General features: G+C 42.9%; 3 protein-coding genes across 3 annotated transcripts; 1 reads left to right on the top strand and 2 right to left on the bottom strand.

Moving 5' to 3' along the window:
• Nucleotides 1-18,787: 18,787 nt before the first annotated feature.
• Nucleotides 18,788-21,495, top strand: LOC123128610 (serine/threonine-protein kinase RIPK). The gene is made up of 3 exons (XM_044548655.1): nt 18,788-19,486; nt 19,567-19,703; nt 20,583-21,495. Exons 1-3 carry the CDS (start codon nt 18,925-18,927, stop codon nt 21,282-21,284), a joined length of 1,401 nt encoding a protein of 466 aa, XP_044404590.1. The 5' UTR covers nt 18,788-18,924; the 3' UTR covers nt 21,285-21,495.
• Nucleotides 21,496-21,674: 179 nt separating this feature from the next.
• LOC123128609 (protein OPAQUE1) lies at nt 21,675-38,962 on the bottom strand. Its single transcript, XM_044548654.1, has 38 exons — nt 38,629-38,962; nt 37,388-37,537; nt 36,586-36,731; nt 36,353-36,509; nt 36,143-36,201; nt 35,792-35,948; nt 34,300-34,449; nt 34,014-34,150; nt 33,175-33,321; nt 33,002-33,103; nt 32,610-32,667; nt 32,380-32,481; nt 31,306-31,343; nt 31,095-31,221; nt 30,852-31,025; nt 30,546-30,677; nt 29,963-30,072; nt 29,160-29,220; nt 28,724-28,901; nt 28,121-28,326; nt 27,666-27,785; nt 26,966-27,064; nt 26,431-26,652; nt 25,685-25,824; nt 25,473-25,560; nt 25,253-25,303; nt 25,080-25,166; nt 24,752-24,922; nt 24,504-24,650; nt 23,874-24,026; nt 23,653-23,784; nt 23,476-23,546; nt 22,998-23,097; nt 22,708-22,764; nt 22,561-22,617; nt 22,400-22,480; nt 22,236-22,318; nt 21,675-22,092 (listed from the first exon to the last, which is right to left on the bottom strand). The coding sequence occupies exons 1-38, from the start codon at nt 38,749-38,751 to the stop codon at nt 21,972-21,974; spliced, it is 4,494 nt and encodes a 1,497-aa protein (XP_044404589.1). The 5' UTR covers nt 38,752-38,962; the 3' UTR covers nt 21,675-21,971.
• Nucleotides 38,963-43,446: 4,484 nt separating this feature from the next.
• LOC123129720 (uncharacterized) lies at nt 43,447-47,603 on the bottom strand. The gene is made up of 5 exons (XM_044549773.1): nt 46,871-47,603; nt 45,790-46,159; nt 44,661-45,561; nt 43,786-43,880; nt 43,447-43,489 (listed from the first exon to the last, which is right to left on the bottom strand). The coding sequence occupies exons 1-5, from the start codon at nt 47,601-47,603 to the stop codon at nt 43,447-43,449; spliced, it is 2,142 nt and encodes a 713-aa protein (XP_044405708.1).
• Between the last annotated feature and the right edge of the window lie 24,486 nt (nt 47,604-72,089).

Genomic DNA, 72,089 nt, shown 5'->3' with positions numbered 1-72,089 from the left:
GATTCATCAAGATAAGCAAACAACACACGAAAAACAGAATCTGTCAAAAACAGAACAGTCTGTAGTAATCTGTAGCTAGCGCAAGATCTGGAACCCCAAAAATTATAAAATAAATTTATGGACGTGAGGAATTTATATATTAATCATCTGCAAAAAGAATTAACTAAATATAACTTTCCAAATAAAAATGACAGGAGTTCTCGTGAGCGCTAAAGTTTCTGATTTTTACAGGAAGTTCAACAAGACTTTCCCCAAGTCTTCCCAACGGTTCTACTTGGCACAAACACTAATTAAACACAAAAAAACACAACCAAAAAAGAGGCTAAATAATTTATTTATTACTAAACAGTAGAAAAAAGCAAGGAATAAAAATAAAATTGGGTTGCCTCCCAACAAGTGCTATTGTTTAACGGCCCTAGCTAGACATAACAAGCAAGAATAGATCTAGGTATTGCCATCTTTGGTAGGCAATCCATAAGTGGCTCTCATAATAGATTCATAAGGTAATTTAATTTTCTTTCTAGGGAAGTGTTCCATGCCCTTTTTTAATAGAAATTGAAATCTAATATTCCCTTCCTTCATATCAATAATTGCACCAACCGTTCTAAGGAAAGGTTTACCGAGAATAATAGGGCAAGAAGGATTGCAATCTATATCAAGAACGATAAAATCTATGAGCACACAATTCCTATTTGCAACAATAATAACATCATTAATTCTTCCCATAGGTTTCTTAATAGTGGAATCCGCAAGATGCAAGTTTAGAGAGCAATCATCAAAATCACGGAAATCTAGCAAATCACACAAAGTTTTGGGAATAGTAGAGACACTAGCACCCAAATCACACAAAGCATAAAACTCATAATCTTTTATTTTAACTTTAATAGTAGGTTCCCACTCATCATAAAGTTTTCTAGGGATAGAAACTTTCAACTCAAGTTTTCTTCATAAGATTGCATCAAGGCATCAACGATATGTTCGGTAAAGGCTTTATTTTGACTATAAGCATAAGGAGAATTTAGCACGGACTGCAACAAGGAAATACAATCAATTAAAGAGCAATTTTCATAATTAAATTCCTTGAAATCCAATATAGTGGGTTTATCATCATCTAGGGTTTTATTTCTTTTAATCCCACTTTTATCAATTTCACCATCAAGATCTAAACACTCCGAATTTTTAGAACGCCTTCTAGGTAAAGGTGGATCATATTCAGTCCCATCATTATCAATATTAATATTGCAAAACAAAGATTTAATAGGGGACACATCAATAACTTTTAGATCTTCACCATTATTTTCATAGGAACTAGAACAACACGCTTTAATAAAGGCATCTTTCATAGCACGCGTCCTAGCGGTTCTTTCCTTGCACTCATCAATGGAAATTCTCATGGCTTTGAGAGACTCATTGATATCATGCTTAGGAGGAATATATCTAAGCTTTAAAGAATCAACACCAAGAGAAATTCTATCAATGTTCCTAGCCAAATCATCAATCTTAAGCAATTTTTCTTCAATCATAGCATTAAAATTCTTTTGCGAAGAAATAAATTCTTTAATATTATATTCAAAATTAGAGGGCATCTTATTATAATTTCCATAAGAATTGTCTTAGGAATTACCATAATTATTAGAGGGATTAGTAGGATAAGGCCTAGGATTAAAATTTCCTCTATACGCGTTGTTACCAAAATTGTTCCTACCAACAAAATTCACATCCATAGATTCATTATTATTCTCAATCAAAGTAGACAAGGGCATATCATTAGGATCAGAAGAAACACTCTTATTAGCAAATAGTTTCATAAGTTCATCCATCTTTCCACTCAAAACATTAATTTCTTCTATCGCATGCACCTTTTTATTAGTAGATATTTCAGTATGCCATTGAGAATAATTAACCATAATATTATCTAGGAGTTTAGTAGCTTCTCCTAAAGTGATTTCCATATAGCATGGAGCAATCAACAATTATAGATACGTTGGAGACGTATCAGGGATCCTGATACGTCTCCAACGTATCTATAATTTTTGATTGCTCCATGCTATATTATCTACTGTTTTGGACATTATTGGGCTTTATTATCCACTTTTATATCATTTTTGGGACTAACCTATTAACCCAGAGCCCAGTGCCACTTTCTGTTTTTTACCTTGTTTTAGGGTTTCGAAGAAAAGGAAAAATCAAACGGAGTCCAATTGACCTGAAAGAAGCCCAGAAGACTTGAAGTGCACGTAAGGGAAGCTTCGAGGAGGCCACGAGGTAGGGGGGCGTGCCCACCCCCCTAGGGCGCGCCCTCCACCCTTGTGGGCCCCTCGTGGCCCCCCTGACGTACTTCTTCCGCCTATATATCTCCATATACCCTAAAACTTCTGAAGAACACAATAGATCGGGAGTTCCGCCGCCAGAAGCCTCCGTAGCCACCGAAAACCAATCTAGACCCGTTCCGGCACCCTGCCGGAGGGGGGCAATCCCTCTCCGGTGGCCATCTTCATCATCCCGGTGCTCTCCATGACGAGGAGGGAGTAGTTCTCCCTCGGGGCTGAGGGTATGTACCAGTAGCTATGTGTTTGATCTCTCTCTCTCTCGTGTTCTTGAGGTGATACGATCTTGATGTATCGCGAGCTTTGCTATTATAGTTGGATCCTATGATGTTTTCTCCCCCCTCTACTCTCTTGTAATGAATTGAGTTCCCCCTTTGAAGTTATCTTATCGGATTGAGTCTTTATAGATTTGAGAACACTTGATGTATGTATTGCCGTGCGTATCTGTGGTGACAATGGGATACCACGTGATTCACTTGATGTATGTTTTGGTGATCAACTTGCGGGTTCCGCCCATGAACCTATGCATAGGGGTTGGCACACGTTTTCGTCGTGATTCTTCGGTAGAAACTTTGGGCACTCTTTGAGGTTCTATGTGTTGGTTGAATAGATGAATCTAAGATTGTGTGATGCATATCATATAATCATACCCATGGATACTTGAGGTGACATTGGAGTATCTAGGTGACATTAAGGTTTTGATTGATTTGTGTCTTAAGGTGTTATTCTAGTATGAACTCTAGGGCTGTTTGTGACACTTATAGGAATAGCCCAACGGATTGATTGGAAAGAATAACTTTGAGGTGGTTTCGTACCCTACCATAATCTCTTCGTTCGTTCTCCGCTATTAGTGACTTTGGAGTGACTCTTTGTTGCATGTTGAGGGATAGTTATATGATCCAATTATGTTATTATTGTTGAGGGAACTTGCACTAGCGAAAGTATGAACCCTAGGCCTTATTTCCACGCATTGCAATACCGTTTATGCTCACTTTTATCATTAGTTACCTTGCTGTTTTTATATTTTCAGATTACAAATACCCATAGCTACTATCCATATACCACTCGTATCACCATCTCTTCGCCGAACTAGTGCACTTATACAATTTACCATTGTATTGGGTGTGTTGGGGACAAAAGAGACTCTTTGTTATTTGGTTGCAGGGTTACTTGAGAGAGACCATCTTCATCCTACGCCTCCCACGGATTGATAAACCTTAGGTCATCCACTTGAGGGAAATTTCCTACTGTCCTACAAACCTCTATACTTGGATGCCCAACAACGTCTACAAGAAGATGGTTGTGTAGTAGACATCATCGCCACGCTGTAGCTCAGTAGGCGATAGCTGCTGCATCGCAGTACGACCCCAACTATTATTATGGATATCCGCCAGGCCAGCCGTGGCCATAGACCAACTTAGGCCAAAAGCCTAAGCTTGGGGGAGTACGTATTTCCCACCGACATTACATTTATGCTCACACACTCATTGCTAGATGTCGGTGCTCATACTTTTTCATTGTATCATCCATGCTAGTTTATTTCCCTTTTTATGCTTTCTTCTTGTGTGTTTAATAAACCTTAAGAAAAACCAAAAAAATAGTTGTAGCTTTTAGTTAGTTTAATTTCCATGCTTGTAGTAGTAATTAAAAAGAAAACCCAAAAATATTTCTTATTCTTCTTTTTGCTTGTTGGGAGCTTTCTCGTGTAAATAGTTTTATTTCTTTTCTTTTCTTTGGGGGTCGATAGGAGAAGACCATGATTAAATTGTTGAAGTGGCTCTTATATGCATACTTGTTGATCTGACAAAAGAGCCCATATTGCCTTGTCTTCTCCTGTTATTGAATGCCTGCAGATTCCAGCTTAGTCCAATGCACGCGCACTATTATTATTATTCACACTATTCGGTCGTGCAAGTGAAAGGCAATTATGACGATATATGATGCACTGACTGAGATGAGAAAAGCTGGTATGAACTCGACCTCTTTTTTTTGTAAATATGATTAGTTCATCATTCCTGATTCAGCCTATTATGAATAAAAATATTTGCAATGACAACTATAGATCATAGTTTCTTATGCCATGCTTGATTAGCTATGAGTTATAACGGTTTACCTTGTGTGCCAACATGCTATTAAAATGGTTATGATGTGGTATGATAGGGTGGTATCCTCCTATGAATGATTTAAGTGACTTGACTTGGCACATGTTCACGCATGTAGTTGAAACAAAATCAACATAGCCTTCACGATATTTATGTTCATGGTGGATTATATCCTACTCATGCTTGCATTCGGTGTTGATTAATTTTAATGCATGTTCATGACTGTTATCGCTCTCTAGCTGGTCGCTTCCCAGTCTTTTGCTAGCCTTCACCTATACTAAGCGGGAATACTGCTTGTGCATCCAATCCCTTAAAAAACCCAAAGTTATTCCACATGAGTCCACTATACCTACCTATATACGGTATCTACCTGCCGTTCCAAGTAAATTTGTATGTGCCAAACTCTAAACCTTCAAATAAATATCCTGTTTCGTATGCTTGAATAGCTCATGTATCAACTAGGGTTGTCTGTATCTTCCATGTTAGGCGGGTTATTCTCAAGAGGAGTGGACTCCGCTCCTCACTCACGAGATAAATGGCTGGTCACCGGGATGCCCAGTCCCATGCTTTATGCAAACTAAATCAAAATAATTGCAAACAAAACTCCCCCTGGGACTCTTGTTAGTTGGAGGCACTCGTTGTTTCGAGCAAGCCATGGATTGATGCTTGTTGGTGGAAGGGGCAGTATAAACTTTACCATTCTGTTTGGAAACCGCATATAATGTGTGTAGCATGGAAGATATCGCCATCTCTTGGTTGTTATGTTGACAATGAAAATATACCGCTCAAAATATTATTCACCTCTATTTCAAAACCGAGCTCTGGCACCTCTACAAATCCCTACTTCCCTCTACGAAGGGCCTATCTATTTACTTTTATGCTGAGTCATCATCCTCTTATTAAAAAGCACCAGTTAGAGAGCACTTCTATCATTTGCATTCATTATTGTTAGTTTATATTGAGTATGACTTGATTGGATCTCTTTTACCATGAATTACAATGTCTAGTTAGTCCTTGGTCTTTAAAGGTGCTCTGCATTTATGTTTTGCGGTCTCAGAAAGGGCTAGCGAGATACCATCTTGTTATATCATATTATGATTGTTTTGAGAAAGTGTTGTCATCCGAGATTTATTATTATGGCTCACTAGTTGATTATGTTATTGATATGAGTAAACTTGAGACCTATGCGTTATTGCGAATGTGGTTAGTTATAATCTTTGCTGAAAACTTGAATGCTGGCCTTACATATTTACAACAACAAGAGCAAACAGAGTTTGTAAAAGTTTTTCTTTATCACTTTCAGTTTGTCAACTGAATTGCTTGGGGACAAGCAAAGGTTTAAGCTTGGGGGAGTTGATACGTCTCCAACGTATCTACTTTTCCAAACACTTTTGCCCTTGTTTTGGACTCTAACTTGCATGATTTGAATGGAACTAACCCGGACTGACGTTGTTTTTAGCAGAATTACCATGGTGTTATTTATGTGCAGGAGCAAACATTCTCGGAATGACCTGAAACTTCACGGAGCCACTTTTCAGAAAATAAGAAAAATACCTGCCAAAGATGAAGGCCAGGGGGCCCACCACCTTGCCACGAGGGTGGGGGCGCGCCTGCCCCCCTAGGGCGCGCCCCCTACCTCGTGGGCCCCCTGTTGCCTCTCCGACTCCAACTCCACCTTCATATATTGAGTTTCGATGAGAAAAAAATCAAGGAGAAGAAATCATCGCGTTTTACGATATGGAGCCGTCGCCAAGCCCTAAAACCTCTCGGGAGGGCTGATCTGGAGTCCGTTCGGGGCTCCAGAGAGGGGAATCCGTCGCCATCGTCATCATCAACCATCCTCCCTCACCAATTTCATGATACTCACCGCCGTGCGTGAGTAATTCCATTGTAGGCTTGCTGGACGGTGATGGGTTGGATGGGATCTATCATGTAATCGAGTTAGTTTTGTTAGGGTTCGATCCCTAGTATCCACTATGTTCTGAGATTGATGTTGCTATGACTTTGCTATGCTTAATGCTTGTCACTAGGGCCCGAGTGACACGATTTCAGATCTGAACCTATTATGTTTTCATCAATATATGAGTGTTCTTGATCCTATCTTGCAAGTCTAGTCACATATTATGTGTTATGATCCGTTAACCCTGAAGTGACAATAATCGGGATACTTAGCGGTGATGACCGTAGTTTGAGGAGTTCATGTATTCACTATGTGTTAATGCTTTGTTCCGGTTCTATATTAAAAGGAGGCCTTAATATCCCTTAGTTTCCGTAAGGACACCGCTGCCACGGGAGGGTAGGACAAAAGATGTCATGCAAGTTCTTTTCCATAAGCACGTAAGACTATATTCGGAATACATGCCTACATTATATCAATGAACTGGAGCTAATTCTGTGTCACCCTAGGTTATGACTGTTACATGATGAACCGCATCCGGCATAATTCTCCATCACTGATCCATTGCCTACGAGCTTTCCATATATTGTTTTCCGCTTATTTACTTTCCCGTTGCTATTGCTATCATCACTACAAAATACCAAAAACATTACTTTTACTACCGTTACCACTACAATCATATTACTTTGCTACTAAACACTTTGCTGCAGATATTAAGTTTCCAGGTGTGGTTGAATTGACAACTCAGCTGCTAATACTTGAGAATATTCTTTGGCTCCCCTTGTGTCGAATCAATAAATTTGGATTGAATACTTTACCCTCGAAAACTGTTGCGATCCCCTATACTTGTGGGTTATCACTCCCCCAGAGGTGATGTTGTCCTTGACAACGAGACGAGCCATCCTCCTTATGATGACGACACAGTGGAACTCTCAATGAAAGCACCAATATCGGTGTCAAAACCGGCGGATCTCGGGTAGGGGGTTCTGAACTGTGCGTCTAAGGCGGATGGTAACAGGAGGCAGGAGACTCGATGTTTACCTAGGTTCGGGCCCTCTTGATGGAGGTAATACCCTACGTCCTGCTTGATTGTTCTTGATGATATGTGTATTACAATAGTTGATCTACCACGAGATCAGAGAGGCTAAACCCTATAAGCTAGCCTATGGTATGATTGTATCTTGTCTTACGGACTAAAACCCTCTGGTTTATATAGACACCGGAGGGGGCTAGGGTTACACAAAGTCGGTTACAAAGGAGGAGATATACATATCCGTATTGCCTAACTTGCCTTGCACGCCAAGTAGAGTCCCATCCGGACACGAGACGAAGTCTTCAATCTTGTATCTTCATAGTTCAACAATCCGGCAAAGGACATAGTCTGGCTGTCCGGAGACCCCCTAATCCAGGACTCCCTCACGGGTGCTTGAAGAGAAAAAGTGTGATCCGATGACAGAAGCTGAAAAGGTTGGAATGAAAAGTAGAGATGCATGTGTACTAAAGTCTTTATTTTCTATTTCTTAATGAGGCCCACTAATGATAGTTTGCATTGAAAAGAAAAAATAAATGTAAATGTTTCAAATTACTTTTTGTCATGGGGCATATGCATCCATATGCCACCATTATATATGCCCTCAGGACCTTTGCTAGGGAGTCAATGGACGGTTCCCTTTTGGGACGTACGCATGTACGGAAGGTCACGTACGTCACGGACGCGTATTACACATGGCCACGTCGTCGCTCGCCCCTTGCATGCCCATGCATGCTGCACGCTCCAGGAAGAGTCCAGCCTAATCCAATCCAAACGTGCGCAATCCATCTGTTTTACCAATGACAAGATGCTGCTCCAAGACCGTTGTCTCGGGCAACACGCACGCGGATCGATAGAGGCGAAAGAACGTTCTGCACTTTCGCCTGGCCAACTTCCCCAGCGAGTGCCCTTTGACAAACGGCATGTGTGCACAGGAAATAACACGCGACTATTTGGTCCAAGTGACCAAATCCGGTTTTTATTTCGTACTACACACCTAGCTGGTAGCACCATTTTGATCGGGCCGTGTGCTATTAGTTGTAGTCCAAGGAAAGTGTCACAGGAGTTAACTAACCGCATGCATATCGATCGCTACGTGTGGTTGAGCTTTTCAACACTATCAGCAAATATATTCGAGTTATTCAACGATTTCTGCTCAAGCATCTTCATTTTCAACAGTCTTTCAGCCAGACGATAAGATCGGTGAACAGCATCATCAGTTTCCAGGGTACTACTTTGAAATTTTCCGCTCTTTTCAAATAAATAAATAAATAAATAAATAAATAAATAAATATATATATATATACACACACACACACGTTGTCGAAATCCCCATAGTGGTTGAGAACTAATTAAATTAATTAACAAGAGAAACATACCTACACCCGAATTGGTCTGGTCAAAAAAGACTTATTTTAATGCTAGATACCTCCGTATCTAGACAAATCCAAGACAAATAATTCGGAACGGAGGAAGTAGCTAGCATGACAAAACACCTTAGCTTAACCCTAAAAAAACACCTTAGCTTAGTATAGTAGCCGGCCAAAACGCTTCCTTTTCAAAGGCGAGAGACACCCACATGAGTTCCCACACGCACCATGACAGTGACACGTAACGCGCACTTCCTTCCATCCATCATCATCAAATTATTAAACCATTAATTTCTCCATTTCAAATGCTAGCTAAAGGTGCCCGTTTCTCAATGGCTCGGTTGAGCTGACGTTGCCAGTTACCTCACCAGCTATCCGAAGATGCAGTGGTAAAATTCTAGCATATCTATACTACTATTAAACAAGCGAACATTATTTTTCCTAATCGTACCCCGTCTAATGTACACAGAACAACAAGATGCAATTAGAGCCTCACAATTAGACTCACTAATTTATTTAAACGGTTCAGACAACAACTAACTCTCACCAAAAACACGTTTGCAATTTAACGAGGCGGACAAAAACTCTGCCATCGTGCTTGCGGATCGTGCTAAGAGAGGAAACAAGAGAAAAATCAGCATGCAATAACTGTCCTAGGATTTAGGGGATACTAATAGCGAGGCTGCCCGCAGTCTTGATCTCCTCCACGGGCCACCGCCTCGATCTTCTTCCAACTGACGCCCAAATCTCATCTGCCTCGGGAAGGGCAGGAAGGCCGCGGCGCGGTGGTTGAGCGCGGTAGGCAGGGACGTGGTGGGGGAGACGCTAGGCTAGGGTAAAGCAGCGGAGGAGGTCGGCCCCATGAAGAGCAGGAAGTCCCGACGCGGTGGTTGAGCATGGTGGCGCGGGAGCCGAGCGGGGCGCTAGCGAAGTTGCACTGGATGAGGCGATAGACCTGGACGGTGGCGGCTGCGTTGCCCAGCTCGACACAAGCGAGGACGATGAGTTGGGTTACTTGGGTATTGATTTGGAGTCGGGGTGGAGATGCAGTGTCCGCCACTGCTCCTCGCTGCTCTTCTTTGCAGGCCCGCTGAAGGACACCCGGACGTTCATGCGCGATACCATGGCGGCGGTTGGGTCGTTCATCGCATGGCCGTGCAGACGCGCCACACTGTCGTTAAGACATCTGTTGGCCGCCACATTTGGCACACACGCATGTGACACATCTGAAGTTCTGAGGCGCACGTAGTACTGAACCACCCATTGGATCTTCGTCTCATCATCTGGGTGATGATTGCAGTGTGCACATATGAACCAAGTCACCCGTGCCTGGCTCGCCGGCGCGCCATACGCGCCCTCAGGTTGGCACCACTTGGTTGGCCTGGAGTGCCGCGTTCGGATGGATGGGAACGGGGGATACACTCTTCGCCGGCGGAGGGGCCGTCATAGTAGATATGGATCAGTGAGATTTGTTCAGCTCAGTGATAATAAACAAGTCATTGGGCGAGCAAATTCGTTAGGTAATGTATTAGATGTGGGGTTCTAGGACATGTACAGTGTGTTTGAACACTACTGCTGAGCGACAATATATGGTCACTGGATCAGATCGACCTGACAGCATGACGCTGGATCAGATCGACCTGACAGCATGACGAGATCAGGTTGCCGCTTACACCGATCGCCGTCGGTTCTATTTCCGAGCCAAGTACTAGCAGCGAGCAGCGGTATGATAGCTAGGACTACTATTGCATTTTCGTACTTTTATTACTAACTGGGTAGAGGTCGGATCTGCACACCCACGTTGTGTATTGGAGTTACTATATTGTTGTTTTGTTCACCATTACAGAATTAAATGTTTGTTTGCATTATGGACGTTGCTAAATCATCATAATGCAAATGCAATTTCTTTTGCAGAAAATTGCTGCTTGGAACAGGAGTTACTTTAAGTCCGAGTCTTCTCATTGCAACATTAACCACTATATGCTCAGATTTGCTCAGATTTCTTGTATCAAAGGAGATGATAAACCGGATAGGCAACTTGGGTTTCACTGAAGAAGCACATTCATTCAACAGGACTACTTCGGATTTTCAATAAAAGGCTAGGCTTACTTCCAGGAAGGTAATAAATTAGGTAAGCCAATTAAAATTTGTATCCATAAATTGCTATATATGTATATAGCTTGATTGAACTGGAAGCATGAATTCCCCCCTTTCACTAATTTTTAGTGCATATCATCAAGATCTCATATAGTTTGATGGAATATACATTGTCCTCTTTATTTTCAGATTTGTTAGTAAGGGATTACAGGTTCTGTTTGTTTCCTGTGAGAACGATGAACAAGTGAACTCTGGTGGCCATTATTTATTTTGTTTGTGAAACAACTAGCAAATGACAGATTTGTCATAAACCATGGTGAAAGGTATTATGAATTACAATTTACATTTGTGAGTAATCTCTTCTGTATATGTTCCATCCATTTCACATATTTGTACTCACTTTATACTTCGGCGCAGCTGAATTGTCAATGTCCAAAACACATATAGTTCATTTGTCAGGGCATTTTGTACAGCTTATTTGCAAGTTACATATCTCATGTCTACGTGATTCCTGTTGTTCAAAATAGTGTTGAAATTTAATTCGTTCTGAAGCATTACTCGGTGCTCAGTTCACCTATTTGGCTATCTGCTACACCTAGCTGTATGATCCGGAAGCCTTTAGCTGAGTTGTGTTCCAGGAACTTCTTTTCAATATATAACCTATCTGACCCTCCAAAAATTCTTATTTTTTGACAATTCAGCATCTTTATGGTGATTTTGATAGTACAATTTGCCACACATACACGTTTCTTTCACAGTTCATAATTTATGCTATTATATGCTTGTGTAAGCAATAGTTTCTGGTATTTCACCTCTCAAAAACATTTCTTCAACAGAGATTCCTCTTTCTCGGGTGATGATGACAAAATCAGCTTGTAGACAAATTTCCGTATTCTTGCACATAGAATAGTATCTGAAAATTGTGTCCATGTTTTGTTGCAAGGATCCTATGTATTCATCCTAATGTAACTTACTTATTGAGCGGTGCATAGTTCCTTGTGGTAGAAGCTAGGCATAGTTGGGATTCTTATAGAGTGTACATTCTTGTACTACAAGCTTGTTATTTGTAGTTACTGTTCTTCCCGTGCATGGCCATAAGGGTATTAGGGGCATATATGTGTCATGGCACAAAGATTAAGGGGTGGGAATCAGTAAAATTTGGCACAAAGTAGGTGATATGGCTCCCATTGTTTTTTTCATTTTGAATTGTTGTGGCCAGTGTTGACCATTGGAGATAAATGTTTAAAGTTTAATTTTGGCATTGGTTATTTAGCAAAATGTGGATGCTCTAGGAGGCAAAATGTTCATAATGTTATATTATTTCTCTGTTGTTAATTTCATTTCATTGATTGCATCCTAACTAGAATACTACAACAACAACAACAACAACAACAACAACAACAACAACAACAACAACAACAACAACAACAAAGCCTTTAGTCCCAAACAAGTTGGGATAGGCTAGAGGTGAAACCCATAAGATCTCGCAACCAACTCATGGCTCTGGCACATGGATAGCAAGCTTCCGCGCACCCCTGTCCATAGCTAGCTCTTTGGTGATACTCCAATCCTTCAGGTCTCTCTTAACGGACTCCTCCCATGTCAAATTCGGTCTACCCCGTCCTTTCTTGACATTCTCCGCACACTTTAGCCGTCCACTATGCACCGGAGCTTCTGGAGGCCTGCGCTGAATATGCCCAAACCATCTCAGACGATGTTGGACAAGCTTCTCTTCAATTGGTGCTACCCCAACTCTATCTCGTATATCATCATTCCAGACTCGATCCTTCCTCGTGTGGTCACACATCCATCTCAACATACGCATCTCCGCCACACCTAACTGTTGAACATGTCGCCTTTTAGTCGGCCAACACTCAGCGCCATACAACATTGCGGGTCGAACCGCCGTCCTGTAGAACTTGTCTTTTAGCTTTTGTGGCACTCTCTTGTCACAGAGAATGCCAGAAGCTTGGCACCACTTCATCCATCCGGCTTTGATTCGATGGTTCATATCTTCATCAATACCCCCATCCTCCTGCAGCATTGACCCCAAATACCGAAAGGTGTCCTTCTGAGGTACCACCTGGCCATCAAGGCTAACCTCCTCCTCACACCTAGTAGTACTGAAACCGCACATCATGTACTCGGTTTTAGTTCTACTAAGCCTAAACCCTTTCGATTTCAAGGTTTGTCTTCATAACTCTAACTTCCTATTTACCCCCGTACGACTATCGTTAACTAGCACCACATCATCCGCAAAGAGCATACACCATGGGATATCTCCTTGTATATCCCTTGTGACCTTATCCATCACCAATGCAAAAAGATAAGGGCTCAAAGCTGGCCCCTGATGCAGTCCTATATTAATCGGGAAGTCATCAGTGTCGACATCACTTGTTCGAACACTTGTCACAACATTATCGTACATGTCCTTGATGAGGTAATGTACTTTGCTGGGACTTTGTGTTTCTCCAAGGCCCACCACATGACATTCCGCGGTATCTTATCATAGGCCTTCTCCAAGTCAATGAACACCATATGCAAGTCCTTCTTTTGCTCCCTATATCTCTCCATAAGTTGTCGTACCAAGAAAATGGCTTCCATGGTCGACCTCCCAGGCATGAAACCAAACTGATTTTTGGTCACGCTTGTCATTCTTCTTAAGCGGTGCTCAATGACTCTCTCCCATAGCTTCATTGTATGGCTCATCAGCTTAATTCCATGGTAATTAATACAACTCTGAACATCCCCCTTGTTCTTGAAGATTGGTACTAATATACTCCGTCTCCATTCTTCTGACATCTTGTTTGCCCGAAAAATGAGGTTGAAAAGCTTTGTTAGCCATACTATCGCTATGTCCCCGAGACCTTTCCACACCTCAATGGAGATACAATCAGGGCCCATCGCCTTGCCTCCTTTCATCCTTTTTAAAGCCTCCTTGACCTCAGACTCCTGAATTCGCCGCACAAAACGCATGCTGGTCTCATCAAAGGAGTCGTCCAGTTCAATGGTAGAACTCTCATTCTCCCCATTGAACAGCTTGTCAAAGTACTCCCACCATCTATGCTTAATCTCCTCGTCCTTCACCAAGAGTTGGCCTGCTCCGTCCTTGATGCATTTGACTTGGTCAATATCCCTCGTCTTCCTCTCTCGGATCTTGGCCATCTTATAGATGTCCCTTTCACCTTCCTTCGTGCCTAACCGTTGGTAGAGGTCCTCATATGCCCGACCCATTGCTTCACCAACAGCTCGCTTTGCGGCCTTCTTCGCCATCTTATACTTTTCTATGTTGTCTGCACTCCTATCCAGGTATAGGCATTTGAAGCAATCTTTCTTCTCTTTAATCGCCTTCTGGACATCATCATTCCACCACCAGGTATCCTTATCTTCGCTTCTCCTTCCCCTGGACACTCCAAGCTCCTCCGAGACCACCTTACGAATGCAAGTCGCCATCTTCGTCCACACATTGTTCGCATCTCCTCCTTCCTCCCAAGGGCCCTCTTTAATGACCCTCTCCTTGAACGCTAGAGCTACCTCCCCCTTGAGCTTCCACCACTTCGTTCTAGAATGTATGAAGAATTTTTTTTCTGTGGTTATACGTGTGTTGCACATGCATATTTACTAGTATCCATTTAAACGGAAAGTAATTCTGGACGAAAGAAGTATAAAAAAAATTGAGTGGTAAAAATTGATGCCACAGGTGCCTTGCATCACAGGGCGACACGTACATACGTACAACATCCTTCTCATACACACTGGCCGATTGTATATATTTCGACCCCGAAATTGAAGTATATTTGCACAGCGAAGTACACGAGCTAGAGTCCACACGCGTCATTGTCGTACGTACACACATCAGATGCATGCCGGCAGCTATTCGAAGATGCAGTGGTGGAAACGAAATGCTATCAGCAAAACAACAGTAGGTGGTAAAAAAATTGCTACAGTGTGCATCACAGCGCGACACGTACGTACAAACATCCTTGTCATGCGCACTGGCCGGGAAAACTGTATGCCGGCAAGAAAATTGCAGCACATACACTCTTGCAGCGAAGCACGCGAGCTAGAGTCCACATGCGTCATTGTCGTTACGTACACACGTCGGATGCCGGCCAGCGGCCAGCTGCATTCCGGATCATTTTTTCCTACAGCTAGCGGGCTAGTCGCATTCACCTTTAACCCAAGCCAGCACACAATACCCAACTCGCCGGAGCAATGAGCAATCTCACCATCAACGTCACCAGCCGCGCAAACCACGCAGATCCGTTTCACCGCGCCGCGTTGCTCCGGCCAGATCAAACCGTCGGACTCTTCCGTTTATCAGTCTCTCCTATAATTGTCTGTTTTAATATGCCCTTGCCATCCACTGCTAACTAATGCGGCCGGCCTCTTCGATCGAGTTGTATGCTTGTGGCTCAAGTAAACAAGCTGTACTAGTGGTGTTAAGTTTATTTTGATTTGCGACTTTGTTTACTACTTCCTTCGTCCCAAAGTGTAAAATGTTCTCTAACACTTTTCAAAATGTAAAACGTTTTTTGATAATTACCGTAGTGTTAAAAACGTTTTATATTTTGGAACGGATGGAGTAGTTCGTTCATAATTGATTGTTTGACGCTGCGAGAAAGAACAGTGGCAGTCGCGCCTTGTGTTTACCTCGATCGATCGATCGGTTGCCTGGCAAATTAAAAGACGTGTACATGTGAATGAATTGGTCGCTTCTCGTCTCGTCTCGGTAGTTAATTAGAAGGGTCCTATGACTTGTTTGTTTCGAGGGAACAACTAGTAGTACTACGACGCGGTAGAACATACCAAATCGATCGGGCGATGAAAAGTTGCATGACCCGAAAAGGCAAATCTTTGCGTGCGCACTGGATCTAAATTTCGAAGGTGCCACTAGAACAGTTGCTGCTAGAACAGAGAAAGACCAATCGAAAGACACATTCAAATCTTTGACAAGTCCGGCCGGACATGCAATTGAGCTTTATCTAGCACGCTAAGTAATCATAGATATGTTTTGCTTACTCAGTTTCATGGAAATGATCGCATTCGGGCCGGGGTAAAAGCTCTTTTTTCTTCAAAAAATGCAAAAAGCAAAATTAATCTGACCAAGAGAGAGCAGCTAGCTGCCTTTTCTTGGGAGTCAATCAATGGACGGACGGTTCCCTTCCCTTTGGGATGTACTTTACGTCACGCACGCGTATTGCATTTGCATGCATAGTGCCACGTCGTCGCCGCATGCATGCATGCATATTGCTTGCCGCGTACGTGCTCTGCTGGAGCAGGAGAGTCCTACCCAAACGTGCGTAAATCCATCTGCTTTCGGGCAACGAGACCGTTGATCTCCGACAACAAGCACGCATAGTCCGGTCGAACGAGGCAACGAAGGTTCTGCGCTTTCGCCCGGCCTTCCGCAGCAATATAATGTACCGCCCTTTGACAAAATGACGTGTGTGCTTAAGTTAATAATTTGTCAAGCCCGGGTTTCGTCTACACTGGTAGTACTAGCTAGTAGGAGCTACCATCTGATCGACTGATCGGGCTGTACATACATGTGCTTAATTCATTGCAGTCCAAGGGAAAGGAAGGAATAAGGATCATGCTGCAAAGTTAATCAACTGACAGGTCCACACACACGCACCACACGATAACATTTTCTTTCCTTACGATCTCAAAAAAAAAGGTCAGGTTCCACTATCAGAACACAACAGAAGAGAAAGCATAAAAAAGGCATCCTGGTGCAAAACGATAGAAGAGCTAGTAGCGAGCTAAAGCCGCCGCCTCCTACTACTAAAGCTAATCAGCTGGGCCTAGGAAAGCAAAGTTTGAACAGAACCATACATACTACTTTCTCCGACTCAAAAATAAGTATCTCGATTTTAGGGTCAGCTATTCGTCACCTCTCTATTTTGACATCAATGCACCGTATTTTTACGTTTCGTAAATTATGTCTTATTTCATACATAAAAAAAGAACGTAAGAAAATATGTACTCGCCGTAAAAAATATGTTATGTTACGTAAAATTACGAATATAAAAACATAGTGTAAAACATACATAAAATGTGATTTTTCTGGTCTTATAACCTACATTTTTTGTTTTTTTATACAAAATTTTACATATTGAATCAATATGCATGTAACTATTTATATTCTAAACGTAATTTATTTAGAAAGCGATCGTAAGATTACCTTGGGTGAAGAATAACTTATTTTGCACCCTGGTTGATAAATAGTAACACTACTCGATTTTAATACAATTTTAATGCTTTTCTCCATAAAAATGATCCAGATCTATTATCAAAGTTCACTGGAAGTACAAAGCATCTCAAACATAATAAAATTTACATGGAGATTCCGAGACCATCGAACGACCACCGGTGCCGTCAGAATAAGCCGCCGACACGCCGTTGTCGCCGCTCCCATACTGGAGCCGGCTTGACCTTGTCGATGACAGTCGGAAAATCTTCGTGTGCGTGCCCTAAAGACCAGCGCCCTGGAGCCGCAGTCGTCGTCGTTGAACCCCTGAATACATCTGACACACCTGACACCAAAGTTTTACACATGATGAGAAACCCTAACCTCACTGTCACAAGGAAGCGACAGGAATCTACGTCAGAGCTCCGTCAACTACTTCCAGATGGACGAATTCGAGAAGGATTGGAGCCTAGAAGGCAAACTCGAAGAAAAAGCGCTGCCATCCGCTCGAGCGCTGCACCTGTGAGGATAAAAAAATTCTAACCTAAACTACTAACTGGAACGGAGGCACTGGGATTCCTCTCCCCGTCACCGCCCGCCGGAACGACAGGCAGAGGGGGGGGAGGGGGGGCAAATCCACAGGCTCACCGGCGAAGCTTGGAGGAAAAAGTTTACCCTGACCATCAAGGGATAGAGGAGGGAGAGAGAAACCCTAGATGGGTTCTTAACAGCCAAGTGATGACATGATCAGGGGAGTGTCAGTACAACTTTAATACCTAATTAAGTCCCATTCCGCTCTTTATGTTGTCAAAATCCCGGTAGTCGTTGAGAATTAATTAAGAACATAAACGTTCCTACGTACGTACGCGGGCGCGAACTGGTCTTGTCAGCCATAGAAGCCTCTTGAGAATGGTGGGTGGGTGCGTCGCCATCTTACCATGGCCATGAGACGACGACGCAGAGCTAGCTAGCAATATTTTGTAGCCGGCCAAACGCTCCCTTTACAAAAGCGAGAGGCACCCGCGAGAGTTCCCACCCGCACCCTGACGGCGACACGTAACTACGCGGCCATTTTCTTCCATCATCATCATCAAAGTACTAGTATTAAACTGTTAATTTCTCCGTCTCAAATGCAGCTATAGCCTAAAGGTGGCCCTTCCTCAACGGCTCCGTTGAACTGACGTTACCAGTTACCTCAGCAGCCATCCGAAGTTGCAGTGGTGAAAAAGAAGCGTATGCTATCAGCAAAACAACAGGAGTAGCAGGTGGTAAAAATGGCTACAGTGTGCATCACAGCGCGACACGTACGTACGTACATCCTTGTCATACGCACTGACCGATTGTACATATTTCGACCACGAAACTGCACTATACTTGCACAGCCAAGAAGTACACGAGCTAGAGTCCACACGCGTCCTTGTCATACGTACAAACGTCAGACGCCGGCCAGCGGCCAGCTGCGTTCCGGATCATTTTTCCCTACAGCCAGCGATCGAGCTAGTCGCATTCACCTCTAACCCAAGCCAGCACACAATGCCCAACTCGCCGGAGCAATCTCACCATCAACGTTACCGTCCGCGCAACCCACGCAGATTCGATTTACCGCGCCGCGTTGCTCCGGCCAGGTCAAACCGTCGGACCCTTCCGTTTACACCCGCGCCTGGGCTACCCCTCCCCCCGTGACCACGACCCGATCCATCCATGGCGCCATCCGACCAACCCACCACCCCGCTATATATACGCGCACGCGCCCCACCCACCCTCCACACCGCACCTCGACCCATCTCGTCAACCCATCATCATCCACTCCCAATCCCCATTCCATTCCAAGAACGAACGGAATCAGTTCGTTTCACTCGATCGCCAAGGAAGCACTCGACCTCCGTCGATCGCCGCATCGCCAGCACCATGAGGGCGTTCCTGAAGGGCTGCTTCTACCCGCGCGGCGGCGCCACGGACCCGGCGGCGGTGGCAGACGGCGACGAGGCGACCACGGCCACGGCCAAGGCCACGGCGCCGCCGAGGCCATCGGCCAAGAAAACCAAGAAGAAGTCGATGCGGCGGGCGCCGAGCGCGACGGCGCGGCTGCGGACGCTCTCCTTCGACAACCTGTCCCGCACGCTGGCCTCGTCGGGGATGCACGCCTTCACCGTCGCCGAGCTGCGGGCCGCCACGCGCAACTTCTCCGGCAGCCACTTCATCGGCGAGGGCGGGTTCGGGCCGGTCTACAAGGGCTTCCTCGACGACAAGGTGGTGCCGGGGATGCAGCCGCAGCACGTGGCCGTCAAGTACCTGGACGCCGAGGGCCCCCAGGGCCACCGCGAGTGGCTCGCCGAGGTCGTCTACCTCGGCATGCAGCTCAGCCACCCGCACCTGGTGAAGCTCGTCGGCTACTGCTACCAGGAGCACCACCGCATGCTCGTCTACGAGTACATGGCCCGGGGCAGCCTCGAGCACCACCTCTTCAAGAGTAAGAATTCGTCCACATACAGTTCTTCGCCGATTGATCACGCCGACATGGTTACTGATCTTGGATGATTTGTCTTGCAGATCTGCTGGCGAGCTTGCCGTGGGCGACGAGGCTGAAGATCGCGGTGGGGGCGGCCAAGGGGCTGGCGTTCCTGCACGAGGCGGAGACGCCGGTCATCTACCGGGACTTCAAGGCCTCCAACATCCTGCTCGAATCGGTGAGTAGCACTCCGTCATCCCTACCAACTCCGGCGGGCATGTCATATCCCGTTCACGTTCATACCTCCGTTTCCTGTGTATGTACACGGACACACGACTAGTTCGTCGGCGCGCCTCTGCACATACGATTTGATATGACGACCGTCTCCGTATCCCATTTCTGCGGGCGTACGTGCCAGCACGTTCTAAAACCAGCTGGTTGGCCGATCTCTGTCGGTTTATATTTCTCTAATGATGATCTCGCGGAGACTTTGATCCGTTGAACGGGCAAAGCCATGGACTTAACCTCTATTAATTAGTAGTATAAATACTTAATTACTGTTAGCCACTAACAACCACAAATTTGAATATGCGTATAACCAGTAGCCTTTTTTCCCGGTTGAATTATCTCAATTGTCTATGCCTCGGACGGGATCAGACAAGCATAAATGTCCCTGTCATTGTGAGGGGGTAGGAAACGTGCCCTCGAGGATAATACAAAATTGGCCTCTTCGTGTTCTTAATCAATTCTCCTAGGCTAGGCTACTATATTAGCACCAGCTAGAACGCACAAGAACACGAAGAGGGAGTAGGCTATATTAGCACCAGCTAGAACGCACAAGCTGTAGCCTGTAGGAGCTAGCCGGCCAACGTAGTCGCACCTGTCTAAATCAACCACACCCACAGCATACATCTAGTATGATCACCTAACCCAGCCACCTTACTTGACACCCCAGATAAGATAACCAGGTAGTACAGATGTCAAAATACCACACAAACAGTTCGGTACACATCCACCAAAACAACCGTGCATACATTTCACGTGTATATTACTGTTAACCAGTACACGTCGATCGACCGGTGATTCTGACTGTGTGTGTGTGCCTATGTTATCGCAGGACTACACGGCGAAGCTGTCGGACTTCGGGCTGGCCAAGGAGGGCCCGTCGGGGGACGACACGCACGTGTCCACCCGGGTGATGGGCACGCACGGCTACGCGGCGCCGGAGTACATCCTCACGGGCCACCTCACGGCGAGGAGCGACGTGTACAGCTTCGGCGTGGTGCTGCTGGAGCTGCTCACGGGCCGCCGGAGCGTCGACAAGCGCCGCCGCGGCCGCGAGCAGAACCTCGTCGACTGGGCCCGGCCCTACCTGCGCCGCCCCGACCGGCTGCACCGCGTCATGGACCCGAGCCTCGAGGGCAGCTACTCCGCCGAGGCCGCCGCCAAGGCCGCCACGGTGGCGTACAACTGCCTGCACAGCGTGCCCAAGAACCGCCCCACCATGCGCGAGGTCGTCGACTCGCTCGAGCCGCTCATGCGCATGTCCCGCGACGTGCCCGCCGGGCTGTTCGTCTACACCGCGCCGTCAGAGCCGTCGCCGGTGGCCAAGGCCGTCGCGGACAAGGCCGATGTGGCTGCGGAGGCCGGCGAGGAGGCCAAGGACGGCGGCGCTAGCGCTTCGGCGGCCGCGGCCAGGAAGAAGTGCCAGCGCTCGGCCGTGCACGCCGAGAGCGCGGCGCCGAAGTACGCGAGCTCGGTGGCGGCAGGGAACGAGAGCCGGGGCTCGCCGAGGCAGAGAAGGGACAGAGGGGCGTGAGCAACGATGCCACGCGTGTGTTCGTGTGTGCTTGAGATCTTTTTTTGTCCAAATTGTTCAAAGTGTACATAATTGAAAGAACCAGGATGCGTAATCTGTTGGTTGATTAATTTTATTTTCTTTTCTTGGTGATGTATTTGCATCACACAAGAGCAAAAAGTGTTAGTACAGAATTTTTTTTCAAGGCCAAAAGGATGGCGTTCTTTCTTCATTTGCTCTCCGAGACGTTCCTTTTTTTTAAAACGAATCATCTGCAGCATATTGTTTGGTACAGGTACTAAAACAAGTTCAACCACTCCCATAGCTAATGCTTTCAACTACCATCACTTTTGCAGAGATTAGAACGCATCTGGTTACGAACGCGAAACATGTTCTGCACCAAACAGGACATTTTGCCACAGATGTAATCAATTTCGGGCAACTGCTTCGCATTTCTACAGTATTCTTTGTACAACATAGATAGCCAAGACAACTGGACACCCACGAAGCCAGGGCCGTTCGGCGTCTAGCAACAATTGTTGCTTTGGAACTGCATACCTACCACCCCCTTCCACCCTAGATCAAATTTGCCCTAGAAAACTAAACAACAGTACAACATTGCTGAAGGGGTGCAACCCCATAAAAATCTGGGGATTAACTGATCTTCAAGCCCAAACCTCCTTGTTGTTCTATTACACAGGGAGTGGGTCATGATGCCGTCAGTAGAAACTGCGCAGATGGATAGTGATGAAGAGATTCCGGCAGCTCCACATCCGCATAGTCTATCGCTGGGATGGCGATCGATAAATCCTCGGTCGAAAATGGTATGCTGCACCAAACAAGCATAAAATGTAAGTGCAAAATCGGCAACCACATAAACATACTCCACACTCTACAAACAAAACACGAAACTTTGAAAGGAGCATTTTCTACAGTGTGTTAAGCGGTAACTACCAAGAAAATTATAGCTACCTTAAATCGTCATCCAACAAAAATGAATTTGACGCGAGGTTCTGAGTATCTTTGTTGACCATCTCCCGCATTGCAGAAACGACCTGTAAAATCATAACATTTTCAAAAAAAATAACACAAGACAAAATCTGAAAGACGGAAGGTCCAAAGCTAAAAGTGCACACCTCATTTGATATTCCCTGGGTATTGTACTTGTCGTCCCAGTACATTGAGCATATCCTGTAGATTTGCCTAAGGCTCAAGGACTACACGTGAAAAGGGGCTGATTATAGTCTGCAACAAAATGATGGCTAACTGCAAAAACAGAAGCTGTACACAGTCTTACCGGGCAGAGATCTTGACTGATCTCCTCAAGTGTCTTCTTCCTTTTTTGGTGTATAACCTACAGTATGTAATAAGTGAGAAATACCCCAAGGCATAGAAGATGCAACAGAAATGACATGGAGATATTGCGTCTTGCACAAGCAATTACCAAAAATCCGACAGCTTGTCTAATATAATTAAGCTCATGCCAAGAAGTTCCTGCAAACTGAAAGTAAAACGGATAATAAGTTTGTGAAGAACAGAAGAGAAAATAAGTAGCCACACAGAAAGTGATAATTTCCAAGTGTTACTTTTTCTAAAAGACGAGATATAACAGGTAAATTGGAACAATATTATTGGACATGAAACGAGCGGAACCAGATTGTCAGGGTTTCTGTAGTCCACTTCCTGAATTATAGGCCAACCAGACAAGCAGAATGTAGAACTAGCACAACTTACCTCCTCAGAGACATCAGTAATCCATTTCTCCAGCAATGACAGTCCAGCTTTAACATATTCTCCATTGGAGAATGTACAACATTCACGCCGAAGAAGAAGACTGATGACACAAAAAAATTGTTAGTATGACTGAAAGTGAAGTAGAATCTCATTATTCTACTGGTCCCTTATCTGTACCATACTAACAAAGCATTTTCTGAAGTGTCAGTGTCCCATTACCTACATTTTTTTAACCCAAAGAATCCTATTTGTTCCGTCACATATAATAGACCCTTTCCTCAACCCAGAATTCTAGCTACAGTGATCTATTCGCAAATAAAAGGAACAAGATTTTACCATTCATTGAAGAGTTGTATTGTTTGTCAACTAATCTTAGGGGATCACTGTTGCAACACATGGCACTGGCTATCATATGTGTTGCTTGCATATTATTAAGACACAGATACCAAGTACTTCAAATTCTAATAGAAGGAACTACCTGTTGAAAAGTTGTATGTTGACGAAGGAGAATAACTGAGTGATCAGCTTACGTATAAAGAACGATGGCACCTGCAGCAGAAACATATAAGGTTACTAGAATCACTTGGATAAAGCTATCAAATCCTTTCTAGTGGAGAGTTGTGCCAAAATAAGAAGAGTTAAATGACAGGCTTACATGATTTTCACGCAGAGTATCCATAAGCAAATTTAGGAAACTGACAATGTTGTCCCAATGGGAGTTCGATGGCTGTTGAGCACCAACCCCTGGTGCTTTGGGAGCTTTTCCAGGTCGTGTTGATTTTGGAGCCTGACATACAATTTTTCAAAGGATACAAAAATGATCCAGTTGTACAATGCTGTCTGTAACCAAATCACAAAAGAGAGGAAGGTATATACCTGAATGCAGAGACTGAGAAGAGGTGATATTTCCTTTTTTAGATTATCCCTTAGTTGCCCAAAGATCTTTTCAACACATGCTGTTAGCTGCTGTTTGAATAGTATGGCTGGATACCTAGCATCCACTTGTGCAGTATCACCACGCCCTGCAAGCTATTGAAGCAATCTCAGTGTCAGGGAGAAAGAACATTGCTATTCTATTTTACAGAGATTTGCAAGAAGAACTACAAAGATTGACTAGTTTAGTAGTGCTAACATTTACAATATTTATGGCTGTGGTTATGCAGCACTTGATATCTATGTTTCCATGTGTAAATTAAGAAAGCGTACCCATGATTTTGCAAATTATATGTAATCTACTCCCTCCGTTCCTAAATATTTGTTTTTTTAGAGATTTCAAATGGACTATCACATACGGATGTATATAGACATATTTTGGAGTGTAGATTCACTCATTTTGCTCTGTATGTAATCACTTGTAGAAATCTCCAGAAAGACAAATATTTAGGAACGGGGGGAGTATATTCTTGCATAACTGTGACCATACCCAAATAACACTCAGTTCCAAAAGGATTCTTCAGCATATACTAGCTTTCAGAGCAAAAATGACTGGCAAGCTCGGTTCCTTACTTGGGCCAACTTCCCACCTAGCCCTCCAGCAGAGCGGCGAGATGGTGTACCAAAAAATCCGTTTGACCGTAGATTCTTCTGCAGAAGGCATAGCAGTGCAGAAGTATTGGACAACCAATAAGGTAATCTACCATCTGCTTCCTTTGCCTGGAATAGGAACAAAAATAAGAATATTAAACCTATTGGCTTCCACAAATGAAATGTCTGGTGCGAATAGCAAAACAAATGGGGGCTTCGAACGATTTTACCTTGAGAACATCGTTTATGGCTTCAATTACATGATCAAAAATAGCAGTCCTCTCTGATTCGAAAGCACGCCAATGTAGAAGGCATCTGTAGATGATACATGCAGCAACTGGTTTGCCATCCTTGAACCCTAAATTTTCCTTTATGCAACTTAACAGGATTTCATGGTTTCCCTGCAAGAAATAATACCATCACTAAAATACCTCAGAACTAAATTCTTACAAGAATACCAGAGAATCCTGAACAAACTATAAGCAATCTTATCTCTGAAGGCATCAACTGAATTCCATATGAAAAGAACAGTCAGATTAAGAACAGTGCTGAATTCACCTCATGCCTTTCAACAGGCAACCTTGCCCTCCTTGACCCGGTACTATGTTGAACAGGAGACAGATATTTTGTTGTTGGTGGAGTTTCCTACAATTTTACGTTTCACAGTTTCAAGTAGTTAGAAGGAGTATAAAACACTGGAGGTATCCAACTTGAATCAAAAGAAATCTTACAAATGTGCGCTTCTGCTCGCTGTTCGTAAGACTAATCGAGTTAGCAAATTTCTGCAATCAGGGAAACAAGTCAGTTAACTAACCAAAATGACAATGCAGCTAGGTTAGTACTCAAACTTACCATTACAAATACCACTAAGAAAAATAGAGGTGCTGGGACCAAAATAGTGGTGTGACAAATACAAGGCATGAAAATTAGAGTGAGCACAAAGGAAAGAACCTCAGGCAGCGGTTTTGGAGTAATGCTAAATGCCTTTTGCCTTAGAACATGATTTTCATTTTCCAAGTTCGTAAGTTTCTCCTGCAATCTGAATGCAGGAAGGCTAACTGTTAGATACTAACACTAAGCAAAAGAAATAACGCTCAAAAACCATAGACGCATGGATCATTCCAGAATCCTGCGGTTATTTATATGCGAAAGGGGAAACATACTTATCCAAATTTTGCTGGAGGCGGGTGCATTTTCCCTCCACATCTTTCAGTTTCTCCATCGTATCATCACTATTTTTACGAGCTGTGCTAAGTTCAGTTTCCAATAATGAATTCTTCTCCGATAATGATTCGACTATGTTCTGTGGAAGCAAGAGAGAACTGCTTCAGCGGAAGTAACTAATTAACAATCAGCAGAAGCATCAATGCTAGCATCAGTTAACAAGTCCCAAAAGGTCACTACAATTCATATTCAAAAGAGGAAATGGCAAAGCATATAGAACATTTAACGGAAAAACTATAACAGTAAAGCATAAAACCATAGTAGTTCCATGAATGAACCATGATATGTATGGAAAAGAAAATACTACCTCTGTTCACTTTTATAAGACGTTTTAGACATGACACTGTCCAAAACAGTACAAAGCAAGCTGTCTGAAACTTCTTATAAAAACAAACAGAGGGAGTACGAGTTAAGATCATGCACAGTGGCTAAAGTATTCAAGAACTTGAAATTTTTCACAAAAATGCATTAAGTACACCAGTTAGTTCATATGAAGTAACTAAAATATTCAAGAACTTGAAATTTTTCACAAGAATGCATGAAGTAACCTAAGAAGCAAACTGAAAGTAATCGAGAACTTGAAATATTTCACAAGAATGCATGAAGTAACCTAAGAAGCAAACTGAAAATGGAGGCAAACCAAACATATTTATGATAACATATTAAAATAGAGGAGACTTCAAACCTTTAGATTAGAGTTCTCCTTTTCTTCTTCTGCTTTCAGAATCTTGTTACTGCACAACATAGATATCTCTCTCAAAGAATCATCCAATTGCCTCTGGAGGATTAGATTTTTGTCATGTTCACTCCGGGCAGATAATTTAGCTGCAGCACATTCTGCGCTTAATGTTTCGATTATTTTGTCCCGCTTTGATATCTCCACCAACTTTGTTTCCTCACCAGCAGCCTACATTTGAAAAAACCCATGCGTCAAGGAGCAAAAATTCACTATCATCGGAACCAAAATAAAGGAAAACTATCACAAACTCTGAACACTGTCACACCTGCTGACTTATTTACATTCATAGAACATCAAATGCAGGATAACAACCATAGCAGAAATGTTCAGAAAAACAACGCATTGCATATGCGAAAAATATTTGTCCTTATACTGACAGGAACAAGCATAACTGTCTCAAGTCTACGACATGCAGGGTAGCACATGCAAAATAAAGAAATCGCATTAAACACAAAAGCAATGAAGGCAGAGAAAAACATACCCGCATTCTCCTTTCCAGAGTAAGTCTTAAAGTAAGATCATCCAACTTTTTCTCAAGCTTATTCTTCGCCTCCCGGAGTGCGCCAGCTTCATTTGCAGTCTGAAGAAGTAATCATAGCATAAGAATACTCCCGATGGACGCCAATAAAACAAAGACATTACACAAGCTCGGGAATTACAGACAGTAATATTCAGAGAAGAAATCAGAGATAACATTAGATTGGAATGCTTTTCTTTTAGGTGTATATGGTTGTTAGGACCGGCTCTAAATATAAACAACATTAATCAGAAAAGCTGATAGGCTCCCTCTCAACCTCAGCGACTTAGCCAGCCTACCCACATTCCTCAAAGTCATACACCTGTCTTCAAGTGACCGAGTTTAGACATGAAAATTCACAAGAAAACAGCGTTCAGAAGACCCTCGCTTCTTGGACTTAACCTGGCCCTCAAGATCTTAGCCATGTCTAATTAGGATTTCAGACTAAACCGCACAGCCGCTGCTTGACATGGTGCTGATATGTGGCTCCCTCAAACGAATCGACAATAACAAAGGAAATTGCGTGGTGTTTTAGGAAAAGAACAGATCTTCAAAATACTTAAGCTGGGTACAGCAAATCAATGTTATTTTCAGTACTGCTAGAAACATGCCAATTAATTTATTAGGCCATAAATAAATTACAGAATTGCAACCAGAAAAATACCATTCTGAGTTTCCTTAGCTCCCTTCTTGCAAGCTTTTGTCTCCAAGCACACTGAATTGCTATAGTGGCTTGCTTGTAATGCTGGAAAAGCATGGCAACCTTCCGTTTTCTCCAGAAGGACTACAAAGTGGCAACAAGAAACTCATGTCACATAAATTCAATAATACAAAGTGTTACCTCTTATAAGCAAGTGATGACATCACTACAGTATAACATCCAGTACCTTCCTAATACTCCAATTAATCTAGAGGTAGATGGCCAAAAAAATTAACATGCTTATAATGTAGAGGATCTTACGAGTTAAATTTTTCAACTAATTGCTTGCTAGCATGGCAATTATCCCCAGATAATCAAGTTATCTTCTACTAAAATGGTATACTTGCTTTAAGTATGTTTGCTTTCTTGCACAGTGTGCATATGTGTCTGTGGTGTGGGGAGGGGAAGATGAGGTGAACCTGTATCACTAACGCAGCCTTCTGCTCCCTGATGGCTGAGAAATAGCGGCGGGCAATAAACCCTCGAATACAAGACTGGATGAGCAGAGCTGCTGAACATGCTTCATGGTAATTCCGCTGTAACAGTAACCTTCTTGCATACTTCTGAAGAATTATGGCAGCCGCTGTTTCTCTTCTGATCTTATACATTTTCCTTCCAAAACAACCTGCAGTATCCTTAGAAAATTAACAATCAGGATGTACCAGCAATTACCAAGATAACACAGTTCATACAAAATGCTTACAGACCTAACGGATAAGATTCTTGTAATTTGCATTCCATGAACTTACTAGGCACAAGAGTACGGAGCATAATTACTTATCAAAATTCAAGAATAAAAAGATAAAAAAACTACACGTACCAGCAAACTATTTCTATGCCTAGTCAGTGGTCACAAAAATTTATCACTGTGGCAAGTGCACAATGAAGTTTGATATCTTAGGACATCGTTTCTTCTATTTAAGCCGATTGCATGAAACTGTATATGTTTATCTGAATTCAGATTGCAGGTTGGCGCCGTACAAGATAATAAACATAGCAATTGATGAAGGACACATATTTACCTCTACAATATGCTTGTATTGAAATTGAAGCCTTCTTTGTTTTCACAAACTCTTTGCGGGCGGCGAATGTTCTGAAACAACTTTGAATGCGCCGTGCAGCATTGTCCAAAACCTCAGCACGACGCACATCTAGTATCGCGATTTGACCGGCTCTAAGGAAGACCTTATTTCTACCAAGCTATCAGGTAAACAAAAGTGTCAAATTCTTATTTTCTAAACTTGAGCTGATTTATTAGTAAACTATCAATTGATACTTCAAAAGGGAACAGAATGAGAGTGTGCTGAAAAATGCAAGGGCACTTTTTGGAAATTACATAATCAATTAGAAAAGCACAAATGAAGAATAATGGGCAGACTCTATGAATATGTTAATCATTAATATCATAAAAATATAAGGAAATGGAAATAATATAATATTATCAGGCTAGAAGCTTACTTGAAAATTGTTAAGCTTCATTTTTTCAAGAACTGCCTCTGTCAACGCCCTTTCATCATGACTGCATAATTGTTCATATTTATCAAATAATTGACTCGTTTATGCAAACAGATAAACTCACCTCTTTTTCACAGGGCTTCTCATAAACTACTAAATTTGTGGGCACTATAACTAACATGATGAGACAGTATGTAGATCAAAGTTGGCAATTTAGCATGGGACGAGCAAACAAGCATGTTGGCAGCCATTTGAGATGGCATGGAGTAGTTAATCTGCCTATGCCACATGCTGATTCATATAGACTATAATAAAAGCACCGAATTATTCCACGAACAAAATAAATTAACAGAAGCTATGCAAGAATTGGCTTCACCTACAATGAGTTGTAACTGACAAGGGCATATTGTATCAAAATGGCACCACGAATGGCTTAACTACCAGAAAAAACAATTGTCTTCGACAAATTACAGATTTAAACTCATAAGATAAAGATTGTCCGTAAGGAACACGGCCATCTAAAGTCACAGATAGCAAAACAGTGTTGTTTATCAAAGTAAAATTATATCAAATTCAGCACAGGCACAAAGAATCTGTTCAAACTAAAACAGTTGAACAAACACTCTGTTACAAAAAATGTGCCCACATGAATCGCATGTTCTGTACTTCGGGTCAAGATAGCAAACCCCATTAGCATTTAGCGCAAAAGGAGAAGTTTATTGTTTACAAAGCGGTGCAGCCAACATTGCACATTGTGAAGCAAACAACTTGAACCAAATTAGTTGCATAGTGCATATATTAGGTACCTTCCGAACATCAACTCAGGAACTAGGACTCCGAACCGATCAACAAATTCAGCATATGTCCTTCTGGTCGGATAGCCAGCAAGACTAATGCGAACAGCCTCTAAAACACCCTGCGCCACCACCAAATTACAATATTAGGGAAAATATCACCAATAGATCATGCATGTATCAACAGATGGTAGTAAAACAGCATCATTTAAGTAGGCTCATGATCTATATCTTGAAAGGGCATTATAGAGCACAATCACTTAATGATAAATAATTGTCAACTTTTAAGTGATCTCACGTATGTGGTTCCAGATACATGCTTGAGATTGTAGGCCTCCTCAAGTCATATGCAGGTATGATGTAGTTACAAGATGAACTAATGAGTTTGGAAAAGGTTGGCATAGCAGTAACAAAGAATTTGGCATAAGATTGATCCGCCTATTGCAAAATGTATGAATTAAAGCAGAAATAATCAGCATTAAGTCAGGCGTCAAACAGCTACAACATTTTTATGTGGAAAGATGCACTTATAACAAAAACAATGAAGAAAGACCAAAAGAAATACACTATTTATGCTTAAGGTGGAAATTCTTACTCCACAGCGAAGTTGGTGCAAGACACTTTGATTTTCAAAAAGCTGAGGTCGATTAACAGAATTAGGCTTCACACAGCGTACATAGTGAGGTTCTGTCGAGCTCAGCGTTTCCATGAGGGCTTGAAGTTGTTGCTATAAAACAGTGAATATAACATACCAGTCAGAAGAGTCAAAATTTTGAAGGCTTGTAGCTTGGTGCACATAAATTGACAAGGCATAGCAACCAGATGAAAAGAAAGTCATAGCAGATACGCATATTACAAAGGCCAAACTTAAAACAAAATCAATTGAGCTTTGTATTGGTACCTTAAATCGGGAAGCAACCGATGAGAACTTGTACGACGATCTTAATGACTCTTCTGGCAAAGAACTAAAAAGTCCAGAAACAAGTGAACATCTTGAAGATGATAAAAGATTGCAGTGCTCTGCAACAATATAATCCCGGTTCTTCTCCAGAAAAGAATCTGTTTGATACGTAACCTACAAATGGTGGATTCTATCATAGTCAACACATGACAAATTAATCAAATAATCTGGCTGGTGGCTTACCTTCCCAGCATAGTGAGAGATGGTAAAATCTGTTTCTGAGAACTTGGTCTTCTCAAGCCTAGGATGGGAAGACAAGTTTCTGAACATCTTTGATGCAAAGGTTGCGTGAGTAGATTTTGGAAACATACTGCAAAATCAAAGGATAACTCAGAATAGGAATTTGCTTGTATAAGTATAGAACTTCCATGGATAAATAAAACCAAGTATTTACCAAGCCTCATCCAGCAGTGCAATAATTCCAATAGGTTTCTGTTTGGAGAATATATGATAGAATTAGTCTCAGATGAGCACAACGTAGCATGTTATCCAGATCAATCAAGGGGCAGAAAGATGATGGCAAAGCAGTATTTCAATCCATTCGAAATATCAATTATTGAAGGCCAGTGAATGCAAAAAAAAGCAACGCCTAACGTAAGCATGCACAACTACCAACGAAAACATACATACTGTTTATACTTTATACATTAAAAACTCTGTATTTATTACCTGCACCGGTTAGTCATAATATTGCAGATATTAACAGCTTGCAGAATGGATATATTTAACAACCCTTTAGGAAACAGCGGCATTTCAGTGACACACACTTACGTCACCTTCGCATTATCATCCATTATACCGGGTATTGACCACATGATCAATGATGCTATTTATTCCATGAGCAAAGACTTTACAGCCTACGTAGTTCAACCCCGATAACATTCATTGGCCAGAATAAAAATAAAGACACCAAAATCTTGGGAGGATGGAATGCATGCTGTACACAAAAAGTGTTACATGATAGATAGATGATTATTTCCATCACCACAAACCTAAAACCAGGGAAGTGAGGGTACCATGAGTGATTTCAATATAATTAGATGGTGATGAGGACATTTGATGTCAGGTCAATACTTGCAATTAGCGAACAGGCAGTGTGTAACATTAAAAAACTGAGACCAACCAGGGACCCTTGGTGTCTTTTTATAGAAAGAAGACAACCTGAGGCGCCATGCGGAAGGTAAGATTCGAACATGGGTGGGCAGCATGCACACTTGCACTTCTATCCAACCAAACGACACTCAGTTTCCAAACATCGTCAGTACACTGATGCTTGAGGCATAAAAGAGGTCACTCAATCCAAGTGCAAACAACTAAACACAAGGTAATAATCTAACCACCTAAAACTGAGAATATGATAAGAAAATCAACAAAATAAGAAATCTAGCACGCTAAATCAAAATATAAAATGTGCATTGAACAACGACCACTTCTCATTAACCAAAATTAGCAACGGCAATGAAACAACCTTTTCGATCAAATCCAACATATCTTGATTGTCAATGAATTCAATGTAGCTCCAATTAATTTTCTCGCTTTTGTACTCCTCCTGCTCCATCTTGAATACGTGCTGAGGAAACACACGTGTAGCATTTGATGTTAACGAAAACAAGTGAATTAAGTATGCAAGGGCACAGTATGTTGCCAACTTGTCATCCATTAAAGAGACGTCGTTCTACCTCTGGCACTGGAACATACCTCATTAAAATGTTGCTGAAGCTTTTCATTGGCAAAGTTGATGCAAAACTGCTCAAAGCTACAGACATAAATGAAAAAGGAATACCATTTAAGAACCAGACAGGAGAGCAAATTCAATATTTAATGCGACCGCTGGTGGCTAATTATTGCATGTTTTTAACAACATTTTCCAAAGTAGATAGTTATAATATGTGCAAAACAAAGAATAACTAAGCAGAAAGAGATTCTGAACCAAAATAATAATTTTGTGAAAAGTTGGCAGTCAGATGAGAACAGACAATAAATATTATCTTAAATACACATAAACCGGCAAACTGTTAAAAAATGCTTAAAGCAAACAAACTATACTATATAAGTGATTAACGTTCATATCAGCTCAGCTATTTAAAGACCTGTTGTGTTTGAAGCTTTCAAAGCCATAGATATCCAAAACACCGATTTGTGCCTTTGAATCAACATCTTGACCAATTGACTTGTTAATATTCTCAACAAGCCTGAAAACATAAAAAATGTATTACCATATGCAAGCATACAAAACTTATCGAACAAGGCCGAGAGAAAATACCAGTCAAATAGTCTTGCATATACAGTCTTTGCGAGAGCATCACGATTAGCCGCTGCTGCAGCACAATCTAATTCTTTTATAATTATTCCTTCATTGGTGTGTATAGACCGGGTACATAAAGATGAGACCAACACATCTGGATCACACCTAATTCAAATAGCAAAGTGATACTATAAACAACGATTTTAATTAAAAGGAAGATATATAAAGGTAGTTTCCTTCAGGTCCAGAATATGACACGATTACTGCTACGCAAAAAGCATAAGATTCATGGTAGTAACCAATAATGTTACGCAAGTAATAGAACATTGCATGGAAGGGAATATGAGATATATTTGTGCATACGTCAAGATTCATTGATGCAAACGTTCGACACATTCTCATTAAACTGTGGTTCATTCAACCTTCTACAGAACTGGTGTGAGAGCTAAAACTACAATTGCAGGTAGTTTAATATTATAAACTAAACTGATTGTGGATTCAGTCTTCACCAAGGAATATATGTTATGCACAGTTACCAGAGAGATGCCACTTACATGCAAGCACAGATAAGGAGATTCGATTCAATTGAATATAAATACATCACGTATGATGAGAACTAGTTTTAACTATTTGGATATTCCCTAATATAGGATATAAAGAGTATCCTCTGCTGGTCGGCAAAAAACTAGGGGCCAATTCATCTACATCCATGACCTCAACGGACAGGTCATTTAAATTAAACAGTTAACAAATTTAGGACTCAATGTAATTTTCTGTGACCATGATTAGTACAGACAGATGAGGATTATGAAAACAATAGATGTGTTGCACACATGTGCCTAAAAATAAATTCATACATGAGTAGTGTAGCTGTCATTTGGAGGTGGAAATTTGATGTTGAATCTTTAATTTTCGACGAATCAGAATCCTTTCCCGGAGAAAACTCAATATTGCCAAGATGGAGAATGGCTGCCAATGTCCGAAAAATAGCATCCTGTATATAAAGTACAGCGTACACATTCATTTCTTATTTTCTTACTTAAAGAAGGCAAAGCTACTCAATATAAGTACTGTAAAGTAAGCTTTTGGTTAGTATCGTATTTCCAAAATAACATCTGTATATGGACAGGTCCTGTTAGAAACCTGATCGCTTCTGCTGATTCCGACAATATCCATTGCCCTTTTTGTCTTCCAGTACTCATCTTCATTATTTATCCCTTCCAATTCATATGTCTTGCTTTGATTCAAGTAATGGAAAGTGCTTGCGTGCCCAAGCTTGTATAACTCCGCATCCTTCAGAAACAAGGCAAGATCAAAATTAACCTCACAGCTGCATGGCTCCAACACGTGTTTTGATTGATGACAGCACAATATTCAGTATACACGAACTCTAGAATACTATCCAATTCATATTTAGTATACACAAACTCTATAATACTTCCATCCTTAGAATAGGAGTTTTGTCTCCAAATGCGCACAATGAAGCTTATTGAATATTGACCACAAATATACTAGGGAAGAATTTCAATGAGTCGCGTGAAAGTAACATTAGCATCTGTCATTAGCCATATCTATCAGAATCAATTGACACAATTCTACATCATGACCATGTCAAAGTATAAAATGAAACTTATTTTGGAAAGACGGCCATGAGAATAGCATTTTTTACATATCTCCAGCACGATCCTTCTCTTCACCAGATAAATTGCATAAGTTAGGTCAGACAAATAGCCCAAAAGTCAGGATATCAAATTATTGATAGCCTAACATAATCCGTATCAATAGACATTATTACACATCTGACGGATACCATGGAAGTAACAGGTTTTTGAATTTATATAGATAAAAATCATAATACAGAACAGATACAACTTCCATACTTCTCAACCCACCAAACATCTAAACCTCTGATTACTGTGAATTTGGCTAGTTCAAAAAACGCATATCTCGGCAACACTATACTCAAATGAAATACCAAATGATTGCAAGTCCAACAGTCTTGTGAGTATATACCATTAAATCAATAAATCATGAAACAAGGAAACCAGGGATGAATTTGCAATTGAGTACGACTATAGAAGTTCATGCCCTTCAATCTCTACTACTTATAAAAGGCCGAGTTCCATTTCTTCTAAAGTCACCAAAGTTAGTGTACCCAGAACAACTCACACCCCACGATCTAATCCATCTAACTAAATCTAAGAGCTGGTATTGCTTCCATGGTCTGCCATCCAATCCAAGGGCTAATATTCAAGGTTCTGCCACAGCCCCACGCACGTCCTGCCCCAATCACGTAGCCACGACCTCCCTCGCACAATCCTCCCCTCATTAATAGCATACCCAATATCCATGCTAGCGCTAACCAATTGGTTACATCCTACGTAATATCAGCGTGCAATTAAGATCTTGTCAAATATTAGTTTGTAATACAATTAATATACTGCCTAATATTAACATGCATTGCATGTTCATGATTACTAGTTATTATTGTGGGCTTGACTTTTCGGTAAAAAATATGTGGGCTTTAACAACTTCGTAAAAAATTCAGAGCCACGCTACATAGCAGTGGAACTCATATAACATACACGAAGGTAACAAGTAAACAAATTGCAATAGTTGGTACTGGTGCACATACCTTCCCCGATGCACATAATTGATAAAAACAATGAAAGTTCCTTTCAGGATCAGTAATTTGCACAACACGAGATCTTTCCAGAAGATAAGTCCTAATTGCAGCTCCGGATATTCTACCACTTGTATCAAACTGAATCTCAACAAATTTTCCAAACCGGCTGCAACCAAGACGGAATTATAAGGTGATATTATATAAAGAAACTTCTAAATGGTTGAGTTTTACGAAATAGTAAAGACATGAAATGTTCTCGAACTTATTGCCACTTGGCAGTTATCAGTTATTTTCTAAGTGAAGAACACATCTGAAATATTGCACGACCCAGTACTAAGCACTGTGGGAGTAAAGCCTCACCTCGAGTTGTCATTTCTAACTGTTTTTGCATTCCCAAATGCCTCCAAAAGTGGGTTAGACTGGAGAGAAACAAATAAAAACATTATAAGATAACGCCTTCAACATTCCCATTGTGAAATCAAATACTTCACAAAAACAAAAAATGGAATGGGTCAATGGAAAGACTATGGTTTCCAGCAATCACTGGAAATAACGTGGGGTAAAACTTACTTCGAGAACTTGTTGCTCAACTGATCGATCATCAAGAACAGCTCTGCCACCAACATATGTGAGATACCGCATGATGAGCTTTGTTGTTTCAGTCTTTCCAGCACCGCTTTCACCACTAACTAAGATTGACTGGCTCATGGAATCATTCAGCATAGCCCTACATTTCATTAATAAATGTCAACAGTATATTATATTTACAGGTCGTCATGACTGAATCAGAATGTAGCACCCACCTGTATGATGCGTCAGCAACCGCAAAAACATGCGGACTCAACTCCCCTAACTGGACACCCTTATATTGCTCCATCATGTACTCGTTGTACAGGTGAGGCAGCCTCGTGAAAGGATTAACAGCAATCAAGATGCTTCCAGTGTACGTCTATCTCGATAAAGACAAGTGGAAAAGATGTCATACAAAGGCTCCCGTAACTGAAGCAGAAAAACAGAAGTGCACCTATTTACCAAGTCATGTCAACAAATGAAGAAGAGAAGACTCAGAAGAGATTATAGTTAATGATTAAACTTGACAAATCGGAGGAACAGGATTCGTCCCAAGTAATTCATCACAATTTTACACACGTTAATGCCTTTCATCCTATGCATCTTTCCATATAGAATTACATAGTAGTATATGCATGAAACATGTTTCAACATTACCATGACTGGATAAATATAATTGCCGCAAAGCCTTGGCGCAGCGGTAAAGCTGCTGCCTTGTGACCATGAGATCACGGTTTCGAGTCCTGGAAACAGCCTCTTGCACAAATGCAAGGAAAGGCTGCATACAAAAGACCTGAAGTGGTCGGACCCTGCACAAGCGGGAGCTACGTGCACCAGGCTGCCCTTTTTTAAACACACCATCGAGATGAGAGATGACCTTCCAAAGTATCCAATTTGATGAGACGTTTTTCCTATGTGTTATAGTTTTAATACTGCATATATTTCAGTTTTAGTTTCAATGGATTTAGCAGGTGCCAGATTCACGTGATAAAAGTCCTTTCCATCAAATAAACGAAGTGCTAGTAAACTACTTACATATATCTCATTCAATGCATATCTTCGCTTCAGATTGTATAGAACACCCGGTTCATTAAGATAGGTCAGTTTGGTCATGTCATCAACATGGCCCCCACCGAGATTTTCATCTGTGTCCCTAGGCAGCAATTTCTCCGGTAAAACTGAAATCTGATAACAAAAAGAAAGAAAGATAAATTTCCATCAGAATAACCAAAACCAGGTCTTTGTAAACTTGTTAGACAGGAAGACAAATCTCAAAGATACTTCTCAAATTCTGTTAAAAGTGTTGAGCAAAAAATCATAGTATAAACTAAAATCCACCACGTAGCAGATAGCGTAACATAATCTATCTGTGGACTGGACTCAAATTCTAACCAAGTACAAGCCCCAAACAGCTCATTAAGAGGAGGGGTTCGAAACTAATGCTACACAAATTTGTACCCATTATATGTTCTTGGTAAACATTTAAAAAGGCCAAGTTACCTACAAGCGAACGTGTCGGACAATCTAATCAAAACAAAGAAAGGCATAAGATCAAAACAAACAAGCAGCATAACTCAAATGCAGCTCATACAGATAATGCTCAACTGATGCAATCCCCTGCCATCGAAGTTCAAAATTGATCAGCACTAGCAATCCAGGGTAACTTGCAGAACTCCGTGTGTTCAAAAGACCATACAATTATCCAAAAGTACTCTTACTGAAGCTTGGAGCCATTTCTACCACAGTATAAGTCAGGCAAGTAACAACTCCTAACAAAATTCAAATCTAAACAGTAAGTATTTCAAATTCTGATCGAATATACAATAAACTGTAAATGCTGCAACCTACAATCCAAATTTCCAACTAGAATTATCCGCTGCACTTTCAGGACCCAGTACAAAGTCGTACCGACAAAGCTACGGATTCAAATTAAATACCCACGAGAGTGGGCCTACTTCCGCCAATTTGAATTGGCTTCTCCTCACCAGGGTAATTTGCACAAAAACAACTCCAAACCATTTCAAAAACAGGAATAGTAGGCTAGTTTTTTTAACAATCCTCTGAACCAAACTAACGCCGGAACTCAAAACCACTCCCCGGCAGACTCGAATCTAACAGCACGCAAACCGGTTCCACGTGACCAGTGTCCACATCCGCAGCCACGCTCGCGTCCACGAGGAAAAAAATATCCAAACGGCGCGGCGCAAACTTCAACCGCACGGAATGGGGGGCGACAGCGACAGAGGCAGGGGAGGAGGAGGAGGGATTCGCGGCACCTTCTTCCGCTGGCTGGTGAGCACGACGACGGCGCTGCGGTCCTTGGCCTCGACAACCTCGGCCTCCACCCAGCCCTCCCCCTTCTCCTCGACCCAGACCTTGGACCCCTTCCGGTAGCTCATCCCGCCGAAACCCTAGGGGGCCGCCCCGGGCCCCTCCCAGCCCTAGGCAGACCCTCTCCGCGGAGGCCGGCGGCGCGGGCGGCGGCGAGCGCGAGGCGCGCGGGGGGGCGGGGCCGGTTCGGGCGCCGGGCGTGAGCGGCGCGTGGCTTATCGGAGCCCCGACTAGAGCGCCGCAGGGTGGACTCGTGGGCTCATGGCGAAATTTTTGCTTTGCCTTGGCGCTTCTTCCCTCCCGTGCGCTTTCTACTAGCGGACGAAAAGGCTATAGGAGTGGAAATCTTGAATTCTTCCGGGTGGTTTCTGAAAATGTGCCTCGCGGACGTGGCACCGGAATTTGAACTGGCCAGGGCTGGATGCGTCATTTCCGCGTGCGCGGCAGGCGCTTTCAAGGCGGTGGGCCGGCGGCGGGGCCTACGGGCAGAGGCTGTCCTCTTGGGTGGGGAGAGGCTGCCTGGGCCCACGGAGAGGTCCGGTCGGTTCAAACCGGCCGATCTGGCCTATTTAAAACTTTACATTTTTGAATGCGTGGTGCCGTTTTCAGATAGGCCCCTGGCGTGCTCCGTATTTAGTAACGTGTCAAGGGCGGATGCGTAAACGGCTAGGTTGCGGATGGTTGTTTTTTAGAGGAATCGTGTCTGTATGTGTCGTGTAAAATTTAAATAGCCTTGCGGAGAATCTCATTTTCACTTTGATCATTGTAGGATACGAATAGAGTTCTAAGAAAAATAAAATATGACTTCAATATTTATAAATAAAACTTACTAATGTAGATACATGTACCGTCATGTCGACAAATCTAAAACGGCTATCGGAATACAGAAAAAATCCTACAATTGGCACCCGAACAAGTTTTGTCCAACACGACAACCATATGGATTACAATGAAAATTACTAAGACGGTTTGATGCTTATTATTGCATCTTGAGACGAATGATTGGGACTATTACATTCGATTGCCGATCCTAGTTCAACAACAAAATGATAATTGTGTATGCCTTCGGCATAGTAGATACTATAAATGTAGTTCGGAGATGTAAGATGGCTTCTTTGGGAACAAAAGCTTTTCATTGGATTTTAGCGAACCCTATAAAGCGGTGAGTTTACGCAACATTGAGCCAAACATGTGTGGGGACAAAAGGAGTTTTAAGTGAACTGTTGCATTAACAACTCATGACTAAGCGGTGTTACTTGAAACACGAGGCTTATTTCTCCACCGACTTTCCTTTTCGTGCACACCTGCTAGAACGCTTTTGTATGTTCGCCACCTCTTGTCAGCTTCTCTCGGCACACCATGGAACACTCCAGTCCAATCAACACACATGGATGAATGAGCTTGCTCGCATGCCTCACATGATGACGTCTCACCATAACTATTTCGGTCCCTCTCGAACATCTCCTACCCCACCCCATCCCACCACACGTGAGTCACACTTGTACCTATTTGTTTCTATTCATACTCAACCATGACTGTGTGTCACTCTAGATCTAGAAAAGCTCCTACAATGAGCTTGAGCTCACATAGACATGCATTGTCGACAATGCCACTCTCTTCTCTAGGTAGAAGCAAGGATATTCTATTGTATGAGATCGACACCAATGTGTAAACCGATCATTATTTCACATCAAGAAAAACGAATCATAAACCATACGGTGATTTGGTTTCCATCACAATTTTTGTGCTATGATTGGATCATGTCGATTTTCATTTATACTTGTAATATCATTTGGATAAGAACTTGATATGAAAACATGACCTGACTAGATTTTAGCCAATCAACCTGAGTTGTTCAAAAAAAATGACAATTGAATGAGTGGCCACCTAGCACTTTGTGAATGTGCATCTGAGAAGGGTACAATCATTGCCACGTGGGTGGTTGACCTCACTCAGAGCAAAAAGCATAAAACTACTACATTTGGGGCTAGGGTTCCAGAAAACTGCCACTTTTTTAATATTCTCTAAAACCTATCACAAAATTGGTTTTTGATCTTTAAAAGTACTAATGACTAAACGGTTAGTTTTTTTAGAACACTAAACGGTTAGATGTTAATAAGGTTTATGACAAGGAGAGCCCACTCGTAAGTGTTGACTACTAGTTGATCGCTAAGGCCCAAATGTCAAAAACCCAGCCCATTAATAACAAAACATGGACTGTCACGACCCGAAGGTTCGGAAATAAATGTGACAGTCGCCGTGTCCTTATGAATTGAAGAACACTCATAAGCACACAAGGCATGAGTAGCATATATCAGAACAACAGGGCACAAGTAATACTTTAATTCCAGCTTATTCTTTACATAATAGCTTACACCCTCACTTAACCAAATAATAGATAGTAGGCCAAGTGTTCAACCACGTGCATATGCACATGTATTGATAGCACTTCCTCTTATTCTTCACTGACTTTATTTAAGGATTAAACAAAGACTGCTAATTTTGACACCCTGGCCTAGGCATCGACTTATTCCTCATGCTCCTCTAACTCCTCACCATGCCCACTTCCCGCGCACTCTGTGCATATCAGAGGAAAAAGGAAAACAATAGTGAGTATGTTGGGACATACTCAGCAAGAATATAAGAATGCAAGAATTAGTAGGTTGCAAGTTGAATGTGCATAAGGTAAAGATGCTTCAGCCTCCTGTTACCTTACAGGAGCAGGATGGAATTATACCGGCGCAAACCTATAGCAATAATCTCTGCAGAGACATACTAATAACCGTCGTAATCTCCACCAATGGTAATACCTATCTCCGGGAATCACGACGCCGAGTCCCCTACTTGTATGAGGTATCTTCCATCTCACACTAGTACCGACTAAATTAGCCGCGTACCGTTATTTCAGGTATCGACCGCCCCGGGCTTGATATACCACACTTACCACGATCACGACGGTGTACGTTCTTAGATTATTCAAACATCATCGTTCGATCAATCCGTCAACCATGCACGCATGGTTCTCACAGGCATAATAATTACCAGCTCATCACTTATATTCATATGTAAAAACATTAATGCTAGTAACCAATTAATTTGTTAACATATATTAAAAGTTCAGTTTGACAGAGAAGACTAGTATGCACAGTCTTGCCTTGCAGCGGTTCCTCCTCGGCTAAATCTGAGCTCCAACCTAAGCATGTTACAAACGCCCATCAGCTTATTATTTCATGTGACTTGCAAGTGGCAACATGGACATGAGCAGCTATATGCAGTACCAGTACAGGGATGTAACAAGTCGCTCTATAGTACTTGGCTATGCTAGAGTGAGGCGTGCACATCCCACTTTAACCTCAGTACTGTTCCCAGCTATTAAATTTGAGAAATACAACCACCTGCATGCATGCTAGCTAGCCATGAAGATTATTTCTTTACACAGGAGATGTACGCATGCATGGGTCCTGTAGTACTAGTACTACTCGTTCCCAGTCTTTCTTACCAACTAGTACTAGTTGTTCCTTCTTAAGCCAGCGAATAAATTCATCAGTGTAACAAAGTATGGATCAATAGAATGGAATCAGTCTGATGCAACTTCCAGTATTTTAGAATCTTTTCGTTCATTTACCCATAACACCACATCTTCCGTTAAGCAAGAATATCACCTCAAGTGTGGAAATCGATGGAAAGAAAACAGGAACATGTAGTAGGAGAGGAGAGATGCTACAGCTAGCTACCCTCAAGAATCTTAGATGACTTCATGAGACAAGACGAGGAACAGGGCGTTGGCTAAAGCTAGCAGCCATACCTCCTTGTCCTCAATTTCTCCGCAGCTTCTCCGATCGGTCGCTCGCTCTCCGCTGACTGCTTCCAACTAAAGTGGGGAATTTTCTGGGTGCGGGCGATCAGTACCGCACGGTTGAGAAGCTATTTATAGTGCAAGAGAAGAGGGTTGAAAGGATGACATCTGTCGAGGAAGGGCTACGTGGATGAGACTGATCTAACCCAGGTACCGACTACCCCACGGCTGGCTCACCCTGGTTACTGTGGATGCTTATCTACTCGCTGCTTCCTTAGCATAGATTTTTTTTGGAACACACCGCAGGTATTCTCCCTGCGTAAGTAATCTGCGGGACATTGAACTTATCTACTCTTTTCTCTTCTAGAATAACATTTTAATAGATAAACCCAGATATTTTAGAACCTAGGCAGTGAGATGTTTTGTACACGTAATCTACTAATGTTTGGTAAACTATTTTTTATTTTTATCTTAATAGCTTAACAGTTAATCACAATATAATTATCCAATTAAAATAATTATCATCGCATATTTTTAGGTTATTACATCCCTTCCTCCTTACAAAAATTTCGACCTCGAAATTCGCATACCTTAATCATTGAAAAGGTGCGGAAAGGTTTTTCTTAAGTCGTCTTCCCTTTCCCAGGTGGCCTCATCCTCGCTGTGATTATTCCATTGTACTTTGGCAAATCGAATAGTTTGGCGTCGAGTCTCACGGTCTTTAATATCCAATATCCGAATGGGATATTCTTCGTATGATAGATCCTCTCTCACTTGGGACAGTTCTAGTTCCGCCGGTTGATGTGGCGGTTTTAGGCATTTACGAAGTAAGGACACGTGGAATACATTATGTACTCCAGCGAGAGCCTCTGGTAGCTCTAATTGGTAGGCTACCTCTCCGATCTGTCTGGTCACGGGAAAGGGTCCAATATATCTCGGACTCAACTTCTTTCCCTGTCCAAAACGCTTAACTCCTTTCATTGGAGAGACTTTCAAATATACCAAGTCTCCTGTTTCCAAGTGAAAATCTCTTCTTTTATTGTCAGCATAGCTCTTTTGTCTACTCTGTGCAGTTCGGAGTCGCTCGCGTATAAGCCTTACTTTTTCTTCAGTTTCTTGAATTATATCAGGTCCTAAAAACTTTCTTTCTCCAACCTCATCCCAATAAATCGGCGCTCGACACCTCCTACCATATAAAGCCTCGTAAGGGGCCATTTGAATACTTGATTGATAACTGTTATTGTATGCAAACTTGGCCAAAGGCATATATTCATCCCATGCTCCCTTAAATTCTAAAATACATGACCTGAGCATGTCCTCCACAATTTGATTTACTCGTTCGGTTTGTCCATCGCTTTGCGGATGATATGCAGTACTAAAGTCCAATTTTGTTCCCAATGCCTTGTGTAGACTTATCCAAAACTTTGAGGCAAAACGAGGATCTCTATCTGATGCTATGCGTAAGGGAACACCATGCAATGACACTATTTCTTTAATATATATTCTGGCCAACCTTTCCAAAGAAAAGGTCTTTTTAACAGGTATAAAATGCGCCGACTTTGTTAGTCGATCCACTATTACCCATATGCTATCGTGTCCTGCTGGCGTTCGTGGTAATCCCTGGATAAAATCCATGCTGATCTCCTCCCATTTCCAGAGTGGTACTGACAATGGTTGTAGAAGTCCGGCCGGTTTCTGATGTTCCGCTTTTATGCGCCGGCACACATCACACTCCAAAACAAATTTTGCAATTTCTCTTTTCATATTATTCCACCAAAATGTCCTCTTAATATCCTGATACATTTTAGTGCTCCCAGGGTGCATGGTGTATAGAGACGAGTGGGCTTCATCCAAGATTTGTTTCTTTAATTCCAAATCATTAGGTACACAGATCCTGTCTCTAAAACGTATGGCGCCAGCAGAGTCAATATTAAATTCCGATGGCTTTCCATCACTAATATCTTTCTTTATCTTTAACAAGTCTTGGTCAACCATTTGTTTTTCCATGATCTGCCTTTCTAAGGTTGATGTGACTTGAAGAGTATTTAACATAACTCGATCTCCTGGCACGTGAACCTTTAGTTCCACCGCTAGTCTTTCCAGATCTCTCAATATATGGGGCTCACGTGTCGCCAGGATAGTCATGTTGCAGTACGCCTTTCGGCTCAGGGCATCTGCCACTATGTTGGCTTTTCCTGGGTGATAGTTAATATTAACATCGTAATCCTTCAGTAATTCTAGCCACCTTCTTTGCCTCATGTTCAACTCTTTTTGTGTGAATATATATTTTAAACTTTTATGATCAGTAAATATCTCACAATGTTCTCCATAAAGATAATGCCTCCAGATTTTTAGAGCAAAAATTACCGCTGCTAGCTCCATATCATGAGTTGGATAATTTTGTTCATATGGTTTTAGCTGGCGAGATGCATAAGCAATAACTTTCCCCCTTTGCATAAGTACGCACCCAAGCCCAATTTTTGAGGCATCACAGTAGATGGTGAATTCTTCCCCACCGACAGGCAAAGCAAGAACTGGGGCTGAGACAAGTCGATTCTTTAATTCTTGAAAGCTTTTCTCACACTCATCTGACCACTCAAACTTAATTCCCTTCTTTGTTAGATGAGTCAAAGGTGCAGCAATTTTTGCAAAGTTCAATATAAATCGGCGGCAGTACCCCGCCAGCCCAAGGAAACTTCGAATGTCAGTTACAGTGGAGGGCCTTTGCCACTCTGCCACCGCTTGAACTTTTGCAGGATCTACTGATATCCCTTCTTCTGAGATTATATGGCCAAGGAAAGGAACTTTATTCATCCAGAAATCACATTTCTTTAACTTGGCATATAATTTATGTTCCAGCAGTATTTGTAGCACAATTTTTAGATGCATTGAATGCTCTTCCTCCGTCTTTGAATATATAAGAATATCATCAATGAACACAATCACAAATTGATCCAAATAAGGCTTGAAGACTCGATTCATTAAATCCATGAAAGCCGCAGGAGCATTGGTCAAACCGAAGGGCATCACTAGATACTCATAGTGTCCATAGCGGGTGCGAAAAGCGGTCTTGGGGATATCAGTTGGCTTAATCTTTAACTGATGGTAACCAGACTATAAATCAATCTTTGAGAAAACCTTGGATCCTTGTAGTTGGTCGAACAAATCATCGATCCGCGGAAGAGGGTATTTGTTGCTTATAGTTACCTTGTTTAATTCCCGATAGTCAACGCACAATCTTAAACTTCCATCCTTCTTTTTAACGAATAAAACAGGAGCTCCCCATGGTGAAACACTAGGGCGAATAAATCCCCTATCCTCCAACTCTTTGAGTTGTACTTTTAGCTCCTTAAGTTCTGCAGGTGCCATCCTATAAGGTGCCTTGTAGATTGGTTTGGTTCCCGGGATCAATAAGATAGCAAATTCAATTTCTCGATCCGGTGGTAGTCCCGGCAACTCTCCCGGAAAGACATTAGGAAATTCATTTACCACTGGAATATCCTTGATATTGATTTCCTTCTTGTCTAATTTTGTCATAAGAGTCTGTGACTGGCTCTTTTTATCACCCTGATACACAATCTCTACTTGACCATCAAGTCTGAGTGTAATTTGTTTTTCATAGCAGTCAATAGTGGCTCTATACTCTTGCAACCAGTCCATGCCAAGTATTATGTCAAAATCTTGCATTTCCATTACAATAAGATCCGCCATAAACTTCCATCCCATGATCTCAATGGGACAAGAAGTGCAAATTAAATTCGTACTTCTGCTTCCTATAGGTGTCTCAACATAAATAGACCCTTCTAGCGTACTGCTAGGGATATGATGTTTACTCATGAATTTTGTAGCAACAAATGAATGGGTGGCACCAGAATCAAACAAGATTTTTCCTGGATGAGAGCGTATTAAAAGGTTACCTGTCACCACGTTGTTGGACTCCTCAACATTCTTCTGAGTTAGATTGAATACTCTAGCTTGGTTCCCTCCGTGAGGCTTCTCTCGATTATTTGGACGAAGTCCTTGCGCTCGATTAGCAGTATTAGTCTTGGCATACTGATTTGAGTGATAAGTGGAAGAAGGGCCAGGTAGATATAATGGTTGAGGTGGCTGGGGCAGCGCCATAGGCCTTTGCTGAGCAGGAGTCAGAGGGTTGATGCTTTGTTTATTATTAGGACATTCGTACCGAGTGTGTCCCGGCTTTCCACATGCGTAACACTTCCCCCAACGATCTGGACAAATATTTGGTGTATGATTCCCGTTACAGATTGGGCATCTCCTTGGCATACTCCCAAATGAGTTGCCTCTGGTTCGTTCTGGGCGACCACCTGTTCTAAAATTCCCATTATTTTGCCTATTATCATTATTGAATTTAAACTTCTTAGATGGCTGACCAGCATCACCCTTTTCCTCTTGAAATCCCTTTTCCAACAACTGGGCTTTATTCACCACATCTCTAAAAGTATTTAACTCAAAGGCTTCCACACGCCGCTTAAGTGGTTGACGTAGACCGCTCTCGAAGCGTCGAGCCTTGGAGCCATCAGTCTGGACGAACTCTAGAGCAAATCTTGCAAGTCTAGAGAATTCAATTTCATATTCTCCTACAGATTTGTTCCCTTGTTTAAGCTCAAGAAACTCCCTTTCTTTGATGCGTTTGATGCTTTCTGGAAAATACTTTTTATAGAACGCCTCTTTGAACAATATCCATGTCAGGGGAGTACCCTCCGGGTAAGACTTTTTGTGAGCATCCCACCATTCAAAAGCGCTTGATTTTAGCATATAAACTGCATAAATGACTTTCTCTTCGTTGGTGCAGCCCATAGCCTCAAATGCTTTCTCCATAGCGGTGATCCAGTCTTCCCCTTCAAGCGGATTAGCAGTCCCGGAGAATGAGGGCGGCTTGAGTTTTTGAAATTCCCCAACTCCACTCCGGTGGCTATCATTCTTTACAACGCGCTCCAGAATATCCATTTGACGTTGTTGAGTCTCTTGATGTCTGCCCAAAATGTTAGTGAGCAGATTGGCCAGCACACTCTGGTCACCAAGTTCTTGGACCAATAATCCAGTATTTGTATTGCCCGAATTATTTCCATCACGACTCGTACCGTTGCTGCCATTATCAGTCATCTATGATAATGAACTTATCAAATTAGCCACGACAGCATGGAAAAATAAGAATAATCATACAACACATAGCAATTTGCTTGAGAGGTAGCGGGATATGCACCGTAGACAATTAGTAAAGGTCCAGATAAACTAGCACGTGCCTACTAAAAGTAGGTAGTGTAGGCCACGTCCTACAACCCATAACCCATAGCTCACACACATGCATGCATAGTCTAGCTCACACACACGCATGCATAGTCTAGCTCACACACGTACTGTTCACCAATAGTACATGGTGTACTACCATTCCGCTGATTTACTGAAACATCAATTTATTTTGCTTTAATTTCGTCCAGAAAGTTCGTATTCTCAGCACTCATCAGGTCACTTAAGCAAAGTTATACACACATCCTACTGCTATTATGAGGAACAAATTAGTTACCAGCTGTTCTTGTGAAGGGATAGTAATCGGCAAAACAAACATCAACAGAAAGACACTTCTTTAGCTTCACCAGGATCAAACTTCAGTTTTTTTTAAGAGAAAACCACATGAGCTACACGGCAACGTAGCAGCATGCTTAGACCATCCCAACACAGAGAACTCAGTCCTTACATTACAAGCACAGCATAACACCATAACTAGAGGCTCCCTCAAACCCAAAGGACAACTAGTGTCATCCTCCACACCTCACGCCATGTCTATCTTGCAGCCCCAAAACCTGAACCACCCACACTCATACCCTGCAAGATTTTATTCTAAAGATACTAAATACTATAGAAAGGACCCCAACGGGACTGCTACGGTGCTGATGCCCATCCACTGCTCACACACTGCCGCTGGAACTTCCGCCACCACCATGCTGCAGTGCAGCCACAGTGTCCCTCAGGCAGCGAATGCGACGATAGAACCTGTGAGTGAGGCGCTCCAGAAAAGCGACCTCACTCTCGCTGGAGCGGACAATGTTCATCAGTTCAGCACAAAGATGCTCGGCCTCCATCAGCTTCTTGCGCAGATCCTCCACCTGATGCTGCAGGTACCCTAGGTGGTAGTAGTTAATATCCCTAATTTCCACATTACGTTCGGCAGCTACGGCGTGGATCACCATCAGGCAGGCTGCCTGCTCCGCCTCAAGGATAGTGGCTCCTGCAGCTTCATAGTACACGTGAGGAACCTTGTCCGCAGGACCAAGGTTAACCTGAACCCCCACAATGTACAATCCCTCAGGAGCAGGCCTCCAACAGACAACTGGTGGAGCAAGTCCGAACAGCGCCACAAACTGCTCCAGAAAATGCTTGGTTGGGATGTCAACAAACTCCATGCCTGGATTGGACAACACATCCATCACATTAGAAAACCAGATAAAGAGAGACAGCATAGCTACTACCCTATCCCAGGACTACTCCATAGCCTTACTATGCAACCTATTCTAGTACGTCCCTCACCATACTCAAACCAACCAGCACTACTTCCTTTACTAGGCCAGGGTTATCTCCTAGTTAGTTTGCTCATAAACACTCTTTACCCTCACTAGCCCTGATTATCTGGTTTATACCTAGTTAATTAAATTTTAAACGAGGCTCTGATGCCACTATTACTGTCACGACTCGAAGGTTCGGAAATAAATGTGACAGTCGCCGTGTCCTTATGAGTTGAAGAACACTCATAAGCACACAAGGCATGAGTAGCATATATCAGAACAACAGGGCACAAGTAATACTTTAATTCCAGCTTATTCTTTACATAATAGCTTACACCCTCACTTAACCAAATAATAGATAGTAGGCCAAGTGTTCAACCACGTGCATATGCACATGTATTGATAGTACTTCCTCTTATTCTTCACTGACTTTATTTAAGGATTAAACAAAGACTGCTAATTTTGACACCCTGGCCTAGGCGTCGACTTATTCCTCATGCTCCTCTAACTCCTCACCATGCCCACTTCCCGCGCACTCTGTGCATATCAGAGGAAAAAGGAAAACAATAGTGAGTATGTTGGGACATACTCAGCAAGAATATAAGAATGCAAGAATTAGTAGGTTGCAAGTTGAATGTGCATAAGGTAAAGATGCTTCAGCCTCCTGTTACCTTACAGGAGCAGGATGGAATTATACCGGCGCAAACCTATAGCAATAATCTCTGCAGAGACATACTAATAACCGTCGTAATCTCCACCAATGGTAATACCTATCTCCGGGAATCACGACGCCGAGTCCCCTACTTGTGTGAGGTATCTTCCATCTCACACTAGTACCGACTAAATTAGCCGCGTACCGTTATTTCAGGTATCGACCGCCCCGGGCTTGATATACCACACTTACCACGATCACGACGGTGTACGTTCTTAGATTATTCAAACATCATCGTTCGATCAATCCGTCAACCATGCACGCATGGTTCTCACAGGCATAATAATTACCAGCTCATCACTTATATTCATATGTAAAAACATTAATGCTAGTAACCAATTAATTTGTTAACATATATTAAAAGTTCAGTTTGAGAGAGAAGACTGATATGCACAGTCTTGCCTTGCAGCGGTTCCTCCTCGGCTAAATCTGAGCTCCAACCTAAGCATGTTACAAACGCCCATCAGCTTATTATTTCATGTGACTTGCAAGTGGCAACATGGACATGAGCAGCTATATGCAGTACCAGTACAGGGATGTAACAAGTCGCTCTATAGTACTTGGCTATGCTAGAGTGAGGCGTGCACATCCCACTTTAACCTCAGTACTGTTCCCAGCTATTAAATTTGAGAAATACAACCACCTGCATGCATGCTAGCTAGCCATGAAGATTATTTCTTTACACAGGAGATGTACGCATGCATGGGTCTTGTAGTACTAGTACTACTCGTTCCCAGTCTTTCTTACCAACTAGTACTAGTTGTTCCTTCTTAAGCCAGCGAATAAATTCATCAGTGTAACAAAGCATGGATCAATAGAATGGAATCAGTCTGATGCAACTTCCAGTATTTTAGAATCTTTTCGTTCATTTACCCATAACACCACATCTTCCGTTAAGCAAGAATATCACCTCAAGTGTGGAAATCGATGGAAAGAAAACAGGAACATGTAGTAGGAGAGGAGAGATGCTACAGCTAGCTACCCTCAAGAATCTTAGATGACTTCATGAGACAAGACGAGGAACAGGGCGTTGGCTAAAGCTAGCAGCCATACCTCCTTGTCCTCAATTTCTCCGCAGCTTCTCCGATCGGTCGCTCGCTCTCCGCTGACTGCTTCCAACTAAAGTGGGGAATTTTCTGGGTGCGGGCGATCAGTACCGCACGGTTGAGAAGCTATTTATAGTGCAAGAGAAGAGGGTTGAAAGGATGACATCTGTCGAGGAAGGGCTACGTGGATGAGACTGATCTAACCCAGGTACCGACTACCCCACGGCTGGCTCACCCTGGTTACTGTGGATGCTTATCTACTCGCTGCTTCCTTAGCATAGATTTTCTTTTGGAACACACCGCAGGTATTCTCCCTGCGTAAGTAATCTGCAGGACATTGAACTTATCTACTCTTTTCTCTTCTAGAATAACATTTTAATAGATAAACCCAGATATTTTAGAACCTAGGCAGTGAGATGTTTTGTACACGTAATCTACTAATGTTTGGTAAACTATTTTTTATTTTATCTTAATAGCTTAACAGTTAATCACAATATAATTATCCAATTAAAATAATTATCATCACATATTTTTAGGTTGTTACATGGACTTTTCCCCAATACAAAAATGGACTTCTCCCAAATAGTTAAAAAAATAGAACCACCCACTGTCGCGTCACCTTCGTCCTCGACGACCCTCTCCCCTCCCCTTCCCAGCCTACACGAGAAGGGCGCTGCAACCTGAAGCCACTAGGGCCAATGGCCAGGGCGCACGTGCGACACCGATCGAGGCGTCACCACCAGAAGCCACCAGTGTCGACGGCGGGGTTGCACCCGCCTCATTCACCTGGGCGCCGCCGGCCTTGGACACACACTGCACCACATCGACCAGGGCGCTACCGGCCGCGGACATCGGCCGAGGATAAGGACTGCACCGCCGTGCACACATCCTACGTGTGTGCGTCAGAGGAGCGCCACATGGGGTCGAGGCAGCGACGAGGACAGAACTATACGGCTAGTGTGTGGTGCCCTCGGTGGCACGGGGCGTTGACGTTCGCAGCACTAGGGCCGGTAGGTGGTGCCTCGGTGGTGTGTCGGCGTTGGTGCAGGCAGAACTGCGACCGGTGGGTGGTGCCCTTGGTGGCACGACGGTGATAACAACACAACCAGTGATTCAGGGACCCCCGATTGCTTTCTTTTTTGTAGGGACCCGATTGCTTTTTTTAAATGCAAGGACCAAATTACTTTCTAAAAATATTTATAGGGACCGTTTTGCTTTCTAAAAATATTTGCAGGGACTCAGTTGATTTCTAAAAAATATTTGTTGGGGTTATTCTATACACAATACTGACATGTGGAACCCACCCGTCATAGCGGTTAAAGCTAACGGTGTTGACTTTTATGCCATGTCATATCTGCCAAGTGGACCTGATATGTCATGATTACGATTAATATTGACCAATATGGTCATCAGTGCAACATGGCAGTTTTTTGAAATGAAAAACAATTTCAGGTTTTAGGGAATTTTGAAAGTGGTAGTTTTTCGGAACCCTAGGCCCAAATATGGTAGTTTTATGCTATTTACTTTCTCACGCGCACGTCATGTGATGATATTGAAGGAAATATGCCCTAGAGGCAATAATAAAGTTATTATTTATTTCCTTATATCATGATAAATGTTTATTATTCATGCTAGAATTGTATTAACCGGAAACATAATACATGTGTGAATACATAGACAAACAGTATGTCACTAGTATGCCTCTACTTGACTAGCTCGTTGAATCAAAGATGGTTAAGTTTCCTAGCCATAGACATGAGTTGTCATTTGATTAATGGGATCACATCATTAGAGAATAATGTGATTGACTTGACCCATTCCGTTAGCTTAGCACTTGATCGTTTAGTTTGTTGCTATTGCTTTCTTCATGACTTATACATGTTACTATGACTATGAGATTATGCAACTCTCGTTTACTGGAGGAACACTTTGTGTGCCACCAAATGTCACAACGTAACTGGGTGATTATAAAGGTGCTCTACAGGTGTCTCCGAAGGTACTTGTTGGGTTGGTGTATTTCGAGATTGGGATTTGTCACTCCGATTGTCGGAGAGGTATCTCTGGGCCCTCTCGGTAATTCACATCACTTAAGCCTTGCAAGCATTGCAACTAATGAGTTAGTTGCAGGATGATGTATTACGGAACGAGTAAAGAGACTTGCCGGTAATGAGATTGAACTAGGTATTGAGATACCGACGATCGAATCTCGGGTAAGTAACATACCGATGACAGAGGGAACAACGTATGTTGTTATGCGGTCTGACCGATAAAGATCTTCGTAGAATATGTAGGAGCCAATATGAGCATCCAGGTTCCGCTATTGGTTATTGACCGAAGATGTGTCTCGGTCATGTCTACATAGTTCTCGAACCCGTAGGGTCCGCACGCTTAACGCTACGATGACAGTTATATTATGAGTTTTATGTTTTGATGTACCGAAGGTTGTTCGGAGTCCCAGATGTGATCACGGACATGACGAGGAGTCTCGAAATGGTCGAGACATGAAGATTGATATATTGGAAGCCTATGTTTGGATATCAGAAGTGTTCCGGGTGAAATCGGGATTTTACGGGAGTACCGGGAGGTTACCGGAACCCCCCGGGGGCTTAATGGGCCTACATGGGCCTTAGTGGAAAAGGAGGGAAACTAAGGAAGTGTGGGGCGCGCCCCCCAAGGCCCAAACCGAATTGGTTTAGGGCAAGGGGGCCCGGCACCCCTCTTTCCTTCTTTCCCCCCTCCCAAGTCCTAATCCAACTAGGAAAGGGGGGAGTCCTACTCCCGGTGGGAGTAGGACTCCTCCTGGCGCGCCTATGCCCTGGCCGGCTGCACCCCCCCTTGCTCCTTTATATACAGGGGCAAGGGGGGCACCCTAGAGACACAACAATTGATCTCTTGATCTCTTAGCCATGTGCGGTGCCCCCCTCCACCATAATCCACCTCGGTCATATTGTAGCGGTGCTTAGGCGAAGCCCTGCGTCGGTAGAACATCATCATCGTCACCACGCCATTGTGCTGACGAAACTCTCCCTCAACACTCGGCTGGATCGGAGTTCAAGGGATGTCATCGGGCTGAACGTGTGCTGAACACGGAGGTGCCGTACGTTCGGTACTTGATCGGTCGGATCGTGAAGACGTACCACTACATCAACCGCGTTGTGCTAACGCTTCAGCTTTCGGTCTACGAGGGTACGTAGACAACACTCTCCCCTCTCGTTGCTATGCATCACCATGATCTTGTGTGTGCGTAGGAATTTTTTTGAAATTACTACGTTCCCCAACAGTGGCATCCGAGCCTGGTTTTATGCGTAGATGTCATATGCACGAGTAGAACACAAGTGAGTTGTGGGCGATACAAGTCATATTGCTTACCATCATGTTATACTTTGGTTCAGCGGTATTGTTGGATGAAGCGGCCCAGACCGACATTACATGTACGCTTACACGAGACTGGTTCTACCGACGTGCTTTGCACACAGGTGGCTGGCGGGTGTCAGTTTATCCAACTTTAGTTGAACCGAGTGTGGCTACGCCCGGTCCTTGCGAAGGTTAAAGCAGCACCAACTTGACAAACTATCGTTGTGGTTTTGATGCGTAGGTAAGAACAGTTCTTGCTAAGCCCGTAGCAGCCACGTAAAACTTGCAACAACAAAGTAGAGGACGTCTAACTTGTTTTGCAGGGCATGTTGTGATGTGATATGGTCAAGACATGATGCTAAATTTTATTGTATGAGATTATCATGTTTTGTAACCGAAGTTATCGGCAACTGGCAGGAGCCATATTGTTGTCGCTTTATTGTATGCAATGCAATCGCCCTGTAATGCTTTACTTTATCACTAAGCGGTAGCGATAGTCGTGGAAGCATAAGATTGGCGAGACAACAACGATGCTACGATGGAGATCAAGGTGTCGCGCCGGTGACGATGGTGATCATGACGGTGCTTCGGAGATGGAGATCACAAGCACAAGATGATGATGGCCATATCATATCACTTATATTGATTGCATGTGATGTTTATCTTTTATGCATCTTATCTTGCTTTGATTGACGGTAGCATTATAAGATGATACCTCACTAAAATTATCAAAGTATAAGTGTTCTCCCTGAGTATGCACCGTTGTGAAAGTTCTTCGTGCTGAGACACCACGTGATGATCGGGTGTGATAGGCTCTATGTTCAAATACAAGGGGTGCAAAACAGTTGCACACGCGGAATACTCAGGTTAAACTTGACGAGCCTAGCATATAACAGATATGGCCTCGAAACATGAAGACCGAAAGGTCGAGCGTGAATCATATAGTAGATATGATCAACATAGTGATGTTCACCATTGAAACTACTCCATCTCACGTGATGATCGGACATGGTTTAGTTGATATGGATCACGTGATCGCTTAAAAGATTAGAGGGATGTCTGTCTAAGTGGGAGTTCTTAAGTAATATGATTAATTGAACTTTAATTTATCATGAACTTAGTCCTGGTAGTATTAACATATCTATGTTTTAGATCAATAGCTCGCGATGTTGCTCCCAGTTTATTGTGTTCCTAGAGAAAAATTATGTTGAAAAATGTTAGTAGCAATGATGTGGATTGGATCCATGATCTGAGGATTATCCTCATTGCTGCACAGAAGAATTATGTCTTTGATGCACCGCTATGTGACAGACCTATTGCAGGAGTAGAGGCAGACGTTGAAACGTATGGCTAGCTCAATATGATGACTACTTGATAGTTTAGTGTACCATGCTTAACGGCTTAGAATCGGGACTTCAAAGACGTTTTGAATGTCATGGACCATATGAGATGTTCCAGGAGTTGAATTTAATATTTCAAGCAAATACCCGAGTTGAGAGATATGAAGTCTCCAACAAGTTCTATAGCTAAAAAGATGGAGGAGAATAGCTCAAGCAGTGAGCATGTGCTCAGATTGTCTGGGTACTACAATCGCTTGAATCAAGTGGGAGTTAATCTTCCAGATAAGATAGTGATTGACAAAATTCTCTAGTCACCGTCACCAATTTAGTAGAACTTCATGATGAACTATGATATGCAAGGGATAACGGAAACGATTCCCAAGCTCTTCGTAATCCTGAAATCAACGAAGGTAGAAATCAAGAAAAATATCAAGTGTTGATGGTAGACAAGACCACTAGTTTCAAGAAAAGGGCAAAGGGAAGAAGGGGAACTTCAAGAAGAACGGCAAGCAAGTTGCTTCTCAGGTGAAGAAGCACAAGTCTGGTCCTAAGCCTGAGACTAAGTGCTTCTACTGCAAAGGGACTGGTCACTGGAAGCGGAACTGCCCCAAGTATTTGGCGGATAAGAAGGATGGCAAAGTGAACAAAGGTATATTTGATATACAGATTATTGATGTGTATTTTACTAGTGTTCATAGCAACCCCTCGGTATTTGATACTGGTTCAGTTGCTAAGAGTAGTAACTCGAAACGGGAGTTGCAGAATGAACATAGACTAGTTAAGGGTGAAGTGACGATGTGTGTTGGAAGTGGTTCCAAGATTGATATGATCATCATCGCACACTCCCTATACTTTCAGGATTAGTGTTGAACCTAAATAAGTGTTATTTAGTGTTTGCGTTGAGCATGAATATGATTTGATCATGTTTATTGCAATACGGTTATTCATTTAAGTAAGAGAATAAATTGTTGTTCTGTTTACATGAATAAAACCTTATATGGTTACATACCCAATGAAAATGGTTCATTGGATCTCGATCGTAGTGATACACATATTCATAATATTGAAACCAAAAGATGCAAAGTTAATAATGATAGTGCAACTTATCTGTGCCATTGCCGTTTAGGTCATATTGGTGTAAAGCGCATGAAGAAACTCCATGCTGATGGACTTTTGGAATCACTTGATTATGAATCACTTGATGCTTGCGAACCATGCCTCATGGGCAAGATGACTAAGACTCCGTTCTCCGGAACAATGGAGCGAGCAACTGACTTATTGGAAATAATACGTACTGATGTATGCGGTCCGATGAGTTTTAAGGCTCACGGCAAGTATCGTTATTTTCTGACCTTCACAGATGATTTGAGCAGATATGGGTATATCTACTTAATGAAACACAAGTCTGAAACATTTGAAAAGTTCAAAGAATTTCAGAGTAAAGTGGAGAATCATCGTAACAAGAAAATAAAAGTTTCTACGATATGATCGCAGAGGTGAAATATTTGAGTTAAGAGTTTGGCCTTCAGTTAAAACAATGTGAAATAGTTTCACCACTCACGCCACCTGGAACACCACAGTGTAATGATGTGTCCGAATGTCATAACCATACTTTATTGGATATGGTGCGATCTATGATGTCTCTTACCGATCTACCACTATCGTTTTGGGGTTATGCATTAGAGACAGCTGCATTCACGTTAAATAGGGCACCATCTAAATCCGTTGAGACGACACCGTATGAACTATGGTTTGGCAAGAAACCTAAGCTGTCGTTTCTTAAAGTTTGAGGTTGCAATGCTTATGTGAAAAAGTTTCAACCTGATAAGCTCAAACCTAAATCGGAGAAGTGCGTCTTCATAGGATACCCAAAAGAAAATGTTGGGTACACCTTCTATCACAGATCCGAAGGCAAGATATTCGTTGCTGAGAATGGATCCTTTCTAGAGAAGGAGTTTCTCTCGAAAGAAGTGAGTGGGAGGAAAGTAGAACTTGATGAGGTAATTGTACCTGCTCCCTTATTGGAAAGTAGTTCATCACAGAAATATGTTCCTGTGACTACTACACCAATTAGTGAGCAAGCTAATGATGATGATCATGTGACTTCAGATCAAGTTGCTACCGAACCTCATAGGTAAACCAGAGTGAGATCCGCACCAAAGTGGTACGGTAATCCTGTTCTGGAGGTCATGTTACTTGACCATGACGAGCCTACGAACTATGAGGAAGCGATGATGAGCCTAGATTCCGCAAAATGGCTTGAGGCCATGATATCTGAGATGAGATCCATGTATGAGAACAAAGTATGGACTTTGATTGACTTGCCCATTGATCGGCGAGCCATTGAGATTAAATGGATCTTCAAGAGGAAGACGGACGCTGATAGTAGTGTTACTATCTACAAAGCTAGAATTGTCGCAAAAAGGTTTTCGACAAGTTCAAGGTGTTGACTACGATGAGAGTTTCTTACTCGTATCTATGCTTAAGTCTGTCCGAATCATGTTAGCAATTGCCGCATTTTATGAAATCTGGCAAATGGAGAAATAAAAATGCATTCCTTAATGGATTTATTAAAGAAGAGTTGTATATGATGCAACCAGAAGGTTTTGTCAATCCTAAAGGTACTAACAAAATATGCAAGCTCCAGCGATCCATCTATGGACTGGTGCAAGCATCTTGGAGTTGGAATATACACTTTGATAAGTTGATCAAAGCATATAGTTTTATACAGACTTGCGGTGAAGCCTGTATTTACAAGAAAGTGAGTGGGAGCACTACAACATTTCTGATAAGTATATGTGAATGACATATTGTTGATCGAAGATAATGTAGAATTATTATGCAAAGCATAAAGGAATGTTTGAAAGGAGTTTTTCAAAGAAAGACCTCGGTGAAGCTGCTTACATATTGAGCATCAAGATCTATAGAGATAGATCAAGACGTTTGATAAGTTTTTCAATGAGTACATACCTTGACAAGATTTTGAAGTAGTTCAAAATGGAACAGTCAAAGAAGGAGTTCTTGCCTGTGTTACAAGGTGTGAAGTTGAGTAAGACTCAAAACCCGACCACGACAGAAGATAGAGAGAGAATGAAAGTCATTCCCTATGCCTCAGCCATAGGTTCTATAAAGTATGCCATGCTGTGTACTAGACCTATTGTATACCCTGCCCTGGCAAGGGAGTACAATAGTGATCTAGGAGTAGATCACTAGACATTGGTCAAAATTATCCTTAGTGGAATAAGGATATGTTTCTCGATTATGGAGGTGACAAAAGGTTCGTCGTAAAGGGTTACGTCAATGCAAGTTTTGACACTGATACAGATGACTCAAAGTCTCAATCTGGATACATATTGAAAGTGGGAGCAATTAGCTAGAGTATCTCCGTGCAGAGCATTATTGACATAGAAATTTGCAAAATACATACGGATCTGAATGTAGCAGACCCATTGACTAAACTTCCGTGACAAGCAAAACATGATCATACCTTAGTACTCTTTGGGTATTAATCACATAGAGATGTGAACTAGATTATTGACTCTAGTAAACCCTTTGGGTGTTGGTCACGTGACGATGTGAACTATGGGTGTTAATCAAATGGTGATGTGAACTATTGATGTTAAATTACATGGCGATGTGAACTAGATTATTGACTCTAGTGCAAGTAGGGGACTGAAGGAAATATGCCCTAGAGGAAATAATAAAGTTATTATTTATTTCCCTATATCATGATAAATGTTTATTATTCATGCTAGAATTGTATTAACCGGAAACATAATACATGTGTGAATACATAGACAAACAGTATGTCACTAGTATGCCTCTACTTGACTAGCTTGTTGAATCAAAGATGGTTAAGTTTCCTAGCCATAGATATGAGTTGTCATTTGATTAATGGGATCACATCGTTAGAGAATGATGTGATTGACTTGACCCATTCCGTTAGCTTAGCACTTGATCGTTTAGTTTGTTGCTATTGCTTTCTTCATGACTTATACATGTTCCTATGAATATGAGACTATGCAACTCCTGTTTACCGGAGGAACACTTTGTGTGCCACCAAACGTCACAACGTGACTGGGTGATTATAAAGGTGCCCTACAGGTGTCTCTGAAGGTACTTGTTGGGTTGGCGTATTTCGAGATTAGGATTTGTCACTCCGATTGTCGGAGAGGTATCTCTCGGCCCTCTCGGTAATGCACATCACTTAAGCCTTGCAAGCATTGCAACTAATGAGTTAGTTGCGGGATGATGTATTACGGAACGAGTAAAGAGACTTGCCGGTAATGAGATTGAACTAGGTATTGAGATACCGACGATCGAATCTCGGGCAAGTAACATACCGATGACAGAGGGAACAACGTATGTTGTTATGCGGTCTGACCAATAAAAATCTTCGTAGAATATGTAGGAGCCAATATGAGCATCCAGGTTCCGCTATTGGTTATTGACCGGAGACGTGTCTCGGTCATGTCTACATAGTTCTCGAACCCGTAAGGTCCGCACGCTTAACGCTACGATGACAGTTATATTATGAGTTTTATGTTTTGATGTACCGAAGGTTGTTTGGAGTCCCGGATGTGATCACGGACATGACGAGGAGTCTCGAAATGGTCGAGACATGAAGATTGATATATTGGAAGCCTATGTTTGGATATCGGAAGTGTTCCGGGTGAAATCGGGATTTTACCAGAGTACCGGGAGGTTACCGGAACCCCCCGGGGGGCTTAATGGGCCTACATGGGCCTTAGTGGAAAAGGAGGAAAGCTAAGGAAATGTGGGGCGTGCCCCTCAAGGCCCAAACCGAATTGGTTTAGGGCAAGGGGGGCCGGCCCCCCTCTTTCCTTCTTCCCCCCTCCCAAGTCCTAATCCAACTAGGAAAGGGGGGGGGAGTCCTACTCCCGGTGGGAGTAGGACTCCTCCTGGCGCGCCTATGCCCTGGTCAGCCACACCCCCCTTGCTCCTTTATATACAGGGGCAGGGGGGCACCCTAGAGACACAAAAATTGATCTCTTGATCTCTTAGCCATGTGTGGTGCCCTCCTCCACCATAATCCACCTCGTTCATATCGTAGCGGTGCTTAGGCGAAGCCCTGCGTCGGTAGAACATCATCATCGTCACCACGCCGTCGTGCTAACGAAACTCTCCCTCAACACTCGGCTGGATCGGAGTTCGAGGGACGTCATCTGGCTGAACGTGTGCTGAACTCGGAGGTGCCGTACGTTCGGTACTTGATCGGTCGGATCGTGAAGACGTACGACTACATCAACCGCATTGTGCTAAGGCTTCCGCTTTCGGTCTACGAGGGTACGTATACAACACTCTCCCCTCTCGTTGCTATGCATCACCATGATCTTGCGTGTGCGTAGGATTTTTTTTGAAATTCTATGTTCCCCAACAGATATCTCACGCCACAACCACTTAATAACACCCCCTTCACCCCCCCTCCTCCCTCGACACATTGCCATGTGTGATTGTCATCTATGTCAAACTAAAACTATCTGGGTATCACTCTAAATCTATAAAAATCATATATGATTATCTTGTGTTCACATGGACATGCACTACCAGTCATACCACCCTCCTCCTCCCTCCCCACTTGGACCAGGTAGTGGTTGATTCAATAATTCTAGATCTACGAAGAGTAGCGGAGGTTTTACAGGAACCCTTCATAATCCCCCCCCCTCGAGTTTCATTGGGGTGGGCCCCTTCCCCCTTCTCCCTCCCTAATCCTACTAGAAAAATGCAACCTAACTTCAATCCAAAAACCTATTTGTAACTCTACAATTACTCGGTTTGATTTTCACAACAAACATCGTACTCCCACTTGAACCATGCCGGTCTTTATTCATGCATGGATCATGTTGATGTTACTTGAAAAACGAATTGGAGAAGAGTCCAATATAATGCGCATGAATTAAGCGAGTTTTATCTGATGGACCTGCATCATTAAAAGACGTAAAACTATTATAAGACGTTTTAGACATCTTATTATATTAGTTTATTTACATATGTTAGAAAAACAAGTACGTTGATAGGAATTGTCGATAGAACAAAGTAGCCACTTCGCACTTTGTAGATGTGCAACTGAGGGCCTGTTCTGATGTCCTCCAGCTCCATGCTTCAAAAACTTCACGTATGAAATTGTCCCGAATGGTTTTAGCCCGAGAAGCTGACTTCACGAAGCCGCTCCTTCCCTATGTGCAAAAAAGAGAAGCAAGGCCGGCCCAGCTCCACCGAAACGTGAAGCGTGGAGTTCGCTCTATTTACAGTGAACTGCCACCGCCAAGGATACCGCTTCGCTGCCTCCTCTCGAAAAGAAACAGATCCTCTCGAATCGTTACATCAATCCTCGATCGAACGGCTAGACCCTCCTAATTGGGATGCATCCAGCCAGCCCAAACCTATGCCTAACAGGACACAACCCTCTCAACTGGGCTGCAGCTGCGGGAGAAGCTGCCGATGTCTAGAACGCTTCTGTAATCGCTACCTGAAGCTAGAAGCGCGGAGGAGAAGTTGAATCTGTGGAGTTTTGTGAAGCCGGAGAGGATCCGAACACACCCTTAGTGGGCATCGTGCAGCTAGTACAAACACATGCAGCAAATGCTTCGCTATCTAACGGCCGGGTGCGCCCAAACAAAAATTAAATGAAACCAGGTGCACCAAACCTGCCGCGATTCGCTAGACGGCCATCGTGTCTACGAGGGCTTCGAAACCTGACAGTCTCTCTCTCTCTCTCTCTTTGATAAAACAATGACAGTTCTCTTACGGTCCTGCCCTTACGAGCCGGACGGTGGGGTTCGCAAGGTCGCAGCTGGCCGAGCGAGGCGGATCCGGCTTGCCTGCTCCCTCCCCATACTCCCATCCGTACTCCCACTTCATCCTACGAATGTCTTTTTTTCCTTCTAATCTAATCATCTCCCCCCTAATTTTAAAGGATGGGGCCGGGCCTTATTTTGTTCCAATCAAATCATGCCACGTATGCGGGAGCATGGATGGGCACACGCGCGGGGAGCAGGCAAGTCTCGTCAGCCGAGGCGACCACGTAGTACTACGACACGGGGGCAAGAGCGTACATCGTGTCTGGCTACGCCTGGTGCACGCGGACGCAGCAAGGCCCGCATATGTGGTCGCCTCGGCTGACGATGTAGAGGAAAAATGCTCCAACCGTTGGATGTGGAAGGAAGGTGCGCGGAGCACGGATGTGAGTAGGGAGGTGGAGCAGGTAAGCCTCGTCCGTAGTAGTACTGGGGGATCTTCTACAAGCATATCGCGACCTTCACGTTGTCTTTGTTCAAACCTATGGACTGCTCCCAACATTCTCGCAAGAATATCTGAAGATTGGTGGTAAATGGCTTTCAATATTTCTGCACTTATAGAGTTTCAATCTTGCATCATCCTCCACACTGCCGACCGCATGTCTGGTTGGGGATAATTAGAGGCAGCGAATGGGAATTGAAGGGGTACAAGATTTCAAATCTATTGTTTAGTTAGGAAGCTTGGAAGTTAATAAAGGAATAGTGTCATGGGACTTGAGACTTCAATTCTCGCCGTTTTATTAACAGTGGAGAGGGTAGGAGTTGGAACGGAATTGTTTGAGTGAGTCAGTCTTAACCCTTCATCATAACTTATCTTCACTTCCCTTGTCAATTCACAAGAACCAAACAAGGAAATACACATTCTTCTCAAATTCTCACACGCAATTCCTACCATGCGTCAAACAGGGGATTGGGAATAAAACGACTCATCCCATGTTTAATCCCAATACAACTCCCTAGACTAAACTCCCTTCCCCTTTTCAAGTATTGCCAAACGCGATGTCTTTGTACTTCAACAACATCATTGATTCCACGACACTTATGCCGTCTTCTTTTCACCCCAACACACACACACACACACACACACACATCGGCACCGGAACTTCCACATCAGCAAGGTCAAGGATCGACATAAACCTGGGGGTTTTCACAAAAAAAGAGCGAAGAAGACATAAACCTATGGTAACTTAAATAATGCTGATACGTCCATTTTGCATCATGCTTTTATATCGATATTTATTGCATTATGGGCTGTTATTACACATTATGTCACAATATTTATGCCTATTCTTTCATATTTTACAAGGTTTATATAAAGGGGAAGAATGCCGGCAGCTCGGATTCTGGGCTGGAAAAGGAGCAAATATTAGAGACCTATTCTGCACAGCTCCAAAAGTCCTGAAACTTCACGGAAGTCAATTTTAGAATATATATAAAAAATACTAAGTGCAAGAAGTTCACCAAGGGGGCCACACCCTGCCCACGAGGGTGGGGGGCGCGCCCCCTACCTCGTGGGCCCTCCGGTGGCCATCTTCTGCTATATGGAGTCTTTCGATGAGGAAAAAAAATCAAAAGCCATCTTTCCGGACGAGACTCCGCCGCCACGAGGCGGAACCTTGGCAGAACCAATCTAGGGCTCCGGCGGAGCTGTTCTACCGGGGAAACTTCCCTCCGTGAGGGGGAAATCATCGCCATCATCATCACCAACGCTCCTCTCATCGGGAGAGGGCAATCTCCATCAACATCTTCACCAGCACCATCTCCTTTCAAAACCCTAGTTCATCTCTTGTATCCAATTCTTGTCTCCAAGTCCGGGATTGGTACCTGTGGGTTGCTAGTAGTGTTGATTACTCCTTGTAGTTGATGCTAGTTCGTTTATTTGGTGCAAGATCATATGTTCAGATCCTATATGCATATTAATACCCCTCTGATTATGAACATGAATATGCTTTGTGAGTATTTACGTTTGTTCCTGAGGACATGGGAGAAGTCTTGCTATTAGTAGTCATGTGAATTTGGTATTCGTTCGATATTTTGATGAGATGTATGTTGTCTCTCCTCTAGTGGTGTTACGTGAACGTCGACTACATGACACTTCACCATTATTTGGGCCTATAGGAAAGCATTGGGAAGTAATAAGTAGATGATGGGTTGTTAGAGTGACAGAAGCTTAAACCCTAGTTTATGTGTTGCTTTGTAAGGGGCTGATTTGGATCCATATGTTTCATGCTATGGTTAGGTTTACCTTAATACTTTTGTTGTAGTTGCAGATGCTTGCAATAGAGGTTAATCATAAGTGGGATGCTTGTCCAAGTAAGGACAACACCCAAGCACCGGTCCACCCACATACCAAATTATCAAAGTACCGAACGCGAATCATATGATCGTGATGAAACCTAGCTTGACGATATTCCCATGTGTCCTCAGGAGCGCTTTACATCATATAAGAGTTTGTCCAGGCTTGTCCTTTGCTAGAAAAAGGATTGGGCCACCTTTCTGCACTTTATTTACTTTTATTACTTGTTGCTCATTACCAATTATCTTATCACAAAACTATCTGTTACCTATAATTTGAGTGCTTGCAGAGAATACCTTGCTGAAAACCGCTTATCATTTCCTTCTGCTCCTCGTTGGGTTCGACACCCTTACTTATCAAAAGGACTACGATAGATCCCCTATACTTGTGGGTCATCAAGACTCTTTTCTGGCGCCGTTGCCGGGGAGTGAAACGCTTTTGGTAGGTGGAATTTGGTAAGGAAAAATTTATATAGTGTGCTGAAATTTACTGTCACTTATGACTATGGAAAGTAATCCTTTGAGGGGCTTGTTTGGGGTATCTTCACCCCGACCAGTAGAGCAAAGAGTTGCTCCTCAACCTACTGAACCTACTGAAAATGAAAATGTCTGCTTCGAAATTCCTTCGGGTATGTTAGAAAAACTGCTAGCTAATCCTTTTGCAGGAGATGGAACAAAGCATCCTGATGAGCACCTAATATATGTGGATGAAGTTTGTGGATTATTTAAGCTTGCAGGTGTGCCCGGAGATGTTATTAAGACGAAGGTCTTCCCTTTGTCTTTGAAGGGAGATGCATCGACATGGTATAGGCTATGTGATGATACGAGGTCATGGAACTACAAACGATTGAAATTGGAATTTCATCAGAAGTTTTATCCTATGCATCTTGTTCATCGTGATCACAATTATATATATAATTTCTGGCCTCGCGAAGGAGAAAGCATCGCTCAATCTTGGGGAGGCTTAAATCAATGTTATATTCATGCCCCAATCATGAGCTCTCAAGAGAAATGATTATTCAAAATTTATATGCTCGGCTTTCTGATAACAATCACACCATGCTCGATGATACGATTACGTCCATTTGGCATCATGCTTTTATATCGATATTTATTGCATTATGGGCTGTAATTACACATTATGTCACAATACTTATGCCTATTCTATTTTATTTTACAAGGTTTACATAAAGAGAGAGAATGCCGGCAGTTGGGATTCTGGGCTGGAAAAGGAGAAAATATTAGAGACCTATTCTGCACAGCTCCAAAAGTCCTGAAACTTCACAGAAGTCACTTTCAGAATATATAAAAAATACTGAGCGCAAGAAGTTCACCAGGGGGGCCACACCCTACCCACGAGGGTGGGGGGCGCACCCTACCCCCCTGGGCGCGCCCCCCTACCTCATGGGCCCCCTGGTGGCCCTCCGGTGGCCATCTTCTACTATATGGAGTCTTTCGATGAGGAAAAAAATCATAAGCCATCTTTCCGGACGAGACTCCGCCGCCACGAGGCGGAACCAATCTAGGGCTCCGGCGGAGCTGTTCTGCCGGGGAAACTTCCCTCCGGGAGGGGGAAATCATCGCCATCATCATCACCAATGCTCCTCTCATCGGGAGAGGGCAATCTCCATCAACATCTTCACTAGCACCATCTCCTTTCAAAACCCTAGTTCATCTCTTGTATCCAATTCTTGTCTCCAAGTCCGAGATTGGTATCCGTGGGTTGCTAGTAGTGTTGATTACTCCTTGTAGTTGATGCTAGTTGGTTTATTTGGTGGAAGATCATATGTTCAGATCCTATATGCATATCAGTACCCCTCTGATTATGAACATGAATATGCTTTGTGAGTATTTACGTTTGTTCCTGAGGACATGGGAGAAGTCTTCCTATTAGTAGTCATGTGAATTTGGTATTCGTTCGATATTTTGACGAGATGTATGTTGTCTCTCCTCTAGTGGTGTTATGTGAACGTCGACTACATGACACTTCACCATTATTTGGGCCTAGAGGAAGGCATTGGGAAGTAATAAGTAGATGATGGGTTGCTAGAGTGACAGAAGCTTAAACCCTGGTTTATGCTTTGCTTCGTAAGGGGCTGGTTTGGATCCATATGTTTCATGCTATGGTTAGGTTTACCTTAATACTTTTGTTGTAGTTGCGGATGCTTGCAATAGAGGTTAATCATAAGTGGGATGCTTGTCCAAGTAAGGACAGCACCCAAGCACCGCTCCACCCACATACCAAATTATCAAAGTATCGAACGCGAATCATATGATCGTGATGAAACCTAGCTTGACGATATTCCCATGTGTCATCGGGAGCGCTTTACATCATATAAGAGTTTGTCCAGGCTTGTCCTTTGCTAGAAAAGGACTGGGCCACCTTGCTGCACTTTATTTACTTTTGTTACTTGTTGCTCGTTACCAATTATCTTATCACAAAACTATCTGTTACCTATAATTTCAGTGCTTGGAGAGAATACCTTGCTGAAAACCGCTTATCATTTCCTTCTGCTCCTCGTTGGTTTCGACACTCTTACTTATCGAAAGGACTACGATAGATCCCCTATACTTGTGGGTCATCAAGACTCTTTTCTAGCGTCGTTGCCGGGGAGTGAAGCGCCTTTGGTAGGTGGAATTTGGTAAGGAAAAATTTATATAGTGTGCTGAAATTTACTGTCACTTTTTACCATGGAAAGTAATCCTTTGAGGGGCTTGTTCGGGGTATCTTCACCCCGACCAGTAGAGCAAAGAGTTTCTCCTCAACCTATTAAACCTACTGAAAATGAAAATGTCTGCTTCGAAATTCCTTCGGTATGTTAGAAAAACTGTTAGCTAATCCTTTTGCAGGAGATGGAACAAAGCATCCTGATGAGCACCTAATATATGTGGATGAAGTTTGAGGATTATTTAAGCTTGCAAGTGTGCCCAGAGATGTTATTAAGAAGAAGGTCTTCCCTTTATCTTTGAAGGGAGATGCATCGACATGGTATAGGCTATGTGATGATACGAGGTCATGGAACTACAAACGATTGAAATTGGAATTTCATCAGAAGTTTTATCCTATGCATCTTGTTCATCGTGATCACAATTATATATATAATTTCTGGCCTCGCAAAGGAGGAAGCATCGCTCAAGCTTCGGGGAGGCTTAAATCAATGTTATATTCATGCCCCAATCATGAGCTCTCAAGAGAAATGATTATTCAAAATTTATATGCTCGGCTTTCTGATAACAATCGCACCATGCTCGATGATACGTCCATTTTGCATCATGCTTTTATATCGATATTTCTTGCATTATGGGTTGTCATTACACATTATGTCACAATACTTATGCCTATTCTCTCTTATTTTACAAGGTTTACATAAAGAGGGAGAATGCCGGCAGTTGGGATTTTGGGCTGGAAAATGAGCAAATATAAGAGACCTATTCTACACAGCTCCAAAAGTCCTGAAACTTCACGGAAGTCAATTTCAGAATATATAAAAAATACTGAGCGCAAGAAGTTCACCAGGGGGGCCACACCCTGCCCACGAGGGTGGGGGCGCACCCTACCCCCTAGATGCGCCCCTACCTCGTGGGCCCCCTGGTGGCCCCCCGGTGGCCCCCCGGTGGCCATCTTCTGCTATATGTAGTCTTTCGATGAGGAAAAAACCATAAGCCATCTTTTCGGATGAGACTCCGCCGCCACGAGGCGGAACCTTGGCGGAACCAATCTAGGGCTCCGGCGGAGCTGTTCTGTCGGGGAAACTTCCCTCCGGGAGGGGGAAATCATCGCCATCGCCATCACCAACACTCCTCTCATCGGGAGAGGGCAATCTCCATCAACATCTTCACCAGCACCATCTCCTTTCAAAACCCTAGTTCATCTCTTGTATCCAATTCTTGTCTCCAAGTCCGAGATTGGTACCTGTGGGTTGCTAGTAGTGTTGATTACTCCTTGTAGTTGATGCTAGTTGGTTTATTTGGTGGAAGATCATATGTTCAGATCCTATATGCATATCAGTACCCCTCTGATTATGAACATGAATATGCTTTGTGAGTATTTACGTTTCTTCCTGAGGACATGGGAGAAGTCTTCCTATTAGTAGTCATGTGAATTTGGTATTCGTTCGATATTTTGATGAGATGTATGTTGTCTCTCCTCTAGTGGTGTTATGTGAACGTCGACTACATGACACTTCACCATTATTTGGGCCTAGAGGAAGGCATTGGGAAGTAATAAGTAGATGACGGGTTGCTAGAGTGACAGAAGCTTAAACCCTGGTTTATGCGTTGCTTCATAAGGGGCTGGTTTGAATCCATATGTTTCATGCTATGGTTAGGTTTACGTTAATACTTTTGTTGTAGTTGCGGATGCTTGCAATAGAGGTTAATCATAAGTGGGATGCTTGTCCAAGTAAGGACAGCACCCAAGCACCGGTCCACCCACATACCAAATTATCAAAGTACCGAACGCGAATCATATGATCGTGATGAAACCTAGCTTGACGATATTCCCATGTGTCCTCGGGAGCGCTTTACATCAGATAAGAGTTTGTCCAGGCTTGTCCTTTGCTAGAAAAAGGATTGGTCCACCTTGCTGCACTTTTATTTACTTTTGTTACTTGTTGCTCGTTACCAATTACCTTATCACAAAACTATCTGTTACCTATAATTTGAGTGCTTGCAGAGAATACCTTGCTGAAAACCGCTTATCATTTCCTTCTGCTCCTCGTTGGGTTCGACACTCTTACTTATCGAAAGGACTACGATAGATCCCCTATACTTGTGGGTCATCAAGACTCTTGTCAGTGTCAAAACCGGCGAATCTCGGGTAGGGGGTCCCGAACTGTGCGTCTAAGGCGGATGGTAATAGGAGGCAGGGGACACGATGTTTTACCCAGGTTCGGGCCCTCTTGATGGAGGTAAAACCCTACGTCCTGCTTGATTAATATTGATGATATGGGTAGTACAAGAGTAGATCTACCGCGAGGTCTAGGAGGCTAAACCCTAGAAGCTAGCCTATGGTATGATTGTTGTCCATCCTACGGACTAAAACCCTCCAGTTTATATAGACACCAGAGAGGGCTAGGGTTACACAGAGTCAGTTACAATGGTAGGAGATCTACATATCCGTATCGCCAAGCTTGCCTTCCACGCCAAGGAAAGTCCCTTCTGGACACGGGACGAAGTCTTCAATCTTGTATCTTCATAGTCCAGGAGTCCATCCGAAGGTATAGTCCGGCTATCCGGACAGCCCCTAATACAGGACTCCCTCAGTAGCCCCTGAACCAGGCTTCAATAACGATGAGTCCGGCGCGTAGATTGTCTTCGACATTGCAAGGCAGGTTCCTCCTCCAAGTACTTCATAGAAGATTTTGAACACAAAGGTAGTGTCCGACTCTGCAAAATAAGTTTCCACATATGGCCATACAGAGAATAATATTTACACAAATCTAATCTGCTGACGTATTCCGTAGCGTGACATCACACCACGGCCAAGTCTTTATTCGAATCGTTTTACTGTCCCACCTCAGCGCGTTTAGCGAGGCGGTTTCCTTGGCACGTCTTGTCAAAGCAGAGATCGTGTCCCCTTATTCCGGGATTCTCATCAATACGGGCATGGGTAACCGAGCCCCCTAGTGATATCCCTTTGTGGTGTTAAACCGATCAAGAGGTGTAGCTATGGTGTGACAACAACCAAGCCCCCTAGTGATATCCCTTTGTGGTTTCAAACCGATCAAGAGGTGTAGCTATGGTTCAGATAGGAGCAAGCGCCCTAGTGATTTTCTTGATATCCGTGCGGCTGTAGAGACCGGTTTAACAAAACTCCGCTTTGTCAGTAGAAACTCTTGTAAGCACACACATGATGTAAAAAGAACAGAGACCCCGCTTTATTCGAGGCTCCGGTTTATTATATAATATATACATTGTCATAAATATGTACATATGAAGAGCCTGTGGCTCAAGTATAGTAAGGCCAAAGAAGAGCTATATTCCATGGCCGCTTGGTCTCCTCCTCCGATTTACGTGAGTCTTAGTGCTCTCGAACATCAATGAGGTAGTATGACCCGTTGTGCAGATTCTTGCTGACCACAAAGGGTCCTTCCCAAGGTGGGGATAACTTGTGCATATCAGTCTGATCCTGGATGAGCCGGAGCACCAAATCGCCCTCTTGAAAGGTTCTAGTCTTAACCCGGCGGCTGTGATAACGTCGAAGATCTTGTTGATAAATCGCCGAACATGCTGCTGCAAGATCACACTCCTCATCTAACAAGTCCAGTGAGTCCTGACGTGCTGTCTCATTATCAGCTTCAATATAAGCTGCCACACAGGGCGAGTCGTGACGTATGTCACTAGGAAGAACTGCCTCCGCTCCATAAACCATGAAGAAAGGCGTGTAACCCGTAGATCTGTTGGGTGTGGTGTTGATGCTCCATGACACAGAAGGTAACTCCTCAACCCAACAACCCGGTGTCCATTTCAAAGGAACCATAAGCCGGGGTTTAATACCTCTCAAAATTTCTTGATTTGTCCTCTCCGCTTGACCATTAGATTGGGGGTGAGCCACCGATGCTATATCAAGTCGGATGTGCTACGTTGGCAAAATTCCTCCATCTCTCCCTTTGACAGATTAGTACCATTATCAGTTATAATACTGTGTGGAAGCCAAACCGGAATATCACCTTTTTGATGAATTGAACCGTCGTGGCCGCATCACACTTACTGACTGGCTCTGCTTCTATCCATTTGGTGAATTTGTCAACTGCCACTAATAAGTGGGTCTTTTTGTCCTTGGAGCGCTTAAAGGGTCCAACCATATCAAGCCCCCAAGTCGCAAACGGCCACGTTATTGGAATCATCCTCAACTCCTGACCCGGAATATGAGCACGACATGCAAATTTTTGACAACCGTCACATCTTTTGACCAAGTCCTCCGCATCAGCGTGAGCTGTTAACCAATAAAAACCATGGCAAAAAGCTTTAGCTACCAAAGACTTTGAACCGGCGTGGTGACCACAATCCCCTTCATGGATTTCTCGCAAAATCTCACAACCCTCTTGAGGAGAGACACAACACTGAATTGCCCCTGAGACGCTGTAACGATGTAACTGTTGGGGAACGTAGTAATTTCAAAAAAATTCCTACGCACACGCAAGATCATGGTGATGCATAGCAACGAGAGGGGAGAGTGTTGTCTACGTAACCTCGTAGACCGACAGCGGAAGCGCTATGACAACGCGGTTGATGTAGTCGTACGTCTTCACAGCCCGACCGATCAAGCACCGAAACTACGGCACCTCCGAGTTCTAGCAAACGTTCAGCTCGATGACGATCCCCGGACTCCGATCCAGCAAACTGTCGGGGAAGAGTTCTGTCAGCACGACGGCATGGTGACGATCTTGATGTTCTACCGTTGCAGGGCTTCGCCTAAGCACCGCTATAATATTATCGAGGATTATGGTGGAAGGGGGCACCGCACACGGCTAAGAGATCAATGATCAATTGTTGTGTCTTTGGGGTGCCCCCTTGCCCTCG

The sequence above is a fragment of the Triticum aestivum genome, chromosome 6A (assembly GCF_018294505.1).
Source record: "Triticum aestivum cultivar Chinese Spring chromosome 6A, IWGSC CS RefSeq v2.1, whole genome shotgun sequence".
Taxonomy (NCBI): Eukaryota; Viridiplantae; Streptophyta; class Magnoliopsida; order Poales; family Poaceae; genus Triticum; species Triticum aestivum.
This window is presented reverse-complemented; position numbering and strand designations above follow the sequence as displayed.

Coding starts and splice junctions, on each gene's coding strand:
- LOC123129720 (XM_044549773.1), bottom strand. CDS start 47,603: ATGACTGATAATGGCAGCAACGGTACGAGTCGTGATGGAAATAATTCG. Junction 46,160..46,870: donor AGAGGAAAAGGGTGATGCTG/GTCAGCCATCTA, acceptor TGGAAATGCAAG/ATTTTGACATAATACTTGGC. Junction 43,881..44,660: donor ACCCAGGAAAAGCCAACATA/GTGGCAGATGCC, acceptor AGTCTACACAAG/GCATTGGGAACAAAATTGGA.
- LOC123128609 (XM_044548654.1), bottom strand. CDS start 38,751: ATGAGCTACCGGAAGGGGTCCAAGGTCTGGGTCGAGGAGAAGGGGGAG. Junction 30,073..30,545: donor TGCACCAACTTCGCTGTGGA/GTAAGAATTTCC, acceptor GTGGTGGCGCAG/GGTGTTTTAGAGGCTGTTCG. Junction 23,547..23,652: donor ATACTCTGCGTGAAAATCAT/GTAAGCCTGTCA, acceptor TTTCTGCTGCAG/GTGCCATCGTTCTTTATACG.
- LOC123128610 (XM_044548655.1), top strand. CDS start 18,925: ATGAGGGCGTTCCTGAAGGGCTGCTTCTACCCGCGCGGCGGCGCCACG. Junction 19,487..19,566: donor CGAGCACCACCTCTTCAAGA/GTAAGAATTCGT, acceptor TTTGTCTTGCAG/ATCTGCTGGCGAGCTTGCCG. Junction 19,704..20,582: donor CCAACATCCTGCTCGAATCG/GTGAGTAGCACT, acceptor ATGTTATCGCAG/GACTACACGGCGAAGCTGTC.